The 72,089-nt window shown below is 38.0% G+C and overlaps 4 protein-coding genes across 4 annotated transcripts; all 4 read left to right on the top strand.

The window, feature by feature from the left end:
• Positions 1-41,236: 41,236 nt before the first annotated feature.
• On the top strand, positions 41,237-42,355 carry LOC138900679 (F-box protein PP2-B11-like). Its single transcript, XM_070187914.1, has 3 exons — positions 41,237-41,491; positions 41,578-41,663; positions 41,751-42,355. Exons 1-3 carry the CDS (start codon positions 41,489-41,491, stop codon positions 42,157-42,159), a joined length of 498 nt encoding a protein of 165 aa, XP_070044015.1. The 5' UTR covers positions 41,237-41,488; the 3' UTR covers positions 42,160-42,355.
• Positions 42,356-47,100: 4,745 nt separating this feature from the next.
• On the top strand, positions 47,101-48,136 carry LOC138900758 (F-box protein PP2-B11-like). Its single transcript, XM_070188274.1, has 3 exons — positions 47,101-47,272; positions 47,359-47,444; positions 47,532-48,136. The coding sequence occupies exons 1-3, from the start codon at positions 47,270-47,272 to the stop codon at positions 47,938-47,940; spliced, it is 498 nt and encodes a 165-aa protein (XP_070044375.1). The 5' UTR covers positions 47,101-47,269; the 3' UTR covers positions 47,941-48,136.
• A 4,698-nt stretch (positions 48,137-52,834) lies between these two features.
• Positions 52,835-53,843, top strand: LOC138900699 (F-box protein PP2-B11-like). The gene is made up of 3 exons (XM_070188044.1): positions 52,835-53,053; positions 53,140-53,225; positions 53,313-53,843. The coding sequence occupies exons 1-3, from the start codon at positions 53,051-53,053 to the stop codon at positions 53,719-53,721; spliced, it is 498 nt and encodes a 165-aa protein (XP_070044145.1). The 5' UTR covers positions 52,835-53,050; the 3' UTR covers positions 53,722-53,843.
• Positions 53,844-58,569: 4,726 nt separating this feature from the next.
• On the top strand, positions 58,570-59,698 carry LOC104091211 (F-box protein PP2-B11-like). Its single transcript, XM_009596492.4, has 3 exons — positions 58,570-58,834; positions 58,921-59,006; positions 59,094-59,698. Exons 1-3 carry the CDS (start codon positions 58,832-58,834, stop codon positions 59,500-59,502), a joined length of 498 nt encoding a protein of 165 aa, XP_009594787.2. The 5' UTR covers positions 58,570-58,831; the 3' UTR covers positions 59,503-59,698.
• Positions 59,699-72,089: the final 12,391 nt, after the last annotated feature.

Here is a 72,089-nt window from a genome sequence, read left to right as displayed (position 1 = left end):
CGGGCACCACTATCAGATAAGCCAACACTAAATAGTTAATTAAATTCTCATTTTAATAATTTTGAAATGATAGTTTTCCTTCAATTAAATAGTAGACGATGGAGTTTACAAAAATACATAACAATATCTTTAAAAGTTCCAATACAGTGTAACCCATAATCATTCCAAAACCCGGTGTCACAAGTGCATGAGCATTAACTAGGAATGTAAAATAAAATACAACAGCTGTCCGGATTACAAATTGGACAGGAAAAATGTAAATACTCTGAAGGAGACTCTGTTGGTTGCGGATCATCGTATAGAATGGAACTCACCTAAGTCCTCGCCATAATCGCGCCTCTGCGCCCACAAGGTCGCTAAATATGTGTGTATCTGCAAAACAATGTGCAGCAAGTGTAGTATGAGTACGTAAATCAACGCATACCCATTAAGTATCCTGCCTAACCTCAAAGAAGTAGTGATGATGGGTCGACTCGGACACTTACTATGGGCTATAAATAAAATACCAATGATATAATTAAGTATCGATTTCGTAAAATGGCTGTAAGCTCAATATTTTGAAGTAAGTAAGCAGTTACTTTATAATTAAGAAATCTCCAATTTATTTTCCATTATTAAACAATTTATCTCAAGCCAAAGAGGCAATATCAATTATTATAATTTCCAAAGCAATTAATACAATCATGCGCAAGTCATGCCGAGGTCGTATGACCCGATCCAACATTATATTAAACTGTGCACTGACGGAGGGTCGAACGGCGCGAACCATAGATGCATCTATTTAATCTGCCGAGGCGTTCGGCCCGTTCCACAAAAGTAAACACAATCAAAAAATCACTCGAGAATTCATTAAGGAGCAATTACTCAAGGAAAATGTCACTCTTCTTTTAACGGTCAAGAAAACAAGTTTAATCCTTTTAGAAATTTATTTACCAAGTTCAATATGATTTAAGCAATTTAAATCGAAAATGAGGTTACAATTATCACAAGTATGGCATGCTTTTGGGGTCCTAAACTATCCGGACTTAAGCATAATAGTTGCTACGCACGGACTCTTGTCACCTTGTGCGTACGTAGCCCCCACATATAGAAGCACATATTTATGTAGCTCACCTATGAGGTAAATTTTCCTCTTACAAGGTTAGAAAGGAGACTTACCTCAATCCGAAGTTCCATAACCTGCTCCAACGCCACTCTAGCACCTCAAACCGATGCCCAACGCTCCAAACTAGCCAAACAATGTGGAAACTAATGAAAATATACTCTAATACTCATAACAATTCAATTTACAACAATTCCCAACTCCGATCGAAAAGTCATAATATCACCTTCGGGCCCACGTGCCCGGATTCCGAATTTTTTCGAAGATACACATTATCCACAACATTACGAACTCAAATATATAATTTATTCCCAATTCCATGTCCAAATTCGTGGTCCAAATCCAAAAATACCAAATTTCTAGATTTTCTACCAAAATCCCATTTTCTATAAATTTTTACTCATAAATTCATATATAAATCATGTATTTAACTCACAAAGTGAATAAAACACTTACCCCATAATAGGTGATGAAGATGGCATCCCAAATTGCTCCAAAAATCGGCTCCCATGGACGAAAATGAAATAAGATTAAGCCAAACCCTCGTTTTAAAGAAGACACTGCCCATCCCCGAATTTTGCACATGCGGTCCAATAGCCGCTCCTGCGGCTCCGCATGTGCGGTTCAAATTCCGCTCTTTCAGTCCTCACTGCCCAACCAAGACCTCGCACCTACGGAAGTCTTTTCGCATCTGCGAGCATCGCAGGTGCGACATGCTCTGCGCATCTACGCAATTTACGCACCAGCTATAGCTGCCTCGCGCCTGCGCACTCGCAGGTACGCTTCTCCAGTCCGCTTCTGCGGCTCCCCTAACTCCAGTCCCTTCTCACTTCTGCGAGTAATTCTCCGCACCCGCGATCTCGCACCTGCGGCCAAAGTCACGCAGGTACGATTACACCAGAAGCATTAACCTTCAGAAATTCTTAAGTCAAAAAATCGATCCGTTAACCTTCTGGAATCCATCCGAGGCCCTCGTGACATCAACCAAATATACCAACTCATCCCAAAATACGTTACGAACTTAGTCAAGCATTCAAATTGCATCAACCAACACTAAAACCATGAATCACACCCCAATTCAAGCTTAATGAATTTTAGAACTTTAAACTTCTACATTCGATACCGAAACCTATCAAATCACGTCCGATTGGCCTCAAATTTTGCTCACAAATCATAATTGACATTACGGACCTACTCAAACTTCCGGAATTGGAATCCGACCTCGATATCAAAAAGTTCACTTCCGGTCAAACTTCTTAAAAACCTTCAAATTTCTAACTTTCTCCAAATGACCTCAAAATGACCTACGAACCTCCAAATCTACATCCGGATACACTCCCAATACCAGAATCACCATACAGATCTATTCCCAGACTCGGGATCCCAACGTACATCGATAACATTAAAATGCACTTCAACACAAATTTATGAAATCCTTCTAAAAATGCTATCTTCTACAATAGGCGCCGAAATTCTCACGGGTCACTCAAAACTCGATTCGGACATACGTCCAAGTCCTAATTCATCATACGAACTTGTTGGAACCTTCAAATCCCAATTCCGAGGTCGTTTACTTAAAAATACAACCTTAGTCAATTCTTCCAACTTAAGGCTTTCCAAATGAAGATTTTCTTTCCAATACCAACTCCGATCTCCCCGACATTTAATTCCAACCACGTGTACCAGTCATAATACTTGAAATAAAGCTGTTCATGGCCTCAAACCGTCGGACGATGCGCTAGAGCTCAAAACGACCAGTCGGGTCGTTACATTCTCTCCCACTTAAACCTACGTTCGTCCTCAAACGTGCTAAGAATTGCTATGGAGTTGTCTAAAATCACTGTTTAACAGCTTGTGCACCTACCCATGCTACTACAACTAAGTTGAGCCCATTAGCTAGAGCAAATCTGAATATTCTCCCCTTTATTTAGGCAAATAAGCCTTAGAGCCAAATTCCAACATTTGAAATTCTTTACTAGGCCTGCTTCCAACATACGAACACCGTTTGAATCACTACACGATGTACCAATACATGATAGTATACTCTCACTGAATTCACACCATGCATCGCATTATTCACATGACCATAATAACATTCTCTACGACAATAGCCGAAATCCCACGAATCTGATGCTCACAACACACCTCGTGACACATATAAGTCTCGTTCCAATTCTCGAAATGCCATGCTAGAGAAAATGTGTAGAACTCATAGCCACCGGCCAAATTACAATTTATGAAGTCTCTCCACCCGACAAGAACCATTACCTCATTCTGGACTAAATAACAATATCTACTTTTTAATATGTTTCATATAAATCTGATCGCACTAATCCCAGGCCCTAAAATCTCGTCTCACCCCAGTACAAGCTGCTCAGGCAATAAGCAACCTCAGATACTGCAAAAGCCTCATATGCTGCCACAATGTGCTAACAAGCTACGGACTCTAATGCGAAACATAAGGAAAATGAACTCTGGAAAGAACTACTCCACCCGCGTAGCTAATTTAAACAACCGAAAAGATGTTATGAACTTTCCCCAGAAAATGAGAAACAAAACACATACGAATAGATATGGGGGACTGTACTCAACATCACACTATTGCGGCGCGAAACCCGATCCAAATAAGCCTTCTAAAGCTCACGGGTAAAGCTCAAAATTTCAAGAATCTCTTTATTCACTATAAGGCTTCTAATTCACAAAGGAACATGAATTAGAATTAAGAAAAATAATGGATTTCGGGCAAAAATTTCATACGAATTTACACTACGTAATAGCAACGGGATTCGAAATTCTAAGGGAGCCCGGTATAATCTTTCTCAAGAATATCATACGAATTTTTCCCTACTTTGATCCGCTGTTACGTGTTGTCGCAATCAACATGTGTTAGAGGAATTGTCAAGAGAATGGCGATTCATATGTGTTAAGGCTATCCCTTCTTTCTTTTTGGCATGATCTATACGACACAGACGAAATGAGCAAATGCACAACTTCCATAAATGACTCTATTTCATAGAAGTATTAGAGATGCTTATGTTCTTGAATTCCCATATGTTTTATTATTCTATCGTATGTTCATGGGTCTCAGAAAATACGTAAGTTGATAAAGACTATTTCATGATATTAATCAGAGGTATAATGGTCTTACGACACTACGAAAGATTTTATTGACGTACTTCTCATGCATTGCATTCATTTACATTGACCCATGACCAGATGGCGTTATATACGTGTATATATGTATATGGGATATGGAAAAAGGTTACGGCATTATATACGCACCACCGCCTGATATGATGGGATGCCCTCAGAGGCTTGATGATGATATGAACACATATACCTATGCATGGTACGATATTTATATGCATATGCATGGAATTGTAAATATAAATGATTCACAGAGCTATTCAGATATACATGTTGAGTCCTTTACTCCATTTTTCTCTCATGTCTATTGTTTACTGATTTTCATTCCTTACATACTCGGTACATTATTTGTACTGATATTCTTTTTGTTGGGGACGCTGCGTTTTATGTCCACAGGTCCCGTTAGACAGGATGAGAGTCCTCCATATATGCTATCAGCTCAGCGGAAGGTGTTGGTGCGCTCTATTTGCTCCGGAGTTGCTATTTGGTTAGTATGATTAGAACATGTGTTGATTGGTATGGCGGGGTTATGTCCCAACTTTTATGATGTTATGTACTCTTAGAGACTTGTAGACAGGTGTCATGTATATGAATGATTGTATGGCCTTGTCGGCCTATGTTCAGTGTAAGAGTGCTCATTTTGGCCTTATAGGCCCGTATGTCTTAAGTATAAGTTGATATTTCACATTATACTCTAATTATCTCATGGAAGCCTCTCCGGCTCAGTTATCTATGATAGTATGATACGAAAAGATACGTTATGTTAGTACTCGGTTGAGTAAGGCACTGGGTGCCCGTCGCGGCCCATCGGTTTGGGTCGTGACACGACCCCATGTACTCTTTAAGTGCTGAGTCTAACCTCGATGAAGTAGTGACGAGGTTAAGGCGGGTCACTTACAATAACCTGCACGCAATATAATAATAATAAAAGTAGGAAAAGAAAACATGAAATGACGACAAAACAGTTAACTGATGAAAACAAACTCAATCCTCGAAATTAGTGAATCTAGAAATATCAGTCCTTAGAATCTCATATGAAAATACTGAAAGCTAACAAAATACAACAATGAGTACAAAAAACACATTCCATTGTGGCGCGCAACCCAATCCAACCGTACAAACACAATCCTCCCTTATTTTACCATATCAATATCAAGAATAACATATAAAATCCATTGCGGTGCACAACCCGATCCCACCATATAATCAGAATTAATAGCATAATCCTCCCTTATTTCACCATATCAATATCAAAATCACATATAAAACCCGTTGTGACGTGCAACCCGATCCCACCATATCAATATCAAATCCTTCCTTATTCCACCATATTTCAACTATTGCGTTGTGCAGCCCGATCCATAAACCAATTCAATAAATATATTCAATCCAATAACTCAATTCATAAGAATCTCTACGATTAAAGAATATGAAACAAAGCAATAAAGGAAACCCATGCCAAATCAAGGAATGCTACAATTAATACAAAGCAACAAGACAAACTAAATATATGGCAGTTAAAGTGTACAAATAAGACAATTAAGGCATATAACAATTAATCATGAAATCATGGAAGAAACAAACATTTCAATACAAGAGTAATAGATGATAAGTAATAAGTTACGACATAGAAAACAATTAAAGCATGTAACAATTAAGACATGGAATAAGATAATTGATGAAATACGGGAAAGCATGGAAATAATTATTTTGACAGTGTATATACACTGATCACCTTGCATATACTCTATTACACACATAATTCACATAACATATAGCTCAAGGGTTCCTAGTTCCTTCAAATCAAGGTTAGACCCAACACTTACCTCGCTCCGCAATCAAATCAAAGCTCAACTTGGACATTTCCTCTAAATTTTGCCTCCAAACCAATTGAATCTAACCAAAATTGACTTAATATTATCAAACAATGCTAAGAAAATCAATTACAATAGATAAACGAAATATCTTTACACTTTTCCCAAAAAGTCAACAAAAGTAAACCTCGGACTTGCTTGGTCAAAACCTGAGATTCGGACCAAAACTCAATTACCATTCACCCCCCGAGCCCGATTATGTGATTAGTTTCGAAATTCAACCTCAATTTGAGACCTAAATCTCAAATTTATAAAATCCCCCAATTCTACCCAAATCCCTAATTTTCTACCATGAAACAGCATAAATTAAGGTTAGAAATTAATGGGTGTTGATAGAAATGGAAGAAAAGGAGTTGAAATATACTAACCTATGAAGTGGGGATGAAATTCTTCGTCAGAATTGCCTCTAGACTGAAATCTAATGTGAAGATAGTGTTAAATAAAGAAAATCCCGTCTTTGGAACATTTTAAATCACTAGCGTCAGGTCTTCATCACATTTGCGAAGGACCTGTCGGGATCGCGAAGCACAACGACCCTATTGGACTTCGCGTTCGCTAGATGCTCATCGTATTTGCAATGGCTCTTCCCCCTAGCCATCGCGTTCGCGACCCATTGATCGTGTTCGCGTAATTTCTGCAATCCAACCTCAGTGGGTCATAGGTGAAGACGTACTAGTTAAAAACTGGTCGTGTTGACGATAAAAACTTATATCATTCCAATATACGTGGCATATATATTAAAATACATTGATTTTTAACTTAACAATAGAAAAAAGTATGATTAGGAGTAATCACTAGATGCTGGTAAGTTTTTAACTGGGCGGACCACGACCCAAACCAGTAAAAAGAGTACCACTAATATTATTGTTGCTTGTTACTAGAAAGAAATAATATTTGTAATCTTAAAAATAAGAGAAGTTATCTGCTAGCTATAACAAGTAACATTGACATGATAATATAAAATTCCTAATACTGACAGTTTATATAACTTAAGCTTTAAATATAAACAGTTGAATTTAGTTGACATAAGAAGAATTATGATTAATTAGAAAAAGGTGTTAAAATTGTTTCAAACCAGAGTTCAAATCGAAAATGTAACATTATAGATTTTTTACAATCCCCTTCCGTAAATTCCTGACTCTGCAAGGATTGATAGAATCCATAAAGTTTCCTATATAGAGGGGAAGGTACAAGATGTTGATGACATATATTCAAGTATCTCAAACTTCTTCAGTTCTTTAATTTTTTTTCCCATTTTCCATTATCACCACATTTATATATCATGATTTTCCAAAAAAAACAAAACATGGAAGTTGAAATTTTGTCAACAAAGTTGATAAAACCATCTTCACCAACTCCAAATCACCTTCAAAATTACAAACTATCCTTTTTTGATCAAATAGCTGATGAGGCACATTTACCTCTTGTTGGTTACTTATTTTAAGTTTCAACAACAACAACAAACCAAGTAGTTTCCCATAAGTGGGATTTGGGAAGGATAAGATGTATGTAGTTTCACCACCACTCCTGGAAGGACAGAGAGACTGTTTCCGATAAACCCTCGGGTAGAGAACGACTGAAAAAGAATAAGTAATTGCAACATGTAGGAATAACAGCAAGATGAAATTAATTTGAATTCACAACGAGAAATCTCATTCAGAGTAAAACACTCCTTATCAAAGATCGGTAAGAACATCTAATAATAAAGCTAATTATCGACTTAGATTTTTGATGTTTTGCATAGAGTTCTTGTGGCAATCATTTTAGAGATGATTCTTAGCATTAATAATTTAGTAAAGAATACTTATCTTTGACACGTCTCTTCTAACTAGTTTTACTAGATCTCTTTACACTGTGTTTATGCAATATATATGATTATCTCTTTTTGTGATAAGTGCAAACTCTATTTTCTAGAAAGATATATATTTAATTAATGGCGTACCTATGTTACCTTTTCAAGTATGATTGTTCACATGCACAACGAACATGTTAATAGGTCATTAGGTCCCCTTATTATTATTATTTTTTTTTTTGTGATAAACATGTTTATAGGTCACCCTATCAATATAATATTAAAGACGTTGGTAGGTGGGGGCGGAGCTAAAGTAAGGCAAGGGAATTCAATTGAATTTACTTCAGGGAAAAATTGAAATATTGTGCAAATAGAGTAAAAATGAGTATAATTTTTCCCTTTTTACACAATCAGGTTTCTGATGCTCAAAGACTCCTATGGTGCAAGTATTATTGGGTGCACCTCTACAAGTAAAATTAGTGGTTCAAATTCTACTCTGAACGGTCTTGATTTCGGCACAAAGTATAGATATGTAAACATAACTAAATTTTCAAATAGTATATATAATTTTGAACATATAAGAGACTAAAGTTAAACCCGTCAAATATAAATTTTAGATATACTTCTTCACAATACTGCACCCATCATGTGTCCAAGTTCTCCTAACCAGACAAACTTACCTGTTCCACAATGACAAAATCACATGCTCATGCTGTGCTTGAATACGTAGTTTGTACTTCGTACAGGTATTAATAATATGCCACTACACACGTTTTTTAAAATTAAGTGGGAAAAAACATTACATGCGACCAAACATATGTCACATCTACTATAGTATTATGGTGATAAATTTTGGAGTAACTTCACAAGTACGACATGACATATTGCACACTCAGTAGTACTATATAACCTCATTGCTATCCAATTAATTCGAAGCACTGTTTTAAAAGGTGTTTTCGGGGCTAGCCTCGGGGCGAACTCTAGAGCGAGGCGCATCAAAAACACCCCGAGATGATTATGTGGGACGAAAATCTCAAAAGAGTATGTTTTCGATCGACCTCTGACTCGGTATATATAGTCGCAACAACTAAACAAAGGAAATAAAATAATAAAAAAATATGAAAAAAATAATAATAACAACAACAAGATAGTAACATAAGCGAAGCAGAAGCACATCAGATAGATAAAAAACCAAAAATAAGACTAAATAAGAGATATGAAGCAGAAAAATTAGAAATTTCCTTTTGTTAAGGTAACTTCGATTAGTAGTAGTAATTATGACAATCTGGATGACTGTAGTAGAAAACAATGTTCATTGAAAATGAACTCATACTCATTTTCCTAAACCATGTATAACAATGTTATACTTTTTTAAAATTATTTGAATATATGTGCGTGCACCCATGTTTAAAGACTCCTATGGTGTAATAATTATTGGATGTACCTCTACAAGTGAAATTGGCGGTTCAAATCTCTCTTCGAATGATCTTGTTTTTGGCACACACACACACACACACACATATATATATATATATATATATATATATATATATATATATATATTGTGTGTGTGTGTGTGTGTGTGTGTGTGTGAATGAAAATCGCTAAAACTTCAACAAAAATATAATTCTGAACTTATAATTTCAAAATTACAGTAGCTTCATGGTAAGACACTAAAATTAAACCCGTCTAATGTAAATTCCAGATCCACCTTTTCACAATAGTGCACCCAATATCTTAAAATTCTAGATCCGCCTCTGTTCCTCGGACCCTGCGTGAATACGAAATAATTTGTGCACCGGACTACCCTTTTTTTAATTTATTATGGTTTATGAAGTCTTCAACTAATGCTGATGTGATTTTGAGTTCTTTTAGGGAAAATGACATTGTATAACCGCTATCAAAATAATAGCCGAAAAATGTATTATACAAATTTTATATAATATTTCGGCTACCGAATATAAATACTTTTTGGCTCGGCAAAAAGTGATAATAACCCATCTCTGCCTGTAACAAAAAAAAACCGAGTAGATAAATTTAGTGGGCCAACAACTCTGTGAAGTGAATTATTTGTCACGACCCCAATTTTCCACATTAGGATGTCGTGATGACACCTAGTCTCTAGACTAGGTAAGCCTAACACATGTTGATTTAATAACATAATTGAACTATTTAATCATTTATCACAAACCATTAAATGACATACATAGCTGCAGGCAACCAATAGTTATACATTTTCCAAAATCGGCAGTATAGAGTCATAAGCACTACTGAAACACACCAGAATTTCTAAACACAATACTGTTTTGAATTACAATTTAACAATAGCATAATGAAGTAAGATGGTGACTTCGAGGCCTACGAACGTCAAGCAATAAATTTTCAAAGATGAGCTAGTCAAAATTCTTCGTGATTCCTGGACCACGAATTATGAAAAGTTAAGGGACCCAGAAGAATCTCTGCAATCAGGTGAGCCAACTTTTACCAAAAGAAATGACAAAATTATTTCCATAAGTTTTGACCATTCTCATCTAAAAAATCCAATAAAACTATCTTTTCTTGCCAAACGATCCAACCCAAAGATACAGATCCCGACCCTAAAGCGAACCCTTCTGGAATATACAAAGTATCATGGAAGAACATGAGTGGTGTCAACATTTCAACAAAGAGGGTAAAAGAGTTTGGTGGTTCAAATGTGTAAGGCCCCGAAAAATTTTGCTAAGTAATTTAAGGTTCCGTGGTGCCAAGATAGGCTAATATATTGTATTTTCGAATTTTTGGGTTGAATAGTGTGTTGAAAAGTTGAATTGTTTCGACCTTGCGAAGCTAGGTCTGTAGCGCTCTAGACCGTGCTATATCCCTCGCGAAGCCAGGCTTGTAGCGCGTTAGACCATGTTATATCCCTCGCAAGGCCAGGTCTGTAGCGCGCTAGACAGTGCTACAAAGCTCGCGAAGCCTGGTCTATAGCTTGCTACAGAGTTCGTAAAGCCTGGTCTATAGCCCGATCCGAATTTCAGAGGATCCATTTTTCTATCCTTATAACCCAACCCTATCTCGATAAATAGATGTAAGGGACAATTTTAGAAGGGAATATCTGATATTTTTAGAGAGTGGAAGTGCCCTAGAGTGAGGAGAAATCCCTAAGCTAATTGTTCATCAAAATTTTGCTCAAGCCTTGAAATTCAACAAGAAACCTCACAAGTTCTTCATCTAAGAGGTAAGGTTCCATACCCTAGTTTTTAATTTAGAATTTGGGTAGAATATAGTTGATTGGGAGTATGATTCTTGGGTGCAAGAGTATTATTTATATATGCATGTACCAATAAGGTTTGTGGGAAGATTGTTGAGCTCAAATAAGTAAAGATTGGGTTGTGGAATGAAAAAACAATCTTGTAGTTAAATTTACGCACCTAGTGTTTGATAAAATGCTCAAATGAGCTAAAACCATGAATATCTTCCTAATTTGTGTTCAATTTTGTTATGTCTCAAAATAGATTGGGATTGCTAGAATTTTTGGAACATTGTATTAATTTAAGGAAAGCTCAAAGCGAGGTATGTTGGCTAAACTACTCTCTTAGAATCGAATTCCATAATGTTTCTGTAGGTTTCAAGTATGGTTGGGTCAAGTCCTTAATTCCCATGTTCCGAGTTATTCTTAATAAATTCGATTATCCAGAGTAAGCGTAGTGTCGAAAGATGTATGTATTCAAAATGTATCCCTATTACTCCTATCATATTATGTTATCCTTCGGGAATGTGTCCAAGAATGATATGTGTATTAAAATATTATGTCTTTGAGTCGTGATTCAAATAAAAGTTATGATGCCAAATCGTGGGAGAAAAACTCGATCTGCTTAAGACTCTTAATGGCTCATACGTGTACCTAAAGTCTTGATTTGAAATGCATTGTTGTTGATAATCTATTAAGATGCTGAAAAGTGAAAGAAGTGGGTTGAAGATGTAATATGTGGCCACTGTGCCGATAATGAAAGTTATACTTGTGGATAATAGTGCCAACGAAATAAAATAATGTGAGAAAGGTTATGCAATTAGCCTTGGTTCAACTGTTCCAAATGGACCTCGAAAATAGATTTGCCTAAAATCTCATGTCCTCAAGTCATGCCACAATGTGGTTCTTTTAACTAATGCTATGTTGTGTAAGTATTTCCAATGTATTTTAAGATTTTACATATTCATGATTTGAATTTGTGTATTTCCCTTTTGGGGAAAATTATTTCAATAATAAATGGTGTGTCACTCGTTTATGATTATAACTTGTGCTTTGATTGCTAATCATCTTTTTCCATTATTTCGAAAGGAAACTATTGTGATTAAAGCCTTCATTACTAGTGAACTTAAAGTTGTGATTTCCGAAATAATCTATATGTTGATATATATGATGATGATCCATGAAAGTAAAGAAATGAAAGTGTGGAATATGAAATACGACCATTGTGCAATGAAAGAAGAATTATATGCATGGCCAAGAGAGCAAATAAAATAATGATGTTGTAAGCGGATGAAAATGCCAATGAGGCTATAAATGGTGTGAAAGGTTATGAGGTAAATGCATTTGTATTGTTGTTTCCTTTGTATGAAAATTAAAAATATTTTTGGGAGTATCGTTAGTCACCGAGGAAGTGTAGGTTGAAATAACCTAACCCCAAAACTACACGTGCCGGTATAGGAGTGGATTGTGATTTTTTCCCTTATTTGGGATGAGATTGATGTGATAAAAATATTTTCCCTTAATTAGGATAAGATGATTGATAGAAAAGGATGATGTTGATCCACACAACATTGCGGTGAGATGGCCTAGCCGATCGGGTCGTGATCGGATGCCATGCCGCACACATGGTGGTGATTCTGCTCGAAACTGTAATTGAAATGGTGATCGAGATTGTGATTGTGGTTGATGTCTCGGATGAGGCAGCCAAGCCGATGTCGTGATCGAACTCTGTGCTAAAAGTACGGTGGTATTGTGAACGGTGGCATATCGGTGCTAATGATCTCCCAACCAAAAAAATATTATCTTCATATTTTGGAAATTATTATGCTTTAACTTGGCATTTGGATATAATTGATTTTTGATTATTGTTTTCATGGTTTTCCCTTTCTTATATTGGCATTTTATTTTAAAAGAGGACATTTAGCTTTACATACTAGTACTATTCCATATATATTCTAACGTCTCTTTTGTCGGGGGCACTGTATCTTCAATGGATGGCGGTGGTTCATCAGCGGGAACTTTTGTCCTCGTTAGCAGTTATTCCTTATTCAGCAGGTTTTGGTGAGCCCTACTCTATTCCGGGCTTGATATCATCTGATGTTGTATTTGTGTTTTGTGGTATAGCCGGGGCCTTATTGCCGCCATTTTTATATTACTCTTCTATTGTACTTAGAGGATCCGTAGATAGGTTGTAGGTGGTGTTTGATGTTGTAAATTGAACTAAGAGTGTTGGTACTTGGCAAACATGTTTTTTTTCATTATATCTATGAACGCACAATATTTTGAAAATCGTAAATGAATTTCTTTTGAGAAATGAGAAAAGAATGGGGAATATTTTACTCTCCTCATGTATATCTCTTGATATTGATTTTATATTGTTCATGGATAAGATTGGATAGAAGGCATCAAGTAGGCTTGCTCGACCAGGTTATCTCAGTTGAGCGCCGGTTGCACTCCCCAAGGTCGGGTCGTGACAAAATGCCCCTTCACGGGACACTGCCCCTGGGATCTTGGTTGCGACTGCCAAAACTATTTGGAAGACATAATTTGAGAACCTGATGAACACTACCTGCATCATTGTGAAATATTTGGCCTCAACGAAACCAAATCTGAAACCAAGAAGAAAGGGAAAACCACTGAAAAGCAATTTCGAGCCAAATATAAAAAAAAAGATCCTTCAATTGCCTCATTAAGCCGTCCAGATAAATATGAATTTTTTGCCTGTTACAAACCCCAGGAATGACCAAAATTACTAGAATAATTCACTCCGAGCTGGGGAGATAGTGAAATACAACCCAAACCCAAACCGCCATCAGCTCATAATGCTTAGAGTCCAAAAAGCCAATAAAACGTAAAACTCTATCAACTCAAAATACCCCAAAGGGCACACAACCACAGATATTCATGTTAAGCCCTTCAAGATCCAGTCATACCTAAGATTGTCCTTCACTTCAACCTTTTTAAAATGAGTGTATCGGCTATACTGCAAAATCCACAAGAAAAATATAGTGCTATCTACTGGAAAAATACTCCAATAAATGATATCGAAGCAACAATGAACTGGCAATCAGAAAATTTCATCTGTCAAAATAAAGTGCTGAACAATATTGGCAACACCATCAAGAACGTGGCCCATACACAAAACAAGACGATGAGCTAAACTGAAACAATTGAGAAAAACAATAGAGCAGACATCGTCACACTATGCGAGACTAATTAAAGCCCTAGAACTAAGGTTGGAAAATTTAAAATATAAGATTTGTCCGCCAAGAACTTTCCTTTTCCAATTCTTCCAGCAACAACAAAAGGAGACGATTTCCATCAGGGAACAAATTGAACTTTTGAGAAATGACTGCTTTGAATCACAAAAACTATAGTTTTTCCTTCAAAACCTACATTCTTCCCTATGTCTCCAGAAGCATATTCCCCACCTAAATTGGACGACACTTTTTCTACTTTTTCTACTACCTCACAAAATCTTATGTTTTTCACCCAACCCTTAAAAGAGGAACATGAATTTGATATTGCAAAAATGGTTTGGGAAAAGAAAGATGCTCTTGCAGCCCAGAAACAACCCAAGAAAATTCGAGATCACGGAGAGAGTTCAAAAGGGTCCATGCCTAAAAATCTGATGATTTCTGATCAGACGGCTCTAGACCTCTATGTCTCCCAGACAAGAAACATGTCAGAAGGAGATACCATATGGTCGGAATCTCTAAATTCATTAGACGCTGATACAATGGAAGACAACTCTCAATCAAGCAATGAATCCACAACAAATTCTTCCGAAGAAGACTATCCCCCAATGATTGTAAACCAACCAAGAGACCCATAAATATCTGAGTAGATGAGGACCAAGATTACATGTGTCACGACCCAAAATACAACTAGTCGTGATGGCACCTAACCCAACCCATTAGGTAAGCCGATTACTAATTATCCAATTTCAATAATAATTATTAAAGCAATTTAAGTGAATAAAGGTCTTAATCGTGTACAATCCCCAAGAACTGGTAGTACAAATCATGAACTTCTAAGAATAGAGTATACAAAGCAGAAATGAAATAAATACATAGTCTGTTTGAATAATACATAAACAGAGCTTTTATAAGTCTAAGGCTACCCTATACAAGAGCAGTTACACTGGAACACAGGTACATCTTCAAGTCCCGCAACCATTGAGCACAGCAACAACAGCAGCCAACATCTGCATGCAATGTGCAGAAGTGTAGTATCAGTACAACCGACCCCATGTACGGAGTAAGTAACAAACGTAGCCGTAGGTTGAAAGTAGTGACGAGCTTCCACCAAGGTCGGGTCCAAAACCAATAGTCCACAACAATCCATAACAACAATAAGCAAATAATACCAGATGTAACTCAGAGATAAAATGCTCAGCCAAATCATGATTTCAAAATAATAGTTCTTCCTTTCAAATACATTAGTGAAAACCCAAATCATTTACCGGAGTTTCAAAAAGAAAATATGAATAGTTTGAAAACAATAAATTTCTCCCAAAATCTTGTCAATAATAAATAAGATGTTTCATTTTCCTTCCGGATAACCTGTGTAAAAACAAATGCATCACTATGCCCATCTGTCAAAAATGTGTGATAAATCATGAATGATGTGATGTTGTACAGCATGAGGAAAATACATCTCTATGCATGTATGTCATGTGTGCATGCCAATGCGATGCAACTCAATGATAAAATCATAAACAGCCCCTCGGGCAGAACATCAATCATATACAGCCCCTCGGGCAAACCTCACAATCACTCGTGCCACTCGGGCATACGTCACAATCACTCTTGCCACTCGGGCATACCTCACAATCACTCTTGCCACTCGGGCATACCTCACAATCACTCATGCCTCCCAGTCACTCAGCACTCGGCACTCGGCACTCGCACTCAGTAGGTACCTGCGCTCACTGGGGGTGTGTACAGACTTCGGAGGGGCTCCTACAGCCCAAGCGCTATAATCTGCACGGACAACTCACATGATGCACGGACAACTCACGTGCTATAATAATAAAGTATGCTGCAGGCAGGCAACCCCGATACACACTCATCCTCACAAATCAGGCCCTCGGCCTCACTCAGGTATGCTGCAGGCGAGAAGCCCCGATCTACACTCATCCTCACAAATCAGGCCCTCAGCCGATATCAAACATGCTGCGGTGTGCAACCCGATCCCATAAGTATGCAACAAAAAAATCAGGCCCTCGGCCTCACTCAGTCATAAACCTCTCAAGACACTCGGGCATTTCAGTAAAACAGGGCATTCAGTTCAAAACATTTATATGCATCAAAATAGAGTCATAAAACTGAGTTATGATATGCATTGAATTGAATATGACTGAGTATGAATTTTCAATTTAACACAATAATTCACAACAATATGACCTCTGTGGGTTCCAATAATACTGGCACATAGCCTCTACATGATTTTGAATATGCTTTTCAGCTCAATTTCTTTAACACATAAAACCGCTTGGAAAAATGCCAAGGTTATTTAACTATAAAATTTCACATAAACAATTATGTCACAATTTCTATAGTGCACCCACACGCCCGTCACCTAGCATGTGCGTCACCTCCCAACAATTCACAAAAATACATATATTCAGGGTTCATACCCTCAACTCTAAGATTAGAAGAGTTACTTACCTCGAACAAGCCGAATCCAATGTCGAGCAAGCTAAACAATGCTCCAGAAATTCCATTATGCGCGTATCAACTCCCGAACAGCTCGAATCTACCACAATTAATTTGATTCAGTCCACATAATTCATAGGAATTAATTCCATATCAAAATACTAATATTTCCACAAAATCCGAAATTACGCCCCAAAAATCACCCATGGGACCCACATCTCAAAATCTGACGAAAGTTACAAAATATTAATGCCCATTCAACCACGAGTCCAACCATATAAATTTACTCAAATCCGACATCAACTCGACCCTCAAATTTCCAAATTAAACCAAGAGAGTTTTCACAATTTTTTCCAACTTAATTCACCAATTACATGTTAAAAACAACCATGAATTCAGGTAATTTAACCAATATTGAGTTAAGAACACTTACCCCGTTGTTTTCCTTGAAAATCTCCCAAACATTGCCCTTATTCCCAGGCTCCAATCAGTCAAAAATGAAAAATAGGACGAAGTCCCATTTTCTGAACTTAAACTTTCTGTCCAGACTTCTCTTCTTCGCGAACGCAACACGTCCCTCGCGTTCACGAAGCACAAAATATGCTTCCCAACATTTGCTCTTCACGAACGTGATGCTTTACGGAGCCCTTCTTCCCGAACGCGAGCTCCCCTTCACGAACGCGAAGGCTAAAACCCGTTCCCACTATGTTTTCCCTTCGCGAACGCGATACCCCATACGCGAACATGATGCACAACTCAGCTTCTCTTCGCAAACGCGAGACTCCTTCGCGAACGCGAAGAGTAAATCCTACCAGCCACAAATTCCTCTTCGTGAACACGAGGGCCCACTCGCGAACGCGAAAGAGAAAATTCGAAAAATGCAGCAACAGATATCAGCATTCTCACCAAGGCCCAAAATGATCCGTTAACCATCCAAAACTCACCTGAGCCCCTCGGGAACTCAACCAAATATACCAACAAGTCCTAAAACATCATACGGACTTAGTCGAACCCTCAAATCACCTCAAACAACGCTAAAACCGTGAGTTGCACCTCAATTCAAGCCTAATGAACTTTGAAATTTCTAGTTTCTACAAACGACTCCGGAACCTATCAAATCACGTCTGATTGACCTCAAATTTTGCACCCAAGTCACATTTCACATTACGGGCCTATTCCAATATCCAGAATCGGATTCCGACCTCGATATCAAAAAGTCAACCCCCCGTTCACACTTCCCAAAAATTTAACTTTCAGCAATTCAAGCCAAATTCTAATATGGACTTCCAAATAATTTTCCAGATACGCTCCTAAGTCCAAAATCACCATACGGAGCTATTGGAATCATCAAAATTCGAATCCGAGGTCGTTTACACATAAGTCGACATTCGGTCACTATTTTAACTTAAGCATTAAACCTTGAAACTAAGTGTTCCAATTCATTCTAAAATCTCACCGTACCCGAACCATTTACCCCGGCAATTCATACAACAACTGTAAAGTACAATTTGAGCAGTAAAGGGGGAAGCAAAGTTGTAATACTTAAAACAACCGGTCAGGTCGTTACATTCTCCCCCACTTAAACATACGTTCGTCCTCGAACGTGCCTAGAGTTGTTTCCAAGCAATCAAATCACTGTTCCATCTTACCACACATGTACCCGGGGGTGAACCCACGTCACCCTATCCCACATAGGCTTGACTCCACAATACAACTGAAAATCATTAATTTAACCTTAGCCCATAAACCTTTAGAGTTTAATTTCCAACATTTAGAATTTCTTTCAAGACACAAATCTTACATTTACACACCGTATAAGTTCGAACAAGTTGCATCGAGCTATAACTATAACCACAGATATAATCAACCAACATATTACACAACTCGCCTGCTCGTAGCACCATTCCTGATTGCAGTGACTACTCCAAAACCAACCGCATACTAGTATTAAACCTATATCGAACCAAACCTCATCCCAAAACCTTCGTACACTATTGATAATAAAAGAAACACGCAGAATCTCGTAACCCCTTATCATAACCATAATCCCTTTCTGAGCCGACTTTCAATATTCTACTCCCGAATATACCAAAATTAAACCTGATAGAACTTATTCCAGGTCCAATGACCTTATATTACTAAACACAACTATTCCACAGACATGCAACACCAATAATACTCAGAGCCACAACGCGTGCCATCTGTGTACCAATATGCAACAATTCAAATGTGCTCAAATGAGAGAACTGCCCAGCAAGATTAACAAGTACCGCCACAGTGAAATGCTGAAAATTCATCATACACCGTAGAACCATCACTCGATTCTAACACAAGGTTCATACCTTAACATAGCTCCGCTGCAATAGGTGTCCCCATTCAAACGTTGGTCCATATTATATACCTCGAACCACCCCGCTCAAAACCAATAACCACAGAGAGGCAAATGACAAAAATTCCACACAAAACCTGAAAGAATATAACCATTACGCAATCGATCATGCAATACCCAAATACTCTCAAATTCCGCTATAAAGCTTGAATAGAACCGCACCATCTGTCTACATAACCAATGAATCACAACTCCTCGTAGCATAAGGGAGTAACTCACAGATCATCTCAGAACACGAATAAGCTCAACATCAACTGAATGACACATCCCTCAACAATAGCAGTATGGAGCCAACCATTCCAGCTCGGTGTAGAATACACATCTTAATTGGGCCTACCTATGGACACTCAAATCAACTCGGGTTACCCACAAATAGATAGAAATTCTTTCGAAAATCCATAATGACTTAATCATAACACATTCTATCATTTGGCTAGCTTCGGCCACAACTTCACAGTCCACAACCAGGAAACAATCTGCTCCTGGGAACTCTCAATCTTTGAATCCATAGACCACGCGAATTACTATATTTCATTCCATCTCCACCGCTCGAATGCCTAACACTTCTCTCATACTCGATTATCCCACGAGAAATACTTTAAAAGTTGTTCCGTGCCAATTAACAAAATTTGAATATCAGCAGTCTATCAACCATGTGAGTACCACAATACTAATTTATACATCCGTAAGTAAAAATACAATGCGCCTTCTGAAGTCCGCCCCTTTCTCATACAACACCAAGTAGTAATAGTATTCATCTAGTTATTTGAAACCGTCCATGTTGTCCAACATTCGTTACCTTCCTTTCAAGACTGTACTGCCACCTTCTATATGAAAACCTAGCTTTCGTACAACACATAACATCTATATTGCCATCATGTGAAAAGCACAAGAATCTTATTATCAACTTTGAGTCACCAATAATTCACATACTATTTTAGTTAGAAACATTTCTCTTGCTTCTTTCCAGGAGGAAATCACAATTCACAACACGTTCTCCACATCGGTAGAAACCATCAAGAATACTTTGAAATCCATTTACACGTAATCAAGCCCTTAAAACTAAATTCCTCTAATTTGACCAAGCCACGCAAGTCGTCAAGTCCAGGTGTATTACGACAAAGCACCTGTAGAAAACCCCCACATTATAAGCACCCAAAGAACCGATCATATCCATTACCATACTGATCCAACCTACTACCCAGTTGTCCTATTTCTCCAAGTCCCTTCCGAATTTGTCTTCAAATTGATACTTCTCCTTGCTAAAACACCACGATCTTTAACCACAACTCACCCTACAAACCTTAGCATAGAACCACAATGCCCTACGGCCCATAAGACACTGTATTCTCCTTAGGCACCTCCATAATTACCACAACTGTAATACTCACTCTGAAAATACCTTATGCGAATCTAAAATTATTCCTCTTTTCTTTCTTATACTGGAATGTAGAATTCATAGTCAAACAGAATTACCGCACATCCCGATACCATCCAATATAAGTAACTGATTCTAGTGATATACAAAGTCGCAATATCCATACTCTATTACTGCCATGATACTACAGTCAGTCCAACGAAACTTCTCCCCAAGTTCATACAACGCCAACCATAAAATACCTCAATCATCCACTAAGCTCGCATTTATTCTCTTGACACTCAAGTCAACTTTCTCAACCAAATTAAGATTCAAATCTCCACCCATACACCCCGTCGTCAGAAAACAAACTCTCTACTCACATCATAAGGAATACACCTACGTAGATTACTCCGCAGGGGATAATCCACCTGCTTAGCCTCAATCTGGTATCTTGTTATACCCTTTTGCATTCACAATTACTATGCAATCACTTAGTCTATCTTACTCCAAACTCATTAACCAGACGTGAGAATTTAGTTTTACCCCAAAATTTAACAATGTGAAAGATCCTTCAAAATATTCATATTTGAGACTGTACGCCACATCAATTCGAAAATCAAGCACCCAATGGCATTTCCTTTACATTTCAAGGAAACACTTCTCGTCATATTCAAATTGTCTTAACACATCACGCATTTACATCATACTCATCACAAAGCCATTCTGCCGCTCATCGAGCCACAAATTCCACTGTAGGGTCATTACCGGACATACGAGTCCAATTGTACAAGTTATAACTGAAGCTACCGAGCCTAAGCTGCGGTCTAAACCTGGCCTCAAGTCCTTTAGACTGGCCCATCACCAAAACACGGAATACACATCTTGAACCTCGTTCATAAAATCACAAGCCGATGATGCACAGCTGATACCGAGCGCTCATGTGCGCATACGAATACGTGGAAGGAATTCAAAGAGTTATGTCTCAAGCTGAATCAATCTCGCATGATTAGGAAAGAAAAATGGGAAGTATATATCCTAAATGCCATGTAGCCTCTCGAAGATAAGTATGGACGTCATAATACCGATCCGCAAGACTCTACTAGACACTTCCTCATGACTTGTAGAACCTATGAACCTAGTGCTCTGATACCACCTTGTCACGACCCAAAATCCAACTAGTCGTGATGGCACCTAACCCAACCCTTTAGGTAAGCCGATTACTAACTATCCAATTTCAATAATAATTATTAAAGCAATTTAAGTGAATAAAGGTCTTAATCGTGTACAATCCCCAAGAACTGGTAGTACAAATCATGAGCTTCTATGAATAGAGTATACAAAGCAAAAATGAAATAAATACATAGTCTGTTTGAATAATACATAAACAGAGCTTTTATAAATCTAAGGCCACCCTAAACAAGAGGCAGCTGCACAGGAACACAGGTACATCTTCAAGTTCCGCAACAATCGAGCACAGCAACAGCAGCAGCCAACATCTGCACGCAATGTGTAGAAGTGTAGTATCAGTACAACTGACCCCATGTACTAAGTAAGTAACAAACCTAGCCGTAGGTTGAAAGTAGTGACGAGCTTCCACCAAGGTCGGGTCCAAACCTAATAGTCCACAACAATACATAACAACAATAAGCAAATAATACCAGAAGTAACTAAGAGATAAAATGCTCAGCCAAATCATGATTTCAAAATAATAGTTCTTCCTTTCAAATACATCAGTGAAAACCCAAATCGTTATCCGGAGTTTCAAAAAAAAAATATGAATAGTTTGAAAACAATAAATTTCTCCCAAAATCTTGTCAATAATAAATAAGATGTTTCATTTTCCTTCCGGATAACCCATGTAAAAACAAATGCATCACTATGCCCATCTATCAAAAATGTGTGATAAATCATGAATGATGTGATGTTGTACAACATGAGGAAAATACATCTCTATACATGTATGTCATGTGTGCATGCCAATGCGATGCAACTCAATGATAAAATCATAAACAACCCCTCGGGCAGAACATCACTCATATACAGCCCCTCGGGCAAACCTCATAATCAATCGTGCAACTCGGGCATACCTCACAATCACTCTTGCCACTCGGACATACCTCACAATCACTCTTGCCACTCGGGCATACCTCACAATCACTCATGACTCCCAGTCACTCAGCACTCGGCACTCGGCACTCAGTAGGTACCTGCGCTCACTAGGGGTGTGTACAGAATCCGAAGGGGCTCCTACATCCCAAGCGCTATAATCTGCACGAACAAATCACGTGCTGCACAGACAACTCACATGCTATAATAATAAAGTATGCTGCAGGCGGGCAGCCCCGATCCACACTCATCCTCACAAATCAGGCCCTCGGCCTCACTCATGTATGCTGCAGGCGGGCAACCCCGATCCACATTCATCCTCACAAATCAGGCCCTCAGCCGGTATCAAATATGCAGCGGCATGCAGCCCGATCCCATAAATATGCAACAAAAAAATCAGGCCCTCGGCCTCACTCGGTCATAAACCTCTAAAGCCACTCGGGCATTTCAGTAAAACAGGGCATTCAGCCCAAAATATTTATATACATCAAAATAGAGTCATAAAACTGAGTTATGATATGCAATGAAATGAATATGACTGAGTATGAATTTTCAATTTAACACAATAATTCACAGCAATATGACCTCTGTGGGTCCCGATAATACTGGCACATAGCCTCTACATGATTTTGAATATGCTTTTCAGATCAATTTCTTTAACACATAAAACCGCATGGAAAAATGCCAAGGTTATTTAACTATAAAATTCCACATAAATAATTATGTCACAATTTCTATAGTGCACGCCCACACGTACATCACCTAGCATGTGCGTCACCTCCCAACAATTCACAAAAATACATATATTCAGGGTTCATATCCTCAACTCTAAGATTAGAAGAGTTACTTACCTCGAACAAGCCGAATCCAATGTCGAGCAAGCTAAACAATGCTCCAGAAAAACCATTATGCGCGTATCAACTCCCGAACGGCTCGAATCTACCACAATTAGTTTGATTCAATCCACATAATTCATAGGAATTAATTCCATATCAAAATACTAATATTTCCACAAAATCTGAAATTACGCCCCAAAAATCACCTGTGGGACCCACATCTCAAAATCCGACGAAAGTTAAAAAATATTAACGCCCATTCAACCACGAGTCCAACCATATAAATTTTACTCAAATCCGACATCAACTCGACCCTCAAATCTCCAAATTAAACCAAGAGGGTTTTCAAATTTTTTTCCAACTTAATTCACCAATTACATGTTAAAAACAACCATGAATTCGAGTAATTTAACCAATATTGACTTAAGAACACTTACCCCGTTGTTTTTCTTGAAAATCTCCCAAATATCGCCTCTTCCCGAGCTCCAATCAGTCAAAAATGAAAAATTGGACGAAGTCCCATTTTCTGAACTTAAACTTTCTGTCTAGACCTCTCTTCTTCGCGAACGTGACAGGTCCCTCGCGTTCGCGAAGCACAAAATGTGCTTCCCAACATTTGCTCTTCGCGAACGCGAGACACGGCTCGCGAACGCGATGCTTTACAGAGCCCTTCTTCGCGAACGCGAGCTCCCCTTCGCGAACGCGAAGGCAAAAACCCGTGCCCACTATGTTTTTCCTTCGCGAATGCGATACCCCATACGCGAACGCGATGCACAACCCAGCTTCTCTTCGCGAACGCGAAAGAGAAAATTCGAAAAATGCAGCAACAAATATCAGCATTCTCACCAAGGCCAAAAATGATCCGTTAACCATCCAAAACTCACCCGAGCCCCTCGAAAACTCAATCAAATATACCAACAAGTCCTAAAACATTATACGGACTTAGTCGAACCCTCAAATCACCTCAAATAATGCTAAAATCGTGAATTACACCTCAATTCAAGCCTAATGAAATTTGAAATTTCTAGTTTCTACAAACGACTCCGGAACCTATCAAATCACATCCGATTGACCTCAAATTTTGCACACAAGTCACATTACGGGCCTATTACAATTTCCAGAATCAGATTCTGACCTCGATATTAAAAAGTCAACCCCCCTGTCAAACTTCCCAAAAATTTAACTTTCGGCAATTCAAGCCAAATTTCAATACAGACTTCCAAATAATTTTCCGGACACGCTCCTAAGTCCAAAATCACCATACGGAGCTATTGGAATCATCAAAATTTGAATCTGAGGTCGTTTACACATAAGTCGACATCCGGTCACTATTTTAACTTAAGCTTTAAACCTTGGAACTAAGTGTTCCAATTCATTCCAAAATCTCACCGGACCCGAACCATTTACCCCAGCAATTCACACAACAACTGTAAAGTATAATTTGAGCAGTAAAGGGGGAAGCAAGGTTGTAATACTCAAAACGACCGATCGGGTCATTACAGCATGACAGATGAACCAATCCCAGAAAGAAGATATGAGTGCATGGCGTCGAAACTAGTTGGAACTGACTTCCACACTTTCACCTTAGATGTCGTCAAGACTTCAAAATGGCCTCAAAGGATCCAAGACTTCTATACTTGGATGGTGACCAAAAATTTGGTGGAACGAAAAAAGTATATCATCTTGTCAGAACTGACTTCGCAATTCTTAGGAATCCGTAGAGATGGGTGGAACTCACTTGAGATTCAAGAAAAAAATATTTTTCTTACTTCCCAGGATATTACCTTAAACATCAGAATCCTACATGAAGTTTTCTGTGGAGATACTAGCCAAAGACAAGAGAAAATGCGAAGACAACTCTTCGAGATGAAGTGTGTGTCATTTGATAGAAAAGACATTGACAAGCATTTTCAAAAAATGGCGAAGATATACTTTGAGATTGGTGGAGACATCAACCTAAAGTAAGTTTTCGTCTCTTCTTTTCCAAAGTTGTTGGCAAGCCCAAATATGACTATCATTGAAGAAATATTTCTATCAATAACAATCCCACAATTCGGCTACATCAGGCAAGCTATTTTTGTCGCATTGGAGGACATTTGTACGAAGTGCTCTGCCCTAAAACAAATTATCTAACACAATCCAGCGCTTCACAAAGCATGTCGCGGATCTGATCTGATCACTGGATCAGGATGTTCCTACCACACATCTAAGAGACAGAAAAGATTCAGGAGGTTAAGAAGGCCAAGAATTCCAGATGGGAAATCAAGGTCCAGGAGGCGCACAAAATATTTCAGACGAAGGAGGCCAGAAAATTTTCACAAAAAGAATAGATGCTTTATTTGCCACAAGATTGGATATTTCACAAGAAATTATCCCTAATCGAGGAGATTTGTTAAACTCCTTGAAGAGAATGAAGATTACACTGGCATACATCTCGGAAAAGAGGAGTACCTCGAGTCCATATTCTCTATGGAGGATGAACCCACTGAAGAAACTTTATTCTCTCTTGATATATACAAAAATCATGGTGCTGACCACTACCAAATTTCAAAATCGGTGGCCAAATTCTGAGAGGAGATCAACGCTCTCGTAGTCATCCCTCAAGTGGAACTCAAGGTTTATTCATTCAAATGGGATAAACAAACTCGAGTTATTGCTTTTACTGACACTGGAGGTGCTTTTTCACTCATGAATCCTGATGTTTTCCCTGAAGATCAAGGGGTGCCGAACTTTAAGATGTACCAGGAAATGATCTTATTGATGGTGCTGAAATGGAATACTAGCTACCATCGTCATCACAAAGCACCCGGTCACAATTGAGTTCTTTTAAGGATTGAAGTACAGAACCAAACTGATAGGGTATGATGTACCAGGAAATGATCTTATGGTTGGATTCAACATTTTCAAACAACTAAAAGATCAACTCCAGATCTGGGCTAACTAGATAACCTTTAAGAACTAGTTCAAACCTTATTATGAAATTCCAAGGCTATTCCAAATCATGGACGACGAACAAATGAAAGAGATTGAAAGAAATCTCATTGAGCATCCTTGTACTGAATCCCACAAAGATTTTATGAAGAAAAGCAAGAGCCCATTACGAAAAACGAAGAGTTGTTTTTATCTAGCTCCCTTTTAAGAAGAATAAAAGCATCAATCCAACAAAAACCAGTCATTCAGGCATGAATCCAGATCACCTTCAGATTGTAAAGAAAGAATGGGAAGAACTTTTGGAATTTGATCTCATAAAACCATCAGATTCACAATGGGGCATTTTATGTCAACAAAAGAGCTGAGCAGACAAAAGGTAAACTCAGGTTAGTTATTAGCTACCAACCACTTAAGCACTTTCTCCAAGATGATAAATTTCTATCCCAAATAAACTCACTCTTTTCTCCCATTTAGTCAAGGCCAAGTATTTTTCCATGTTTGATCTAAAATCTGTATTTTGGCAATTGGGAATCCACCCTGAAGAAAGACCCAAAATGGGATTTTTCATCCCCGATCACCACTTCCAATGGAAAGTCATGCCCTTCGGATGCAAAATTGCACCCTTTTTGTTCCAAAAATCCATGATAAAAATATCTCCCCCCCCCCCATCCTACATACTTCTTTAGTTTACATTGATAACATCCTATTATTTAGTGATACATTTGAGGAACATGTTAACTTGCTTCATCAATTTGAGGCATTGGTAAAATAGTATGGGATCATGCTTTCAGCAAAAAAGATAGTTCTTGCTCAAAAGGAGATTGATTTTCTCGGAATGTATTTTGTCCAAGGTGCATACAGTCTAGGACCACATATATGTCAGAAACTACTAAAATTTATAGATACCATCCTCACAACAAAGCAGATCTAACAGTTCTTAGGTGCAGTAAATTATGTAAGAGATTTCATCCCAAATATCTCTACATACATTTCTCCGCTCACAAAGATGCTCAAGAAAAATGCTCTGTCATGGGAAAAGGAACAAGATAAAGCAGTCAGGTAAATAAAGGAGATATCTAAAGATGCCAAGTCCCTCTAAATCCCTTCAAAAGATTAGAAGATACTGCAAATCGATGCCAACAATGAATATTGGAGTGTTGTTCTATTTGAAGAATAAGATGGCCAGAGGAAAATATGTAGATATGCCAGTGGAAAGTTCAAAGATGTCGAGAAACATTATCACTCTACTTTCAAGAAAATTCTTGTAGTGAAGAATGTAATCAAGAAATTCAATTGTTCCCTGATTCATACAGAATTTCTAATTGAAATGGATATGAAGGCCTTCCCAAAGATGATCCAGATAAACTCAAAAATTATTCTCAATCCTCAGATTCTTAGATGGGCCCAATTGTTCTCTCCATTTAAGTTTCAAGATAAGCACCTAAAAGGAAAGGATAACATTCTTGCAGATATTCTGTCTCGACCGGAAGAATTCTCAAAAAGATTTTCCCCAACAAAGATAAAGTCAAAACAACAGCTAATCAGCCACATCTTCAGGTTTCCAAATGTACCAGGAACAAGTTTATTAAAGCCAACAGATCATCCGCCAGAGTTGTTCAACCTCATGGATCCTTTTGATCCATCAATTATAATGGAAAGAAGAACTTATTATGAGCTCCAAGTTTTCTGGCAACATGGAGGATCCATTCTTAAGCCTTATGAGGTCAATCCATAATAACCATTGTGTCATATATTCATAGCACAAGCCAATTATTTTCCACAGGAACATTTATGGTTTTTCTGGTACTTATGCCATAAGTATTATATATTCATGGAATTCAAGTGCAACGTCTTCAAATATTTTGACAATATTGAGCTTGCACTTGAAGTATTTTTATTATGGTTCAAGCCTCGAAGATATTGGATAAAATATTTCAACGATTCCTACAAAGCAAAGGTATTAATGTTCAATAGACCAGTAAAGATTATTAATGGAAATGTCCAAGCACAAGCAGATCTATCATTCTGGTGAAACTTTTCCGTGCCCATTTTATCCATGGAAGAAGAATATAGTGAAGCACAAAGAGTTATCTTCAAGAAAAATAGGTATATCCCAAGAGAGATATGGCCAAAATATTGGGCGAGATGGAATTATACCAACACCCATCCTCACCGGGAAAGAGTCCGAGAAGTAGCAAAAGAAATACCAGACAATATACGAAGTTATCCGAGAAAAAATCACTCAAGACATCTACAACGAAGGAACACAACGAAGTGGGATTGTCAAGCTTCGGTTGTTACTACACAAGATGTTTGAAAATATTCCTAGAGGACAAAGTCCGGGAATTAATGCAAGATAATCACCTAAATCCCTGCTAATCTCACCTTAATCCCATATTATCTACCAATAACCATAAAAAATATCCTACCCATACCAAGACAAAATTTCAGATATTTCCATGCTATCTGGCCCCATTTTCACGTACTTCCATATGCTTTGTCATATGGATCACCCAAATTTCACATGCTCCCACATGCTATACCATGTAGATTTCACCTCTTTCACATATTTTCAAGATGCTTTTTAGTGTATATGAGTTGCTTGACCTAAAGTCCTTCACATGTTTAAAGGGACCCACTTATAGATAGGTTTGACATATAATATAGGTTTACTTTATAATATAAGTTTGTTTTGTAATAACCTCCTAGCCCTATATAAAGGAGGCAATGTAGTAGTTGTAAGATCATCTTGTAATCTTTGTAAATTTTTGTGATATATTACATATGAGTTGTTTTTAAACTTCACACTTGTTCTTTCTTTCGAATGGATTTAAAGGTCGGTCCATGAATGAAAAGAGTAAGAATACTCTAAGAAAGTTAGCTTATTGTTGTACAAAAGTTTTATGAGTTATAACAGCTAAAGTTGGTTATAGTACAAAAGTTTTTTAAGTTGTGTAGCTTGCCAAGCCGTCCCTTATGGGTTGTGTGTAATGACCCGACCGATCATTTTGACCATTTGTACTTTGCTCGGTAGTTTGAGAGCATGAGTAGCTCTGTATGATGTATTATAACCTGTGTGAGTCGTCGGTTTTGGTTTTCAGGTTATTCGGAATCGATTTGGAAGAATGAATTTCAAGATTGAAGCTTTAAGTTGGAAGAGTTGACCAAGTTTGAATTTTTAGTATTTAACCTCGGATCGTAGTTTTGATGGTTCTGTTAAGTCCAGATGGTGATTTTAGACTTGGGCGTATGCTCGAATTTTCATTTGGATATTTCTAGAAGGTTTCACACTAATTGACGAAAGTTGAAAATTTGAAGGTTTGGAAAATTTGTAAGTTTGACGGAGAGTTGACTTTAAGAATATTGGATTCAAATTTTGGTTCCGGGAGTTGGAATAGCTTCGTTATGTCATTTTAAACTTGTACGCAAAATTTGAGTTCATTCCGGATTGATTTGATATGTTTCGGCACGAGTTTTGGAAGTTAAAAGTGCAAAAGTTCATTAAGATTGATTTGAGGCGTGATTCATCGTTTTGATGTTGTTCTGCGGGATTTGAGGCCTCGAGTAGGTCCCTGTTATGTTATGAGACTTTTTGGTATATTTAGACGGGGTCCTGAGTGAACTCAATGAGTTCCGGATGAGGTTCAGATCATTTTGTCGCATGTTGCAATTGGCTGAGGCTTCTAGTTCTGCTGTAACCTCATCTGCGGAATATAGGTCGCTGAAGCGACTTCTCATATGCGGGGTTATCTTTGCAGAAACGAAAAGGGGTAGCTGGGCGTGAAGGTCGCAGGTGGGGGTGCATTGGCGCATCTGCGCGATCGCAAATGCAGTTCGATATGCGCAGAAGCGTGACCGCAGACGCGGGAAGTAGATCGTAGAACCGATGGCTGCTGGGTTCATTGTTTTTTCGCAGAAGCATGCAGAAGTGGGGGCGTTAGATGCAATGATATGATTGCATATGCGATGAAACCTGGGCAGAACTATATTTCGTGACTTGGTCATTTTCTTTTCACATTTTTGGGATTTTAAAGCTCGGTTTGGGCGACCTTGGAGAGGAATTTAACCACACGAATTGGGGTAAGCATTCTTAACTCGATTTTGATTATATTTCACCAATCTATACATGTTTTAGCATTTGATTAATGATTTGGAGTTGGACCTGAGTGAAACTAGTATGGTTGGACTCATAATCGAATGGGCTGTCGGATTTTATATGTTTTATCGAGTTCCGAGGTGCAGGCCCGAGTTTGACATTTTAGTTGATTTTGGGCTTTTGATTAAAGATTCAACCTTTAACGATTAGGTTTGTTTTCTTTGGCATTATTTGATGTATTTGAGTTACTTTTAGCTAGTTTCAAGCTGTTCGGAGATCGGTACGCGCGAGATGGCATTTCCAGAGTATCGTTTGGCTTGCGCGGTATTAGATTTGGCTTTTTCGAGGTAAATAACACTTCTAAACTTGGTGTTGAGGGTATGGACACCTAAATATACGTGATATGTAGGCGTGAACCGTGTGAATTGCGACTCGGTTATCTCTGTGGTATTGTGTAGTTACCTCAGCTTATTTTTGTCTATGAAATCTCTATGTGCTAGAGTAAATGAGATGCGATCCATGTTAGAAACCATGTCTAGGATTTATGTTTATCCGGTTGGGACCCACTGAGGACATTTCTGTTATGGAAAACATTTGCTTACATTGCAATTACATACTCAGTCATACGTATTCCTTTGCATATCATATCTCAGTATCTGTTACAAGTTATTGATACATCACATCATCATTTTGGGGCTAATTTTCATGACATTGTGAGTTCAAGAGACTAGAGAGATTGATGACTAAGTGAGGCCGAGGGCCTATTTGTGTGTGACATTAGGGGATCCGGCTGCACGCCGCAACATGCTTTATTGATTCATGTCGGGATTTGGCTTATTATAGCGCTTGGGATGGATATGCCCCTCTGGGGTCTTCACACCCAAAGTGAGCCCAATTGCTATTGATTCATTTACATTTGGGCTGGATCTGCGCTGGATTTATTGCATTTGGGATGGATCTGCCTTAGATTTATTTACATTTGGGCTGGATTTGCCTTGTATAGTACTGAGTGCAAGTGCCAAGCGTGAGTGTTGAGTGACTGTGAGGATTGAGTGATTGGGAGGACTGGGTGCATTGATACTCCAAGAGTGTGTATATGTCCTTATCATCGCATCGTATTACATTTGGCATGCATACTTGACATACAGGCATAGAGATGCATTTCCTTATGCTGTACGGTATAGTGACACTCATGACATTCACATGCGCATTGATATGTAGGCATAGAGATGTACTTTCCTCATGCCATATGATAATGAGACTTCTTAACCGTTGTTGAATGTTTTTGGGAAAAATCACAGTTTTCAAACTTACTCATATTTTTTATGTTTCCAGTGAAAGATTTGTGATTTACATTATACTTGAAAAATATGCCTATTTTTTGTAACTGTGAACGAGCTGAGCATCATACCATTGTTATTATATTGTTATAAACTGTTGCTGGTTATTGGAGTTGGACTCTGACCCTTGTCCCAACTCGTCACTACTTTTAGCCTCAGGTTAGGTTTGTTACTTATTGAGTGCATGGGGTCGGTTGCGTGCAGATGGTGTACCTTATTTCTGCACCTTGCGTGCAAATGTTTGATACTGATGTTGCTGTGTACGGTGGGAGCTGGATTTGAAAATGTACCTGCATACCGGCCATAACTACCTCTTGATCTTGGTAGCTTTAGAATTATAATCTGTTAATGTATATTTCATACAGATGATGTACCTTATTTCATATCAACTTTGTAAATTCTAAATCTTAGAAGCTCATGATTTGTACTATCAGTCCTTGGAAAATGTATAAAGGTTCAGTTATTTTATCATTCACTTGTCTCAATAAATCTCATTTGGATAGTTGTTAATTGGTTTACCTAGCGGGTTGGGTTAAGTGCCATCACGACATGTTGAGTTTTGGGTTGTGACATTTTTGAAGCCAATCCCTTTGTAGGAAAACGCTTGCAACTATAAGCAAATCAACTATTAGTGTAGCTTGGCAAGACGTCCCTTATGCATTGTTGAAGCCAGCCCTTTTGTAGGAAACATTCCGTATCTATGATTTAGTTTGCTTTAATGGAGCCTCTTGCTTTGTTTTTATTCTCTGGTATCAGAATACCTGAATCTGCATATAAGTGTGAAGAAGCGTAGCATGACTACACCACAACGGCACCCAGTAAGTATCAACCCTAACCTTGATAGAGTAGTGACGAGGCCAGGTCAAGACACCTACTAGATATAGAAACTTGCTCAAGATATACATAAGCTAACAATGAAAAAAAAAATCAATGTAAGACCAACGGTGGAAAAATTATTGATTTGCAACCAACAATGAAGTAATACAAACATAAATGCGAGTAATAAAGAAACAATATAATCAGAACACCTATCTGGCTGAATCAACATGTGATATCATAACATACTGAATACGGAAGATAAACTAACACATGTTGATATACTGAAAGTCTGAATGACAAAAATCAAGTGCGTAGATACTAACATAAATCTGAAATGTATCTATAGCCAACATTTCTTAACATGAAATGCCTGTGACTCAATCAAACTATTACTCTAGTCTATGAAGCCTCTAATGAAGTACTAAAAATACTGACTTCTTGAAAATACTGAAGATTGAAAGGCAATGATAATGCCCCGAAAGAACCAGGGATCACCAAATAGCTGGTACGAGGATCCCAGCACTCTGAATCGTCAACATGTAGATCATTACCTACATCGTGAGATGGAGGCCCCGGGCAAAAGGGACGTCAGTACACTCGAATTGCAATGGTATGTAAAGCAACAAAAAGAAAGAATTATAAATACTGAAACTGAAACTAAGCTGGTAACTGAGAATTGATAATTAATAATTGAAATGATAACTATTGAAACTGAAATTGAAATGATAACTGATAACTAAAATGATAACTCATAACTGAACTGAACAAAGGAAGTAAGGATATGATTACTCCCTCTTCTGAAATATGACAACCTATTTATCTGAATAAACTACGTCCTCTGGCCCAATATATATGTGCACAAGCTACGACCTCAGGCCCAAGTATGCGTATACATAACTACGGCCTCTGGCCAGAAAATGCATAAAGCATCAACTACGGCCTCAGTCCCTAACATGTATAAAGCATAAACTATGGCCTCAGTCCCAAATATGCATAAAGCATATAAACTACGACCTCAGGCCCAAATACAGGTGTTCAACATTCAGGGATTTAAAAAAAGGAACTAAGAATTGTACTGTAATAAATGATACTGAAATACTGAACCATATTAAGTTACATGATACTTGAATGCTGAATAAAACTGAACTGAGACATGTATTCATGAACTGATTTTGAGGACTTATGCCTGAACTATTTATGACATGCTGGTAATCTAGACTGAGACTCATGGGAATTAAACACAAGTCTATATTGATTATGCACTGATCTCACAACGTTCGGAATGAAAGTCATGAATGAATTATGAAGCTAGAGAATAGAAGTTCTGCAACTATTCAGGTAACTAGGCTGAACTATATTTTTGAGGCAATTAGTAGCGTCTACAACTATTCATAGAACTGAGGCATAATTATTTTCTGAGAAAATTTGTAATAGTCATGAGAATGAGACATAGGGAGAATCATTAACATTCCAAAACGTAGAGAGTTAGCCTCACATACCTTAACTTCCTTCTCTTGAGCGTAATACAACATTCGTCAATCCTTTCAGCTTTAATCCATATCAATACAAGTCAAAGGGATTCCATATTAGCAATAATACTCATGTTTTGGCCACTTAGGCCTTTTATCAAACACTTGATAGGCATAAAGCTTTATAGTCCTTATTAATGGTGTTTCTACACCCAACAACCCATTCTTTTGCTCCTAGATAATGCTAAAATCTCAAATTGTTATAATCAATACCATTCTTCATCACTCGTAAGATAAACAACACCCTTAACTGATAATCAACAATCAACAACCCAAACCTATAATCGTTCATGCTTTTCTATCAAACCCATCAACTCATATCTCATGAACTAGAGTCTATAATCATTAATCCAATGCGATAATCAATTAGATGGTGAAGACATTACCTTTTTGAAGTTCAATCCTCTTGATTTCAAGTTCTAGGGTTTCTTCACTCAACAATGATGTCCCAATAGAATATCTAATGATATGGAGGGTTTAACCATGTTAATAAGGTGTTGGAAAATTGAAATTAACTTAGAATCACCTTTAGAACTTACCTTGGATGGTGGATGGACCTTGGGAGAGGTTAGGTTCTTGAGAGGTTCCTTTTCTAGAGCAAAATATTTTTTGTTTTGGGGTGTGGGGGATGAAGTAGGGCTTTAAAAATGACCCCCCAGGTGCGCCACTATGCACCTGAAGGCCTGACCACGCACTTGACCACGCAAAATGGCAGTAGCACTGCCTCAAGTGCGCGGCCGCGCACGTGACCCTCTGGGCACGCACATGGTCGTGCATATTGTGCACTGCTCTGTAAAACACACATAACATTTTACACAGAGAGCTGTTCGGCCTCCACAATATCTCTGTGGGAAGCTATTTCAAAGGCCTACAACTTTCATGTTTTGAGTTTTCCCAAATGCCTAACACATTTTCACTATATCTTGCTGCAAGACAGAACTTTCGTAAACGTAGTAGATTTTATCGAATCTTATACACCTCACTCTCTTATTGATTCTAAAATAACTATTTCCACCCATACTCATATCGATAGAACTTCACATGTCCAAAATATAACATTACTACTCATTTAACACCTTTATAAATTCGAGGTGTTACATTTGCTATGGTATGGCTGAGACCACTACACCAGATGGTGTCGTTAAAGGTATGATCCTGATTTGTTATAAAAGGATATTTTTCCTTAATTGATTCGGTTATGAATATTGAGGCGAGTCCTCCTATTATGCTCAGTTTCTGGGTGAGTTTCATAATTTTGTGACCCACTTATATGTTTATCCCAGTTGGGAGGTTTGATGATGTTAGCCCGTGTCTATCATTTTTATTTTTGTACATTATTGAGGACTATAAGTCCAAAAGTAACTTTTTATTACTCACTACATCAGGTTTTGATGTGATTTCGGAATAATGTATTTCAATTTTGTGAATTATATGTCCTATTGGAATGGGGCTTCATTATGTATTGTGAAAATTATTTACGGAATTTATTAAAAGAAAGAAAGAAAGGAAATGGAAAATTTTCAGTTGGCACAATGTGCAAAATATTTGTGATTTGAAGTTGAGGACGAGATCCTCGCATTTTTATATGATGTAAAATATTTAAACTGGGCTACAAGCCGCGGTAGAAGTTATATAAGGAAGAGTATCTTGTGGTGAAAACTTTATGAGTGTAAATTCTCCTTTTGTGAAATCTTAATTGTACTATAGTACTGATAGGGAGTCATGCATGTTAGGCTTATTTGATAATTCTTTTATGTGTTTATGTGCATATTTAGCCATAATTGTGTTGTAAATATTGAAGTTTTGGCCCCACGATGTGAGTGCCCGGGTGGCGTTAAATATGACTCGTTAATTCGGGTAAATTGCTGTCAGTATTGTGAAAATTAGAAATGAGGGTTTGATTAATATGAAGTTAATTGAGGATGATGGAATTAATTATGAACAACTATTATGACCAGAGGTGTGGTTGTGGGCATACGTATGACGTGTGCGTAGGCACGAGTTGCTACAGCCAGTTGAAACTAATACCGTGCGTTGATGTAAAAATGAGGTCTTTTGAAAATGTTTAGAGTGTAAGAAATTGGTTTTAAAGTGTATAAATATGTATAAAAGGAAATAATATCAACTGAGACGGTGTTGTAAAACCTATGTTAAATTTGTGGTGACGTAGAATCACCTACGAGTATGTGTGTAAGAATACACTCAGTAATATAATGTCCCCGAAATAATTCTTGGCATGTTCGAGGACGAACGCATGTTTAAGAGGGGGAGAATGTAACGACACGACTTGTCATTCTAATAATTAGCGTCTCGTTTAGCGACTTAAGGTCACGAACAACTTTGTGATGTGTATTATGACTTACGTGTGTGGTCGAATTTGGTTTTCGGATGATTCAGGATTAAATTGAAAGAACTTATCTTATTTCAGAAGCTTAAAAGAAAAGAGTTGACCGAAGAGTTAAATTTTGAGCAAACGACTCCGGAATAGAACTTCGATGATTCTAAGAACTCTGTATGATGATTTTGGACTTAGGAGCGTGTCCGAAAAATCATTTGGATGTCCGTAGTTAAATTAGGCTTGAAATGGCTAAAATAAAAATTTAAGTTTGCAGGTTTGACCGGGGAGTTGACTTTTTATTATCGGGGCTGGAATCCGATTCTGAAAAATTGGAATACCTCCATTATATCATTTATGACTTGTGTGCAAAATTTGAGATCAATCGGGCTTGATTTGATAGGTTTCGGCATCGATCGTAGACGTTGGAATTTCCTTAGTTTTAATAGGCTTGAATTGGAGTACGATTTGTATTTTTGATATCGTTTGATGTGATTTGAGGGTCCGACTGAGTTCGTATCGTATTATAGAACTTGTTGGTACATTCGGGCGGGGTCCCGACTCGCTCGAATGAGTTTTGGGGTGAGTTTTGAGTGAGTCCGAGCATTTTGGCACTCTGATGATGTTCTTGAACTTTTGGAAGTGCGGGGGCACATTTTTGAGTGTTGAGGCAAAGGAAAAAGTGCGGACCGCACAATTCTGCCCGCGGCCGCACAAAATTTGCTCGCGGTCGCGCTCCCGTGGAGTTCTGCAGGTTCGATATTCTGACTTCAGAGGCTTATATCTTTTAATATACACTGAATTTGGAGATGATTCAAAAACGAAAGTTGTAGCCCTTAGAATCTAGTTTCCAGAAAGATAATTATTATTTGGACATTTGTAGATAAAGTTATGGTCAATCTACTGAAACCTGGTAGTGTAGAGCTGCAGAAGTGCGGCCGCACAATTTTGAGTGCGAACTCAGCATCGTGGGATTTTCAAGAAAATCATCGGGGTAAGTGATTCTAACTCAGATTTGGTTAATATACATGAAAATATCATTATTTTCATTATTTAATTAGTATTTTGAGACGAAAATTTTGGGAAATTTTACAAAAATAAAAATTCAAGATTTGGAGGATGATTTGTTATCAGAATTTGGTAAATTTGGTATGGTTGAAATCGTATCGGAATGGGTGTTCGGATTTCGTGAAAATTCTGTTGGGTTCCGATAGGCGAGCCCCGCGTTGACTTTGGTTGGCTTTTTAGAATGAATTTGTAAGTCAACATTTTATTATCCAGAATTGTTTCTGATGAATTTTAATGAAATTATACAATTAATTTGGATAGATTTGAGCTGTCCGGAGGTCAATTTAAGCATGAAAGCTATTTTGGAATATCAGCCTAACTTGAAAAAGGTAAGTATCTTGCCTAACCTTGTGTGGGAAAAGTTCCCCTAGGCATTGAATCCTATGTAAAAATTGTGTGATTGGAAAACCATGTACGCGAGGTGACGAGTACATACTTGGTTTATATGTGTAAACTATATCGGGTAAACATTCGTAGACACCTTATGTATTAAATTAGAATAATGTGCAAACTATATCGGTTAAAAACTAATCCTTGATTTGTCATGCTTCATTCTTTGTTTGCTGAGTTTGCAATTATATGATAATTTGGTGTGATTGCGACTTGGAATTTTATATGAATTTCATGTGTTTGTTGATTTGATATTTCCTGAAAATAATTATATTATGAATTTCTCCGTATGCAAATAATTAAATAAATAAGTTTAAATTGAGGTATTAATATATTTATCAAAATTTTGGACTAAAGAAGGTGTCGTCTTATGCTGAGTTAATTTTCCTTGTTATTGTTTTTAAGGTTTTATATACGTTGTGTGGAGCCTTGGGCTGTTTTTGAGAAATTTATTGATTTTACTATATCATTAGAATTGGTTGTGGTCATTGGGAAAATTATGATATGAATTGATTGTGTTGTGTTGTCGTGATAATATTCCGTGTAAATTATTGTATGATTTGAGTTATTATTATAAAGGTATAAGGGTGACATTTCACTGTTGATATTATATGGGTATAAGGGTAGCATTTCACTGTGGTTATGTGGGTTGAGATATTGTCTGGACGGAGTGATAAGGGTGGCTATTATATGGAGCGATAAGGGTGTCTATAGGAGCGATAAGGGTGGCTAGTGATATTGTCAAGGCGGAGGGATAAAGGACGCAAGTATAGTAGTGATAAGGGTGGCTATAGGAGAGATAAGGGTGGTTATTGTCAGGGATGATATGTGTTGATGCGGAGTTATTGTGATGGTAATTTTTATGTGATGATGTGGGGTTATTACGTTGATAATTTTCATGTGATATTGTAATTTTTCTTGTATTTATTTTTATATCTTGTGCAACTTGTCTTATTGCTTCGGTAAACATGATAATAGTCTGATCTATGTTGAAATTTGGAGCCTGTGGCTATTTCCAAGAGGATTATGTTATATGGGATCGCGTTTCACGCCGCAACAGGTATGATTAATGTTATATGGGATCGGGTTGCATGCCGCAACAGATATGAAATGTGGGCACGAGGTGCTTGGAAAAATATGATGATGATATTGGCACGTGAGTTGTCTGTGCGGTTGTGATAGAGATATTGTCCCGAGATGCCGTGAAAATATGAAAGTGGGCTTAGACCCATATTTTATGATTATGAGATGAGGTGTCACAAGGTGACTTTTATTTGAAAGGATTATATTCAAAATATTATTTGAAATAATTATATTCGAAAGACATTTATTTGAAAGAATTATATTTGAAGGATATTATTTGAAAGAATTATATTCGAATGATATTTGTGTGAAAGAATTATATTTGAAAGATATTTAATTGAAAGAAGAATATTCGAAATATATTTATTGGAAAGGATTACATTCTAGAGATTTCTATTGATAAACTTATAGATGAAAGATATATATTTTGAAGGACTTGAGTATTGGTTGTACTTGTGTTCATTACCTGTTTGATCAATATTAATGGAGTTCTTGATGCCTTGAAGTTTACATCACTAGTTGATTATTGTTGCTATCACTGCTATTTATTTTCTATTATTATTTTTATCCTATATTGCATGGGTTATTATACTAGTGAGTGTCTTGACTGTACCTCGTCACTACTCCACCGAGGTTAGTCTTGATACTTACTGGGTACCGACTATGGTATACTCAATTCTACACTTCTGCATATTTTTGTGCAGAACCAGGTATTGGAGATATCGGATTCGGACAGAAATTAGAGTGTGATCGCAAGGATTTAAGGTAGGGCTGCTTGGTCGTCGCAATCCCTTGAAATCTTTCCATTTTTATTGTAATATCCACTCTTATTCGAACAGTATTGTATATTCGATCCTTGGGATCACTGCATGTACTCAGTTAGAGTTCGTGACTCAGTATTACCAGTCTTTGGAGGTTGTTAATTAATTCCGCTGTTGGTTTCAATTATCTTATAAAAAGAAAATATGGCTCGAAATGTAATTGTAATTGGCTTATCTAGTCTTAGATACTAAGTCCCATTACGACGCCTGTGGTGGAATTTTGGGTCCTGACAGTACTGAATCTAGGTTACTCATGAATTAGATCTCTTGGTTGCACTAATATTTTTGCATTTTCCAAGTTGTTGGAGACTTGCGGTGTTTGAGCATTTGGACTCAAAGTTTATCAAATCCAAGTACAAACTACTTATCTCCAAATTTATAGTAAAATCCATCTCAAATATTTCCTCCTCTCGTTCTCCTAAACTCAAATTTTTGAATTGTTTTTAGCTAAGTCCCGAAAATAGAACTTAAAATAATCCTTCCAGTGATACAATTTGCAAAGGCGACCCAACCCTCGCATTCGCGAAATACAAAATTGTCATCGACCGAAATCCATTATCACGAAAACCGATAGGAGTCACGCGATCGTATAGGCCATCTGCCTCGCGTTCATCGCGAACTCGACCAGTTCCTCCGCGAACGCGAAGGCTAAGGACCCAGCCCCTTTCGTGAATGCAACTCCGATCCTCCTTCGCGAACGCGAAGGCCAAACTTCCAGGCCACACTCCCTTCTTCGCAAACGCGAGTGTGCTCTGCGATCGCGAAGCACACTGAAGGTATAGTCGGTGCCTTGTTACCAGCACTATCATTGTACTCTTTGGTATTTTTAGAGGCTCTGTAGACTCAGTGTGGGTTGCATTAATATCAGCCACCTCAAACATGCTTCGGATGGTCCGAAACTCACCTGGGACCCGTTCAATCGAGCAACAAATTCATAAACACTAGCTGGAACTATCCAAGGCATCTAGACACATACGAAATCACCACATCTAAGAATCAAGGACCAAATCAACAGCGGGGCTACTAACATCCTATAGATATACACCTACTATATCTCAAAGTTTAACTTCTTGTTATATATTTTGGGATGTGAGGGGTTAGGGATCGTTGAAAAAAAGATGGTTTTGTAGTTAATCTTTTAAACAATACCCATTTTGTTTGATCTAGTTTGCCGATGCGTTTTAAGCTTTTGTGTCTGGTAATATGGGTCTTAAGATGGGTCAAACGGGCGCCAACTAAGTTGGTTTATTTTGTATTTACCCTTTTGTCCCCAAAAATACAATAGTGACTAAATAATATATGTGCAACTTGACATCTCTTTTCAAGAATATCCAAATGGTCCTAAAAAGGCAATCTTATCTGTTTCAACAATGGCAGAATGAGCCGTATTACAAAGGGTTTGCCAATAGACACGTTTTTAACATTCAAGTAAAAAAATTGTTCTTGTTAACGCACCTACTATAGTACTATGGTGACAAATTTTGGAGTCCAGTAAATGCTCTATAAATATCAGGACGAAGCAAAGGGGAGTAGAGCCAACTAAAAAGATAGCATCATATCATATATAGCAATACAAGAAAGATGGTAAGTTATTCTTCTAGTTGATATATTCTTACTCTTTCTTTCTTACGTAACAACTGATCAAGTGTTAATATATTGTATCTAATCAGCAAGGCCAGTGGATAGCCGCAAGAGACCTTTCAATTACATGGGTGGACAATCCTCAGTACTGGACATGGAAAACTGTTGATCCTAAGTCTGTCTCTCTCTATAACTATCTCTCTCTAAATTTCATTAAAATGAGAAATATATTTTAATCCGATCTCAACATTTTGTACTATAGTATTGAAGTGGCGGAGCTTCGTAGGGTAGCTTGGCTTGACATTTATGGAAAGATCGAGACAAAAAATCTCATTCGAAAGACTAGTTATGCTGTATATTTAGTGTTCAAGTTAACAGATAACCCTCGTGAACTTGAACGAGCCACAGCATCGCTAAGATTTGTGAACGAAGTGGCGGAGGGCGCTGGCATTGAGGGTACCACTGTTTTCATCTCGAAGAAAAAGGAATTACCAGGAGAACTTGGCCGGTTCCCACATCTCCGAAGTGATGGCTGGTTAGAAATCAAGCTTGGTGAGTTTTTCAACAACTTAGGAGAGGATGGTGAAGTCGAAATGAGGTTGATGGAAATCAATGACAAAACTTGGAAATCTGGCATCATTGTTAAGGGCTTCGACATTCGTCCAAACTAATTGGATAGATCTCTACCCAGTGGCCTTTATGTTTTCTATTTTGCATCTTTGTTGTGTTTGTCTTTATGATTTTCTAATAAAATCACTCTTTCTCTATGATAAGAGTGAGCTTGTTGTAAGTGCATGTGATCTTATTTATGATCCATCTTTATTACCTTATTCTGAATTATAATAAAAGATTCTACGATTTCTAATACTTAGATAATTTGTGTACTCTTGGATCAATAAAAATCTAGAATATTATAACAAATAAAAGAGGAAAACGCAAATTAAAAATATTTTTGTCATGTGTCTTACTACAATAAGAAAATAACTTATAAGCTTCAAATTCTAGCTCTATCCATAGATTCTTACATTATAAAAATGAGTTCACAACTCTTATAAAGTAAACTGAACTTCACATTTAACAAAATAAATAAATAGAACCACACTTTTTTATTCAACACCCCTTGCAATTTTACCACAACAAAAAAGGCTTTTAGCGGCAATAAAAATGAGTTTTAGTGGCAATAATAATGATCGCTAAAACAAAATAAACAACAATGATAACATAGAAGGAGACTTTAGGGTTGCGGACGTTGTGCAGCTATACCTCAAGTCTTCTCAAGTAGTAAAATCTGGCCAATCTCACTCAGCGCTGTTGGGACCTATTCCGGTATCTGCACAAGAAGTGGAGAGTGTAGTATGAGTACAACCGAACCTATGTACTCTACAAGTGCCGAGCCTAACCTTGACGAAGTAGTGGCACGGCTAAGGCGAGCCACTTAGAATAACTTGTACACAACAATAATAACAAGAAAATAGGACATGGAAGTAAAGCAGCTAACTCATGAAAACGAAATCGAAATATAACTACCAAAGAGCCTAGAATAACAAGCCTCATAACCTCGTTAGAATACCGAGGCAAGTCCAACAATCACAAACAAGTACCACATATACAATCCGTTGTAGCGTGCAACCCGATCCCACCATATCTTCATCTGTCAATATCATAATCCGTCCTTATTCCACCATTTTAATTCATTATCTTTCAATTTCCATTGCGGCGTGCAACCCGCTCCCCAAACCATTTCAATCAACATAAACAATTCAATAACTAAATTTACAAGAATTTCTACATCAAGGGGGTAAATTTATAACACAATAAGGAACCATATAATAAATCAAGAATCTCAACATATCGATGTCTCAACTTTACCAATTCGTCGGTATCTATCAACTATACAACTCATGTAATGGAATTTACATTTATAGAATGCAACAAATATTACAAAACAATAAGGCAAGTAAAGCATGTGACAATTTACGTATGCAAGTAAAGCAAGTAGCAACTAAGCATGAAGTCATGGAAAGGACAGACAATTTAATACAAGAGTAATTAAATGACAAGTAACAATTGCTACATAAACGTGTCACGACCCCAAATTCAACTAGCCGTGATGTCACTTAACTCAACCCGTTAGGTAAGCTAATTTATAAATATCCGATTCAATTAATATTTAACTGAATCTAATACACTCCCCAATAACTGGTAGTACAATTCATGCGCTTCTAAGATTAGAATTTACAAAGCAGGTGTGAAATAAAATACGTCATCTGTTTGAAATATACATGAACAGATTAAAATTCTAAAGCTACCATGAACAAGAGGCAGCTATGACTGGAACACAAGTACATCTTCAGATTCAGCTCCCGCCATGTACAGTAGCATCAACATCCAAAATCTGCATGGAAGGTGCAAATGTGTAGTATGAGTACAATCTACCCCATGTACTCAATAAATTACAAACCTAACTGTAGGTTGAAAGTAGTGACGAGTTGGGACACGGGTCAGAGTCCAATTCTAATAACTAATAACATCTCATAACAATACAATTTAAACAGCACAAGTAATAACTCAATAATAAAATGCTCAGCTCGTACAAAATTCCGGAAAAATAATAATTTTCTTTTCAATATAATAGTAAAACTCAAATCATTTGCCGAAAGTCGCCGAAAATATGAGTAAGTCTGAAACCTGTAATATTTCACAAAAACTTTAACGACATATAAGAAATCATATTATTAGATGACATGAGGAAAAATACTTCTTTATGCCTATATATCAAGTATGCATGTCTAATGCAATGCAGCACAATGATGAACTCATGTACTCACCCTCTTAGAGTACTCAATGTCACAGTACTGTATATAGCCAATAAGCCTAGGGAAGATCTATCACAAATATATATATAAAGTAACTGACATTCATTCACTCAGTACCGTACAAGGCCAATCCGGCCTAGGGAACTCCATTCCAAATATAAATAAATAAGGCAACTCCGTGCCTAGAGAACTCCATCCCAAATATAATTAAATACGGCAACTCCATGTCAAGGGAACTCCATCCCAAATATAAATAAATAAGGTAACTCCATTCTAAGGGAACTCCATCCCAAATATAAATAAATACGACAACTTCATGCCAAGGGAACTCCATCCCAAATATAATATCCATTGCGCGCGCTGTAGGGTTTGTAGTGACTATTAATTATTATTCGAACAGTGTTGTATATTCGATCTTTGAGATCATTTCATGTATTCAGTTAGAGTTCATGACCCAGTATTACCAGTCTTGGGAGGTTGTTATAATTATTTTCGTTGTTGGTTTCGATTATCTATATAAAACAAATGGCTTGATATGTTATTAAAATTGGCTTACCCAGTCTTAGAGACTAAGTGCCATCACGATGCATGTGGCGTGATTTTGGATGGTGACAGTAATATTGCGAATCACGAGTGAGATTAGTGTCATGAGGTTAAACTTGGGGTGCGCTCTCTCAAAATTTCAAGAAGTTAGAGATTATTTAAACCTTAGTAGTTGCAATACTAGTGAAGTTTCCCTTTAATAACAACACTTTTGTTATTTGACATTTAGACTGGCAAATCAGTCATAAGTCGACACAGGATTAAAAAATATAGATACCTAATAGATGCCATAACACACACCTCAAACAAAATCGAAACAAAAAATGTACAAAACAATGTAAAGACCTTAATTTGACGTTGCCGTTTTCCTTTTTAAGTTGAAGTCAAGTTGCTTATCAACAATATAGCCACCATAAAAATACATGAAATCTCGAACCAAAATGACGCAAAAAATACTATTCTCAAGACGAAAATAAGTATTAAAACCTGAATGTGACTAAATATTTATAACGCACGAAAGCATTTGCCCAACTCATCATATATAATGCATGCGTTATGCAAACTTTTCATAAAATTCAAATGAAAATCGAGCACGTAATTGTATGTTATTACAAGTTTAAAGATAAATTGCTCAACTTCGAATAACAAAAAAAAAAACAAATTTCATGCGTTCAAACAATAAGATAAAAATTAATGCTCGTGAAAGCCGAGTGGTCCAAATGGTGCCAAATGTACACCGTAGTCTATTTCCAGATGGCATAACCTAATAAGGGTCCGTTTATTCTCAACAAACTCGTTTTTTTCATTCAAGAGCAAGAGCATTAACTCACTCTTGTTATGTCAATATCTCTCTATTGAGTGCACGTATATTTTTCATATATAGACTATCCTAAATATTTATTTTAATTTAAAAAATTAATGGGTTCAAATGAACTCCTAGTTTATTATAAACTTTGTCTGCCGCAGATATTTGTATAAATTTATGTGATTTGTCATTGAATGTTTATGTGTCGTGTCAAAATATTGAGTGGATTATTCAATTACAAAAAAAGCAAAGTGACTTTTTAAACGAATTTCCATTAGCCCAGTGAACTTATGAGAAATCAACTCTGTTAAAACTGCTCTTTGCTTCGGTCCGATGAAGGATGACTAACCAAAGAAATTCACATCTTAGATCTCTTGGTTGCATTAGTATTTTTGCATTTTCCAAGTTGTTGGAGACTTGCAGTGTTTGAGCATTTGGACTCAAAGTTTATCAACTCCAAGTGAAAGTTACTTATCTCCAAAATTATAGTAAAATCCATCTTAAAAATTTCTCCTCTCGTTCTCGTAAACTCAAATTTTTGAATTTTATTTAGCTAAGTCCCGAAATAGAACTTAAAATAACCCTTCCAGTGAGACAATTTGCAAATGCGACCCAACCTTCACATTCGCGAAACATAAAACTGACATAGCCCGTAATCCATTATCGCGAACCCGGCAGGAGTCACGCGATCGCGAAGGCCTCTGCCTCGCCTTCATCGCGAAATCTCCCAGCTCCTCCGCGAACGCGAAGGCTAAGGACCCAGCCCCTTCCGTGAATGCAACTCCGATCCCCCTTCGCGAACGCGAAGGCCAAACTTCCAGGCCACACTCCCTTCTTCGCAAACGCAGAGTGTGCTCCGCGATCGCGAAGCACACTGGGCACCATTAATATCAGCCACCTCAAACATGCTTCGGGTGGTCCGAAACTCACCCGGGACCCGTTCAATCGAGCAACAAATTCATAAACACTAGCTGGAACTATCCAAGGCATCTAGACACATACGAAATCACCACATCTAAGAATCAAGGACCAAATCAACAGCGGGGCTACTAACATCCTATAGATATACACCTATTATATCTCAAAGTTTAACTTCTTGTTATATATTTTGGGATGTGAGGGATTAGGGATCGTTGAAAAAAAGATGGTTTTGTAGTTAATCTTTTAAACAATACCCATTTTGTTTGATCTAGTTTGCCGATGCGTTTTAAGCTTTTGTGTCTGGTAATATGGGTCTTAAGATGGGTCAAACGGGCGCCAACTAAGTTGGTTTATTTTGTATTTACCCTTTTGTCCCAAAAAATACAATAGTGACTAAATAATATATGTGCAACTTGACATCTCTTTTCAAGAATATCCAAATGGTCCTAAAAAGGCAATCTTATCTGTTTCAACAATGGCAGAATGAGCCGTATTACAAAGGGTTTGCCAATAGACACGTTTTTAACATTCAAGTAAAAAAATTGTTCTTGTTAACGCACCTACTATAGTACTATGGTGACAAATTTTGGAGTCCAGTAAATGCTCTATAAATATCAGGACGAAGCAAAAGGGAGTAGAGCCAACTAAAAAGATATAAAGAGCGAGCATCATATCATATATAGCAATACAAGAAAGATGGTAAGTTATTCTTCTAGTTGATATATTCTTACTCTTTCTTTCTTACGTAACAACTGATCAAGTGTTAATATATTGTATTTAATCAGCAAGGCCAGTGGATAGCCGCAAGAGACCTTTCAATTACATGGGTGGACAATCCTCAGTACTGGACATGGAAAACTGTTGATCCTAAGTCTGTCTCTCTCTATAACTATCTCTCTCTAAATTTCATTAAAATGAGAAATATATTTTAATCCGATCTCAACATTTTGTACTACAGTATTGAAGTGGCGGAGCTTCGTAGGGTAGCTTGGCTTGACATTTATGGAAAGATCGAGACAAAAAATCTCATTCGAAAGACTAGTTATGCTGTATATTTAGTGTTCAAGTTAACAGATAACCCTCGTGAACTTGAACGAGCCACAGCATCGCTAAGATTTGTGAACGAAGTGGCGGAGGGCGCTGGCATTGAGGGTACCACTGTTTTCATCTCGAAGAAAAAGGAATTACCAGGAGAACTTGGCCGGTTCCCACATCTCCGAAGTGATGGCTGGTTAGAAATCAAGCTTGGTGAGTTTTTCAACAACTTAGGAGAGGATGGTGAAGTCGAAATGAGGTTGATGGAAATCAATGACAAAACTTGGAAATCTGGCATCATTGTTAAGGGCTTCGACATTCGTCCAAACTAATTGGATATATCTCTACCCAGTGGCCTTTATGTTTTCTATTTTGCATCTTTGTTGTGTTTGTCTTTATGATTTTCTAATAAAATCACTCTTTCTCTATGATAAGAGTGAGCTTGTTGTAAGTGCATGTGATCTTATTTATGATCCATCTTTATTACCTTATTCTGAATTATAATAAAAGATTCTACGATTTCTAATACTTAGATAATTGGTGTACTCTTGGATCAATAAAAATCTAGAATATTATAACAAATAAAAGAGGAAAACGCAAATTAAAAATATTTTTGTCATGTGTCTTACTACAATAAGAAAATAACTTATAAGCTTCAAATTCTAGCTCTATCCATAGATTCTTACATTATAAAAATGAGTTCACAACTCTTATAAAGTAAACTGAACTTCACATTTAACAAAATAAATAAATAGAACCACACTTTTTTATTCAACACCCCTTGCAATTTTACCACAACAAAAAAGGCTTTTAGCGGCAATAAAAATGAGTTTTAGTGGCAATAATAATGATCGCTAAAACAAAATAAACAACAATGATAACATAGAAGGAGACTTCAGAGTTGCGGACGTTGTGCAGCTATACCTCAAGTCTTCTCAAGTAGTAAAATCTGGCCAATCTCACTCAGCGCTGTTGGGACCTATTCCGGTATCTGCACAAGAAGTGGAGAGTGTAGTATGAGTACAACCGAACCTATGTACTCTACAAGTGCCGAGCCTAACCTTGACGAAGTAGTGGCACGGCTAAGGCGAGCCACTTAGAATAACTTGTACACAACAATAATAACAAGAAAATAGGACATGGAAGTAAAGCAGCTAACTCATGAAAACGAAATCGAAATATAACTACCAAAGAGCCTAGAATAACAAGCCTCATAACCTCGTTAGAATACCGAGGCAAGTCCAACAATCACAAACAAGTACCACATATACAATCCGTTGTAGCGTGCAACCCGATCCCACCATATCTTCATCTGTCAATATCATAATCCGTCCTTATTCCACCATTTTAATTCATTATCTTTCAATTTCCATTGCGGCGTGTAACCCGCTCCCCAAACCATTTCAATCAACATAAACAATTCAATTACTAAATTTACAAGAATTTCTACATCAAGGGGGTAAATTTATAACACAATAAGGAACCATATAATAAATCAAGAATCTCAACATATCGATGTCTCAACTTTACCAATTCGTCGGTATCTATCAACTATACAACTCATGTAATGGAATTTACATTTATAGAATGCAACAAATATTACAAAACAATAAGGCAAGTAAAGCATGTGACAATTTACGTATGCAAGTAAAGCAAGTAGCAACTAAGCATGAAGTCATGGAAAGGACAGACAATTTAATACAAGAGTAATTAAATGACAAGTAACAATTGCTACATAAACGTGTCACGACCCCAAATTCAACTAGCCGTGATGTCACTTAACTCAACCCGTTAGGTAAGCTAATTTATAAATATCCGATTCAATTAATATTTAACTGAATCTAATACACTCCCCAATAACTGGTAGTACAATTCATGCGCTTCTAAGATTAGAATTTACAAAGCAGGTGTGAAATAAAATACGTCATCTGTTTGAAATATACATGAACAGATTAAAATTCTAAAGCTACCATGAACAAGAGGCAGCTATGACTGGAACACAAGTACATCTTCAGATTCAGCTCCCGCCATGTACAGTAGCATCAACATCCAAAATCTGCATGGAAGGTGCAAATATGTAGTATGAGTACAATCTACCCCATGTACTCAATAAATTACAAACCTAACTGTAGGTTGAAAGTAGTGACGAGTTGGGACACGGGTCAGAGTCCAATTCTAATAACTAATAACATCTCATAACAATACAATTTAAACAGCACAAGTAATAACTCAATAATAAAATGCTCAGCTCGTACAAAATTCCGGAAAAATAATAATTTTCTTTTCAATATAATAGTAAAACTCAAATCATTTGCCGAAAGTCGCCGAAAATATGAGTAAGTCTGAAACCTGTAATATTTCACAAAAACTTTAACGACATATAAGAAATCATATTATTAGATGACATGAGGAAAAATACTTCTTTATGCCTATATATCAAGTATGCATGTCTAATGCAATGCAGCACAATGATGAACTCATGTACTCACCCTCTTAGAGTACTCAATGTCACAGTACTGTATATAGCCAATAAGCCTAGGGAAGATCTATCACAAATATATATATAAAGTAACTGACATTCATTCACTCAGTACCGTACAAGGCCAATCCGGCCTAAGGAACTCCATTCCAAATATAAATAAATAAGGCAACTCCGTGCCTAGAGAACTCCATCCCAAATATAATTAAATACGGCAACTCCATGTCAAGGGAACTCCATCCCAAATATAAATAAATAAGGTAACTCCATTCTAAGGGAACTCCATCCCAAATATAAATAAATACGACAACTTCATGCCAAGGGAACTCCATCCCAAATATAATATCCATTGCGCGCGCTGTAGGGTTTGTAGTGACTATTAATTATTATTCGAACAGTGTTGTATATTCGATCTTTGAGATTATTTCATGTATTCAGTTAGAGTTCATGACCCAGTATTACCAGTCTTGGGAGGTTGTTATAATTATTTTCGTTGTTGGTTTCGATTATCTATATAAAACAAATGGCTTGATATGTCATTAAAATTGGCTTACCCAGTCTTAGAGACTAAGTGCAATCACGATGCATGTGGCGTGATTTTGGATGGTGACAGTAATATTGCGAATCACGAGTGAGATTAGTGTCATGAGGTTAAACTTGGGGTGCGCTCTCTCAAAATTTCAAGAAGTTAGAGATTATTTAAACCTTAGTAGTTGCAATACTAGTGAAGTTTCCCTTTAATAACAACACTTTTGTTATTTGACATTTAGACTGGCAAATCAGTCATAAGTCGACACAGGATTAAAAAATATAGATACCTAATAGATGCCATAACACACACCTCAAACAAAATCGAAACAAAAAATGTACAAAACAATGTAAAGACCTTAATTTGACGTTGCCGTTTTCCTTTTTAAGTTGAAGTCAAGTTGCTTATCAACAATATAGCCACCATAAAAATACATGAAATCTCGAACCAAAATGACGCAAAAAATACTATTCTCAAGACGAAAATAAGTATTAAAACCTGAATGTGACTAAATATTTATAACGCACGAAAGCATTTGCCCAACTCATCATATATAATGCATGCGTTATGCAAACTTTTCATAAAATTCAAATGAAAATCGAGCACGTAATTGTATGTTATTACAAGTTTAAAGATAAATTGCTCAACTTCGAATAACAAAAAAAAAAACAAATTTCATGCGTTCAAACAATAAGATAAAAATTAATGCTCGTGAAAGCCGAGTGGTCCAAATGGTGCCAAATGTACACCGTAGTCTATTTCCAGATGGCATAACCTAATAAGGGTCCGTTTATTCTCAACAAACTCGTTTTTTTCATTCAAGAGCAAGAGCATTAACTCACTCTTGTTATGTCAATATCTCTCTATTGAGTGCACGTATATTTTTCATATATAGACTATCCTAAATATTTATTTTAATTTAAAAAATTAATGGGTTCAAATGAACTCCTAGTTTATTATAAACTTTGTCTGCCGCAGATATTTGTATAAATTTATGTGATTTGTCATTGAATGTTTATGTGTCGTGTCAAAATATTGAGTGGATTATTCAATTACAAAAAAAGCAAAGTGACTTTTTAAACGAATTTCCATTAGCCCAGTGAACTTATGAGAAATCAACTCTGTTAAAACTGCTCTTTGCTTCGGTCCGATGAAGGATGACTAACCAAAGAAATTCACATCTTAGATCTCTTGGTTGCATTAGTATTTTTGCATTTTCCAAGTTGTTGGAGACTTGCAGTGTTTGAGCATTTGGACTCAAAGTTTATCAACTCCAAGTGAAAGTTACTTATCTCCAAAATTATAGTAAAATCCATCTTAAAAATTTCTCCTCTCGTTCTCGTAAACTCAAATTTTTGAATTTTATTTAGCTAAGTCCCGAAATAGAACTTAAAATAACCCTTCCAGTGAGACAATTTGCAAATGCGACCCAACCTTCACATTCGCGAAACATAAAACTGACATAGCCCGTAATCCATTATCGCGAACCCGGTAGGAGTCACGCGATCGCGAAGGCCTCTGCCTCGCCTTCATCGCGAAATCTCCCAGCTCCTCCGCGAACGCGAAGGCTAAGGACCCAGCCCCTTCCGTGAATGCAACTCCGATCCCCCTTCGCGAACGCGAAGGCCAAACTTCCAGGCCACACTCCCTTCTTCGCAAACGCAGAGTGTGCTCCGCGATCGCGAAGCACACTGGGCACCATTAATATCAGCCACCTCAAACATGCTTCGGGTGGTCCGAAACTCACCCGGGACCCGTTCAATCGAGCAACAAATTCATAAACACTAGCTGGAACTATCCAAGGCATCTAGACACATACGAAATCACCACATCTAAGAATCAAGGACCAAATCAACAGCGGGGCTACTAACATCCTATAGATATACACCTATTATATCTCAAAGTTTAACTTCTTGTTATATATTTTGGGATGTGAGGGATTAGGGATCGTTGAAAAAAAGATGGTTTTGTAGTTAATCTTTTAAACAATACCCATTTTGTTTGATCTAGTTTGCCGATGCGTTTTAAGCTTTTGTGTCTGGTAATATGGGTCTTAAGATGGGTCAAACGGGCGCCAACTAAGTTGGTTTATTTTGTATTTACCCTTTTGTCCCAAAAAATACAATAGTGACTAAATAATATATGTGCAACTTGACATCTCTTTTCAAGAATATCCAAATGGTCCTAAAAAGGCAATCTTATCTGTTTCAACAATGGCAGAATGAGCCGTATTACAAAGGGTTTGCCAATAGACACGTTTTTAACATTCAAGTAAAAAAATTGTTCTTGTTAACGCACCTACTATAGTACTATGGTGACAAATTTTGGAGTCCAGTAAATGCTCTATAAATATCAGGACGAAGCAAAAGGGAGTAGAGCCAACTAAAAAGATATAAAGAGCGAGCATCATATCATATATAGCAATACAAGAAAGATGGTAAGTTATTCTTCTAGTTGATATATTCTTACTCTTTCTTTCTTACGTAACAACTGATCAAGTGTTAATATATTGTATTTAATCAGCAAGGCCAGTGGATAGCCGCAAGAGACCTTTCAATTACATGGGTGGACAATCCTCAGTACTGGACATGGAAAACTGTTGATCCTAAGTCTGTCTCTCTCTATAACTATCTCTCTCTAAATTTCATTAAAATGAGAAATATATTTTAATCCGATCTCAACATTTTGTACTACAGTATTGAAGTGGCGGAGCTTCGTAGGGTAGCTTGGCTTGACATTTATGGAAAGATCGAGACAAAAAATCTTATTCGAAAGACTAGTTATGCTGTATATTTAGTGTTCAAGTTAACAGATAACCCTCGTGAACTTGAACGAGCCACAGCATCGCTAAGATTTGTGAACGAAGTGGCGGAGGGCGCTGGCATTGAGGGTACCACTGTTTTCATCTCGAAGAAAAAGGAATTACCAGGAGAACTTGGCCGGTTCCCACATCTCCGAAGTGATGGCTGGTTAGAAATCAAGCTTGGTGAGTTTTTCAACAACTTAGGAGAGGATGGTGAAGTCGAAATGAGGTTGATGGAAATCAATGACAAAACTTGGAAATCTGGCATCATTGTTAAGGGCTTCGACATTCGTCCAAACTAATTGGATAGATCTCTACCCAGTGGCCTTTATGTTTTCTATTTTGCATCTTTGTTGTGTTTGTCTTTATGATTTTCTAATAAAATCACTCTTTCTCTATGATAAGAGTGAGCTTGTTGTAAGTGCATGTGATCTTATTTATGATCTATCTTTATTACCTTATTCTGAATTATAATAAAAGATTCTACGATTTCTAATACTTAGATAATTGGTGTACTCTTGGATCAATAAAAATCTAGAATATTATAACAAATAAAAGAGGAATACCCAAATTAAAAATATTTTTGTCATGTGTCTTACTACAATAAGAAAATAACTTATAAGCTTCAAATTCTAGTTCTATCCATACATTCTTACATTATAAAAATGAGTTCACAACTCTTATAAAGTAAACTGAACTTCACATTTAACAAAATAAATAAATAGAACCACACTTTTTTATTCAACACCCCTTGCAATTTCACCACAACAAAAAAGGCTTTTAGCGGCAATAAAAATGAGTTTTAGTGGCAATAATAATGATCGCTAAAACAAAATAAACAACAATGATAACATAGAAGGAGACTTCAGGGTTGCGGACGTTGTGCAGCTATACCTCAAGTCTTCTCAAGTAGTAAAATCTGGCCAATCTCACTCAGCGCTGTTGGGACCTATTCCGGTATCTGCACAAGAAGTGGAGAGTGTAGTATGAGTACAACCGAACCTATGTACTCTACAAGTGCCGAGCCTAACCTTGACGAAGTAGTGGCACGGCTAAGGCGAGCCACTTAGAATAACTTGTACACAACAATAATAACAAGAAAATAGGACATGGAAGTAAAGCAGCTAACTCATGAAAACGAAATCGAAATATAACTACCAAAGAGCCTAGAATAACAAGCCTCATAACCTCGTTAGAATACCGAGGCAAGTCCAACAATCACAAACAAGTACCACATATACAATCCGTTGTAGCGTGCAACCCGATCCCACCATATCTTCATCTGTCAATATCATAATCCGTCCTTATTCCACCATTTTAATTCATTATCTTTCAATTTCTATTGCGGCGTGCAACCCGCTCCCCAAACCATTTCAATCAACATAAACAATTCAATAACTAAATTTACAAGAATTTCTACATCAAGGGGGTAAATTTATAACACAATAAGGAACCATATAATAAATCAAGAATCTCAACATATCGATGTCTCAACTTTACCAATTCGTCGGTATCTATCAACTATACAACTCATGTAATGGAATTTACATTTATAGAATGCAACAAATATTACAAAACAATAAGGCAAGTAAAGCATGTGACAATTTAGGTATGCAAGTAAAGCAAGTAGCAACTAAGCATGAAGTCATGGAAAGGACAGACAATTTAATACAAGAGTAATTAAATGACAAGTAACAATTGCTACATAAACGTGTCACGACCCCAAATTCAACTAGCCGTGATGTCACTTAACTCAACCCGTTAGGTAAGCTAATTTATAAATATCCGATTCAATTAATATTTAACTGAATCTAATACACTCCCCAATAACTGGTAGTACAATTCATGCGCTTCTAAGATTAGAATTTACAAAGCAGGTGTGAAATAAAATACGTCATCTGTTTGAAATATACATGAACAGATTAAAATTCTAAAGCTACCATGAACAAGAGGCAGCTATGATTGGAACACAAGTACATCTTCAGATTCAGCTCCCGCCATGTACAGTAGCATCAACATCCAAAATCTGCATGGAAGGTGCAAATGTGTAGTATGAGTACAATCTACCCCATGTACTCAATAAATTACAAACCTAACTGTAGGTTGAAAGTAGTGACGAGTTGGGACACGGGTCAGAGTCCAATTCTAATAACTAATAACATCTCATAACAATACAATTTAAACAGCACAAGTAATAACTCAATAATAAAATGCTCAGCTCGTACAAAATTCCGGAAAAATAATAATTTTCTTTTCAATATAACAGTAAAACTCAAATCATTTGCCGAAAGTCGCCGAAAATATGAATAAGTCTGAAACCTGTAATATTTCACAAAAACTTTAACGACATATAAGAAATCATATTATTAGATGACATGAGGAAAAATACTTCTTTATGCCTATATATCAAGTATGCATGTCTAATGCAATGCAGCACAATGATGAACTCATGTACTCACCCTCTTAGAGTACTCAATGTCACAGTACTGTATATAGCCAATAAGCCTAGGGAAGATCTATCACAAATATATATATAAAGTAACTGACATTCATTCACTCAGTACCGTACAAGGCCAATCCGGCCTAGGGAACTCCATTCCAAATATAAATAAATAAGGCAACTCCGTGCCTAGAGAACTCCATCCCAAATATAATTAAATACGGCAACTCCATGTCAAGGGAACTCCATCCCAAATATAAATAAATAAGGCAACTCCATTCTAAGGGAACTCCATCCCAAATATAAATAAATATGACAACTTCATGCCAAGGGAACTCCATCCCAAATATAATATCCATTGCGCGCGCTGTAGGGTTTGTAGTGACTATTAATTATTATTCGAACAGTGTTGTATATTCGATCTTTGAGATCATTTCATGTATTCAGTTAGAGTTCATGACCCAGTATTACCAGTCTTGGGAGGTTGTTATAATTATTTTCGTTGTTGGTTTCGATTATCTATATAAAACAAATGGCTTGATATGTTATTAAAATTGGCTTACCCAGTCTTAGAGACTAAGTGCAATCACGATGCATGTGGCGTGATTTTGGATGGTGACAGTAATATTGCGAATCACGGGTGAGATTAGTGTCATGAGGTTAAACTTGGGGTGCGCTCTCTCAAAATTTCAAGAAGTTAGAGATTATTTAAACCTTAGTAGTTGCAATACTAGTGAAGTTTCCCTTTAATAACAACACTTTTGTTATTTGACATTTAGACTGGCAAATCAGTCATAAGTCGACACAGGATTAAAAAATATAGATACCTAATAGATGCCATAACACACACCTCAAACAAAATCGAAACAAAAAATGTACAAAACAATGTAAAGACCTTAATTTGACGTTGCCGTTTTCCTTTTTAAGTTGAAGTCAAGTTGCTTATCAACAATATAGCCACCATAAAAATACATGAAATCTCGAACCAAAATGACGCAAAAAATACTATTCTCAAGACGAAAATAAGTATTAAAACCTGAATGTGACTAAATATTTATAACGCACGAAAGCATTTGCCCAACTCATCATATATAATGCATGCGTTATGCAAACTTTTCATAAAATTCAAATGAAAATCGAGCACGTAATTGTATGTTATTACAAGTTTAAAGATAAATTGCTCAACTTCGAATAACAAAAAAAAAAACAAATTTCATGCGTTCAAACAATAAGATAAAAATTAATGCTCGTGAAAGCCGAGTGGTCCAAATGGTGCCAAATGTACACCGTAGTCTATTTCCAGATGGCATAACCTAATAAGGGTCCGTTTATTCTCAACAAACTCGTTTTTTTCATTCAAGAGCAAGAGCATTAACTCACTCTTGTTATGTCAATATCTCTCTATTGAGTGCACGTATATTTTTCATATATAGACTATCCTAAATATTTATTTTAATTTAAAAAATTAATGGGTTCAAATGAACTCCTAGTTTATTATAAACTTTGTCTGCCGCAGATATTTGTATAAATTTATGTGATTTGTCATTGAATGTTTATGTGTCGTGTCAAAATATTGAGTGGATTATTCAATTACAAAAAAAGCAAAGTGACTTTTTAAACTAATTTCCATTAGCCCAGTGACCTTATGAGAAATCAACTCTGTTAAAACTGCTCTTTGCTTCGGACCGATGAAGGATGACTAACCAAAGAAATTCACATCTTAGATCTCTTGGTTGCATTAGTATTTTTGCATTTTCCAAGTTGTTGGAGACTTGCAGTGTTTGAGCATTTGGACTCAAAGTTTATCAACTCCAAGTGAAAGTTACTTATCTCCAAAATTATAGTAAAATCCATCTTAAAAATTTCTCCTCTCGTTCTCGTAAACTCAAATTTTTGAATTTTATTTAGCTAAGTCCCGAAATAGAACTTAAAATAACCCTTCCAGTGAGACAATTTGCAAATGCGACCTAACCTTCACATTCGCGAAACATAAAACTGACATAGTCCGTAATCCATTATCGCGAACCCGGCAGGAGTCACGCGATCGCGAAGGCCTCTGCCTCGCCTTCATCGCGAAATCTCCCAGCTCCTCCGCGAACGCGAAGGCTAAGGACCCAGCCCCTTCCGTGAATGCAACTCCGATCCCCCTTCGCGAACGCGAAGGCCAAACTTCCAGGCCACACTCCCTTCTTCGCAAACGCAGAGTGTGCTCCGCGATCGCGAAGCACACTGGGCACCATTAATATCAGCCACCTCAAACATGCTTCGGGTGGTCCGAAACTCACCCGGGACCCGTTCAATCGAGCAACAAATTCATAAACACTAGCTGGAACTATCCAAGGCATTTAGACACATACGAAATCACCACATCTAAGAATCAAGGACCAAATCAACAGCGGGGCTACTAATATCCTATAGATATACACCTATTATATCTCAAAGTTTAACTTCTTGTTATATATTTTGGGATGTGAGGGATTAGGGATCGTTGAAAAAAAGATGGTTTTGTAGTTAATCTTTTAAACAATACCCATTTTGTTAGATCTAGTTTGCCGATGCGTTTTAAGCTTTTGTGTCTGGTAATATGGGTCTTAAGATGGGTCAAACGGGCGCCAACTAAGTTGGTTTATTTTGTATTTACCCATTTGTCCCAAAAAATACAATAGTGACTAAATAATATATGTGCAACTTGACATCTCTTTTCAAGAATATCCAAATGGTCCTAAAAAGGCAATCTTATCTGTTTCAACAATGGCAGAATGAGCCGTATTACAAAGGGTTTGCCAATAGACACGTTTTTAACATTCAAGTAAAAAAATTGTTCTTGTTAACGCACCTACTATAGTACTATGGTGACAAATTTTGGAGTCCAGTAAATGCTCTATAAATATCAGGACGAAGCAAAAGGGAGTAGAGCCAACTAAAAAGATATAAAGAGCGAGCATCATATCATATATAGCAATACAAGAAAGATGGTAAGTTATTCTTCTAGTTGATATATTCTTACTCTTTCTTTCTTACGTAACAACTGATCAAGTGTTAATATATTGTATTTAATCAGCAAGGCCAGTGGATAGCCGCAAGAGACCTTTCAATTACATGGGTGGACAATCCTCAGTACTGGACATGGAAAACTGTTGATCCTAAGTTTGTCTCTCTCTATAACTATCTCTCTCTAAATTTCATTAAAATGAGAAATATATTTTAATCCGATCTCAACATTTTGTACTACAGTATTGAAGTGGCGGAGCTTCGTAGGGTAGCTTGGCTTGACATTTATGGAAAGATCGAGACAAAAAATCTTATTCGAAAGACTAGTTATGCTGTATATTTAGTGTTCAAGTTAACAGATAACCCTCGTGAACTTGAACGAGCCACAGCATCGCTAAGATTTGTGAACGAAGTGGCGGAGGGCGCTGGCATTGAGGGTACCACTGTTTTCATCTCGAAGAAAAAGGAATTACCAGGAGAACTTGGCCGGTTCCCACATCTCCGAAGTGATGGCTGGTTAGAAATCAAGCTTGGTGAGTTTTTCAACAACTTAGGAGAGGATGGTGAAGTCGAAATGAGGTTGATGGAAATCAATGACAAAACTTGGAAATCTGGCATCATTGTTAAGGGCTTCGACATTCGTCCAAACTAATTGGATAGATCTCTACCCAGTGGCCTTTATGTTTTCTATTTTGCATCTTTGTTGTGTTTGTCTTTATGATTTTCTAATAAAATCACTCTTTCTCTATGATAAGAGTGAGCTTGTTGTAAGTGCATGTGATCTTATTTATGATCCATCTTTATTACCTTATTCTGAATTATAATAAAAGATTCTACGATTTCTACTACTTAGATAATTGGTGTACTCTTGGATCAATAAAAATCTAGAATATTATAACAAATAAAAGAGGAAAATGCAAATTAAAAATGTTTTTGTCATGTGTCTTACTACAATAAGAAAATAACTTATAAGCTTCAAATTCTAGCTCTATCCATACATTCTTACATTATAAAAATGAGTTCACAACTCTTATAAAGTAAACTGAACTTCACATTTAACAAAATAAATAAATAGAACCACACTTTTTTATTCAACACCCCTTGCAATTTCACCACAACAAAAAAGGCTTTTAGCGGCAATAAAAATGAGTTTTAGTGGCAATAATAATGATCGCTAAAACAAAATAAACAACAATGATAACATAGAAGGAGACTTCAGAGTTGCGGACGTTGTGCAGCTATACCTCAAGTCTTTTCAAGTAGTAAAATCTGGCCAATCTCACTCAGCGCTGTTGGGACCTATTCCGGTATCTGCACAAGAAGTGGAGAGTGTAGTATGAGTACAACCGAACCTATGTACTCTACAAGTGCCGAGCCTAACCTTGACGAAGTAGTGGCACGGCTAAGGCGAGCCATTTAGAATAACTTGTATACAACAATAATAACAAGAAAATAGGACATGGAAGTAAAGCAGCTAACTCATGAAAACGAAATCGAAATATAACTACCAAAGAGCCTAGAATAACAAGCCTCATAACCTCGTTAGAATACCGAGGCAAGTCCAACAATCACAAACAAGTACCACATATACAATTCGTTGTAGCGTGCAACCCGATCCCACCATATCTTCATCTGTCAATATCATAATCCGTCCTTATTCCACCATTTTAATTCATTATCTTTCAATTTCCGTTGCGGCGTGCAACCCGCTCCCCAAACCATTTCAATCAACATAAACAATCCAATAACTAAATTTACAAGAATTTTTACATCAAGGGGGTAAATTTATAACGCATTAAGGAACCATATAATAAATCAAGAATCTCAACATCTCGAAGTCTCAACTTTACCAATTCGCCGGTATCTATCAACTATACAACTCATGCAATGGAATTCACATTTATAGAATGCAACAAATATTACAAAACATTAAGGCAAGTAAAGCATGTGACAATTTAGGTATGCAAGTAAAGCAAGTAGAGGCAAGTAGCAACTAAGCATGAAGTCATGGAAGGGAGAGACAATTTAATACAAGAGTAATTAAATGACAAATAACAATTACTACATAGAAGTGTCACGACCCCAAATTCAACTAGCCGTGATGCCACCTAACCCAACCCGTTAGGTAAGCTAATTTATAAATATCCTATTCAATTAATATTTAACTTAATCCAATACACTCCCTAATAACTTGTAGTACAATTCATGAGCTTCTAAGATTAGAATTTACAAAGCACGTGTGAAATAAATATACGTCATCTGTTTGAAATATACATGAACAGATTAAAATACTAAAGCTACCATGAACAAGAGGCAGCTATGACTGGAACATAGGTACATCTTCAGATTCAGCTCTCGCCATGTACAGTAGCATCAACATCCAAAATCTGCACGGAAGGTGCAAATGTGTAGTATGAGTACAATCTATCCCGTGTACTCAATAAATAACAAATCTAACCTTAGGTTGAAAGTAGTAACGAGTTGGGACAGGGGTCAGAGTCCAACTCTAATAACATCTCATAACAATATAATTTAAAGCAGCACAGGTAATAACTCAATAATAAAATGCTCAGCTCGTACAAAATTCCGAGAAAATAATAATTTTCTTTTTAATTAACAGTAAAACTCAAATCATTTGCAGAAAGTCACCGAAAATATGAGTAAGTCTGAAACCTGTAATATTTCACAAAAACTTTAACGACATATAAGAAATCATATTATTAGATGACATGAGGAAAAATACTTCTTTATGCCTATATATCAAGTATGCATGTCTAATGCAATGCAGCACAATGATGAACTCATGTACTCACACTCTCAGAGTACTCGATCTCACAGTACTGTATATAGCCAATTAGCCCAGGGAAGATCCATCACAAATATATATACAAAGTAACTGACATTCATTCACTCAGTACTGTACATGGAACTCCATCCCAAATATAAATAAATAAGGCAACTCTATGCCGAGAGAACTCCATCCCAAATATAAAGAAATAAGGTAACTTCATTCCGAGGGAACTCCATCCCAAATATAAATAAATACGACAACTTCATGCCTAGGGAACTCCATCCCAAATATAATATCCATTGCGCGCACTGTGGGGAGTTGTAGTGTCTGTTAATTATTATTCGAACAGTCTTGTATATTCAATCCTTGAGATCATTTCATGTATTCAGTTAGAGTTCATGACCCAGTATTACCAGTCTTGGGAGGTTGTTATAATTATTTCCGTTGTTGATTTCGATTATCTATATAAAACAAATGACTTGATATGTTATTAAAATCGGCTTACCTAATCTTATAGATTAAGTACCATCACAATGCCTGTTGTGGGATTTTGGGTGGTGACAGAAATATTGCGAATCACAAGTGAGATTAGTGTCATGAGGTTAAACTTGGGGTGCGCTCTCTAAAAATTTCAAGAAGTCAGAGATTATTTAAACCTTGGTAGTTGCCATACTAGTGAAGTTTCCCTTTAATAACAACACTTTTGTTATTTGACATTTAGACTGGCAAATCAGTCATAAGTCGACACAGGATTAAAAAAAATAGATACCTAATAGATGCCATAACACACACCTCAAACAAAACCCAAACAAAAAATGTACAGACCTTAATTTGAGGTTGCCGTTTTCTTTTTAAGTTGCAAGTCACTAGCCACCATAAAAATACATGAAAACTCGAACCATAATGACGCAAAAATACTATTCTTAAGACGAAAATAAGTATTAAAACCTGAATGTGACTAAAATATTTATAACGCACGAAAGCATTTGCCCAACTCATCATACATAATGCATGAAATACATGAGTTATGCAAACTTTTCATAAAATTCAAATAAAAATCGACTTTCTACCGTCATTGCAAGTAGAAGCACTTAATTGTATGTTATTACAAGTTTAAAGATAAATTGCTCAACTTCGAATAACAAAAAAATAAATTTAATGCGTTCAAACAATAAGACAAAAATTAATGTTCGTGAAAGACGAGTGGTCCAAATGGTCCCAAATGTACGCCGTAGTCTATTTCCAGATGGCATAACCAAATAAGGGTCCGTTTATGCTCAACAAACTCGTTTTTTTCATTCAAGAGCAAGAGCATTAACTCACTCTTGTTATGTCAATATCTATCTATTGAGTGCACGTATATTTTTCATATCTAGACTATCCTAAATATTTATTTTAATTTAAAAACTTAATAGGTTCAAATGAACTCCTAGTTTATTATAAACTTTGTCTGCCGCTGATATTTGTATAAAGTTTTGTGATTTCTCATTGTATGTTTATGTGTCGTTTCAAAATATTGAGTGGATTGTTCAATTACAAAATAAAGCAAAGTGACTTTTTAAACTAATTTCCATTAGCCTAGTGACCTTATGAGAAATCAACTCCGTTAAAACTGCTCTTTGCTTCGGTCCGATGAAGGATGACTAACCAAAGAAATTCACATCCCGGGAAGATTATTTAAATTATATGTGTACTGAATCTAGGTTACTCGTGAATTAGATCTCGCGGTTGCATTAGTATTTTTGCATTTTCCAAGTTGTTGGAGACTTGCAGTTTTTGAGCATTTGGACTCAAAGTTTATCAACTCCAAGTGAAAGTTACTTATCTCCAAAATTATAGTAAAATCCATCTTAAAAATTTCTCCTCTCGTTCTCGTAAACTCAAATTTTTGAATTTTATTTAGCTAAGTCCCGAAATAGAACTTAAAATAACCCTTCCAGTGAGACAATTTGCAAATGCGACCCAACCTTCACATTCGCGAAACATAAAACTGACATAGCCCGTAATCCATTATCGCGAACCCGGCAGGAGTCACGCGATCGCGATGGCCTCTGTCTCGCCTTCATCGCGAACACGACTAGCTCCTCCGTGAACGCGAAGGCTAATGACCCAGTATAATGACCCGGCCGGTCGTTTCGAGAGTTATAGTCCCGTTTTTCCTATTTCTACTTCTTTTGTGTTATGCAACTTTATTATGTTATATCGGGTTAGTTCGTTCGGGTCCGGGAGGAACTCAGAGTGAAATAAGACACTTAGTCTCATAATTAAAAAATTAAGTTAGAAAAGTGGACCGGATATGGACCTATGTGTAAACGACCTCGGATTCGAATTTTGATAATTCTAATAGCTCCGTATGGTAATTTTGGGCTTAGGAGCGTGTCCAAAATATTATTTGGAGGTCCGTAGAGTAATTAGGCTTGAAATGCCGAAAGTTTAATTTTTGAGAAGTTTGATCAGGGGTTGACTTTTTGATATCGGGGTCGGAATCCGATTCTGAAAATTGAAATACCTCTATTATGTCATTTATGACTTGTATATAAAATTTAAGGTCAATCGGACGTGATTTGGTAGGTTCCGGAGTCGTTTGTAGAATTAGAAATTTCAAAGTTCATTAGGCTTGAATTGGGGTGTAATTCATGGTTTTAACGTTGTTTGAGGTGATTTGAGGGTTCAACTAAGTCCGTATGATATTTTAGGACTTGTTGGTATATTTGCTTGAGGTCCCGAGGGGCTCGGGTGAGTTTCATATGGTTAAAGAGTTGGATATTGGACTTGAAACTCTGCTGGAATTTTTCTGATACACCATCTGGTTTCCTTCATCGCGTTCGCGAGTGGAGTCTCGCGTTCGCGAAGAGGAACTGAGAGGCTGACAATATTTTCTCTTAGCGTTCGCGAATAGAAGCATGTGTTCGCGAAGGGTAGACTAGGTGTGCATCGCGAACGTGAGAGGTGTTACACGTTCGAGAAGAAGAGAGGAAGCAGCGGAAGACCACAGACAATTGGAGTACGCGTTCGCGTATGGGGGTGTCGCGTTCGCGTAGTGAGGGGGAAACGAAGCATCGCGTTCGTGATGGGTTGAACGCGTTCGTATAGAAGGCATTGAGGCAGAGGCATTTTGTGCTTCGCGAATGCGAGGGTGATGTCGCGTTCGCGAAGGAGGAATTTGGACGGGAGTTATTTTGTGTTTCGCAAATGCGATGCACTGACCATGTTCACGAAGAAGAAAAGTCTGGGCAGTGAGTTTAAGTTCTGAAAATGGGACTTCATCCAGTTTTCAGTTTTTGACGATTTGGAGCTCAGATTTGAGGCGATTTGGGTGATTTTCTGAGGAAACAATGGGGTAAGTGTTCTTAACTCAATATTGTGTAAATTACCCGAATCCATGGTTGTTTTTAACATTTAATTGGTGAATAGAGTTGGGAAAATTTGAAAACCTTCTTGGTTTAAATTGAAGATTTGAGGGTCGAGTTAGGGTCGGATTTTGGTAAAATTAGTATGGTTAGACTCGTGGTTGAATGAGCTTCCAGATTTTGTAACTTTTGTCGAGTTCCGAGGCAATTTTTGAGCTAAATTTTGGATTTTTATTTAAAATCATTATTATCTTGTGGAATTAATTCCAATGAATTTTATTGACTTAAACGAATTATTTATGAGATTCGAGGCGTTTGGAGATCAATTCACAAGGAAAGGACATTGCAGAATAAGAATTTAGCGGTTTGAGGTAAGTAATGATTGTAAATCTAGTCCTAAGGGTATGAAACCCCAGATTTCGTATCATTCTACTATTTTGAAGTGACGTACATGCTAGGTGACGGTCGTATGGACGTGCACTGTGGGAGATTTGTGACTTGGTCCATCCCGTAGTAGTTGTAAAGTTGCATACTTTGTTGAAACCATTTGATACTTATATGCTTTAGAAAGAATTTCTGTAAATTAGGCTGAATGCCATGTTTGGGCCTTGCGCCAATGCTGTTTGGACCCTTAGGGGCTGTTTCTTACCATCCTCTCATTGTTTTCGATTGAAAATCTATACTCAATCATGTTTATACTTGTTTACCGCATTACTCAGTTTTATGACTCTATTTTGATGAATATAAATGTTTTGGGCCGAATGCCCTATTTTACTGAGATGCCCGAGTGGCTTGAGAGGTTTATGACTGAGTGAGGCCGAGGGCCTGATTTGTGAGGATGAGTATGGATCGGAGCTGCCTGCCTACAACATATTTTATTATTATGGCACGTGAGTTGTTCGTGCAGCACGTGAGTTGTCCGGGCAGATTATAGCGCTTGGGTTGAAGGAGCCCCTCCGGAGTCTGTACACACCCCCCAGTGAGCGCAGGTACCTACTGAGTGCGAGTGCCGAGTGCCGAAGGCTGAGTGACTGGAAGGCATGAGTGATTGTGAGGTATGCCCAAGTGGCAAGAGTGATTGTGAGGTATGCCCGAGTGACATCAGTGACTGTGAGGTTTGCCCGAGGAGCTGTTTATGATTTCATCATTCTTTGCTCACCTTTGCATTGAGCCTCTGTTTGAAAAACTATTGGAAAAATACTTTTAAATGATTTTTACTAGAACCGGGTTTAGACGAGATGATTCGATTCAAACACTAATTTTTAAAGCATGTTGTACTTTACTGAGATTTCATGATATGAACGTTATATGCTTTATTGCTCATCACTACTGCTCAGTCTTTATTTATTATTGTTACTTACTGAGTTAGTGTATTCACGTTACTCCCTGCACCTTGTGTGCAGATTCAGGTGCAGCTGGACATGGTAGCAGTTATTGAGTGTTCTGGTTGCAGAGTTTTCTTGAAGATAGCAAGGTAGCTGTTTGGCTATCACAGCCCCTGCTCTTCTCCCTCTTATCTTCCTCTAGTTGTATTTAGCTATTTCCCAGGCTTAGTTAGCCTTGATATTGTTAGATAGGTTGTAGTAGATGCTCATGACTGGTGACACCCCGATGTCGGACTTTTTTTTTTCCGCACTTCTATTTTTCTTGGATTTGAACTCTTTAAATGGAGGTTTTATTTTAAATAACCTTGAAATTTTCTTTGAAATAAAAATATCCGTTTATTTTGGAAATGAGTCGGCTTGCCTAGTTCCACGATAGGCGCCATCACGATAGAGGTTAGTTTGGGTCGTGACAGATTGGTATCACAGCCTAGGTTACATAGGTCTCATGAGTCATGAGTGGGTTTAGTAGAGTCTAGCGGATTGGTACGGAGACTTATGTACTTATCTCCAGGAGGCTGCAAAACCTTTAGGAAACTCCATATTCTTGAATTCTTGTCGTGCGAATCTGTTGATTCTAGTAACTAAACATCTACGAATTCATTCTCTCACAGATGGTGAGGACTCGTGCTAATGGTCAGGAGGGCCAACCACCAGTACCACCAGCCAGGGCCGCGAGAGGTCGAGGCCGCGATAAAGGTTGTGGTAGGGGCAGAGGTGGAACCCGTACAACAGCTGCGGCAGTACCTGCAGATCCACCGGTTGTCCCAGATCAAGACCAAGTTCCAGTTGTTGATGCACCAGCTCAGGCACCACCTGTGCCTATTGTGATTCCAGGCCTTCAGGAGGCCTTAACTCAGATTCTGACAGCGTGTACTGGCCTTGCTCAGGTGGTCTCTATTTCGACGGCCACAGCCACTTCTCAGGCCAGGGGAGGCACTCAGACTCCCGTCGCTCACACACCCGAGCAGGTTATTCAGGGACTTCAGACACTAGAGGCACCACCAACCCAACCGGTTGCTGTTGCTTAGGATTATGTGGTTCCTGCTATGCCTGAGGATGATCAGCGTAGGTTGGAGAGGTTTGGGAGACTCCAGCCACCACCTTTCAGTGGCATAGAGAGAGAGGATGCTCAGGACTTTTTGGACAAGTGTCAAAGGATACTCCATATTGCTGGTATTTTGGAAACTTGTGGGGTCTCATTCACTACCTTTCAGTTTTCTGGGGCTGCACTCAGATGGTGGGAGACTTACGAGAGGCGTAAGCCTGTTGGCGCAGCACCCCTTACTTGGCAGTAGTTCTCCATGGTTTTTTTGGAGAAGTTTGTGCCTCGATCCCGCAGAGAGGAGCTGCGTAGACAGTTTGAGTGGCTTTGCCAGGGCGATATGTCTGTGACACAGTATGAGATGCGATTCTCTGAGTTGGACCTTCATGCTATCTGGTTGGTTCCCACGGACAGATAGAGGATCATGAGGTTTATTGATGGCCTCAATTATCTGCTACAGTTGCTCATGACCAGGGAGCGGGTTTCGGGTGCTAGCTTTGATGAGGTTGTCAACATTTCTCGGCAGATTGAGATGGTTCACAGTCAGGAGAGGGTTGAACGAGAGGACAAGAGGCCTCGTGGCCAGGGTGGATTCAGCGGTGCTCATTTTGGGGTTCAGTTCCAGCATGGTAGAGGTTGTCATTTCAGACAGCCTCAGTCAGCTCGGCTATTTCATCGGGGTGCATCATCTGGCCATGGTTCTCAAAGTTCTCATCAGGGCCACTCATCACTTAGTGCCCTTCCAGTTCAGAGTTCATCCCGTGCTCCACCTATTCAGGGCTCTTCCATGCCAGGTTCTTCTACCAGTCATCCCGGTGCTAGGGGTTCCTTTCAGTTTCCGCCGCCAGCACCAGGGAATTATTTTGAGTGTGGGGAGCTTGGGCATATGTGGAGGCAGTGTCCTCATCGTCATGGAGGTCTATCTCAGCAGAGGAGTCAGCCTCCGACTACAGCACCGGTTACCTCACCACCCGCCCAGTCAGCTCGAGGTGGAGGTCAGTCAGCTAGGGGTCGCTCTAGAGGGGGAGGCCGATCAGGGGCTGGTCAGGCCCGTTTCTATGCTCTCCCTACCAGACCAGACCCTATTGCTTCAGATGTTGTGATTACAGGTATTGTCTCAGTTTGTCACCGAGATACCTCAGTATTATTTGACCCTGGTTCCACGTATTCATATGGTTCCTCGTATTTCACCCATTTTCTGGATATACCCCGTGAGTATTTAGTTTCTTCTGTTCATGTATCTACTCCTGTGGGCGATACTATTATTGTGGGCCGCGTATATCGGTCATGTGTGGTAACTTTTGGGGGTCTGGAGACCCAAGTGGACCTTTTACTGCTCAGTATGGTCGACTTTGATGTGATATTGGGTATGGATTGGTTATCTCCATGTCATGATGTTCTAGATTGTCACGCTAAGACGGTGACGTTAGCTATGCCAGGAATTCCGAGGGTTGAGTGGAGCAGTTCTGTAGATTATATACCAAGTAGAGAGATTTCATATTTGAAGGCTCAGCGCATGGTTGAGAAGGGTTGCCTATCTTATTTGGCTTTTGTGAGGGATGTTAGTGCATAGACTCCTGTCATTGATTCTGTTCTGGTGGTACGTGATTTTCCGGATGTTTTTCCTGCAGACCTGTCGGGCATGCCACTTGACAGGGATATTGACTTTGGTATTGATTTGGTGCCGGGAACTCAGTCCATTTCTATTCCACCGTATCGTATGGCACCGGCGGAGTTGAAGGAATTGAAAGAACAGCTCTAGGAACTCCTTGATAAGGGTTTTATTCAGCTTAGTGTGTCACCTTGGGGTGCACCGGTTCTATTTGTGAAGAAGAAGGATGGTTCCATGAGAATGTGTATTGATTACAGGCAGTTGAACAAGGTCACAGTTAAGAATAAGTATCCTTTGACTCGCATTGATGATTTATTCGACCATCTTCAGGGAGCAAGGGTGTTCTCCAAGATTGATTTGAGGTCCGGTTATCACCAGCTGAAGATTCGGGATTCAGATATTCTTAAAACAACTTTCAGGACCCGATATGGCCATTATGAGTTCTTTGTGATGTCTTTTGGGCTGACCAATGCCCCAGCAGCGTTCATGCATTTGATGAACAGTGTATTCCAGCCCTATTTGGACTTATTCGTTGTTGTATTCATTGATGACATCCTGGTGTACTCTCGTAGCCAGGAGGAGCACGCTCAGCATCTGAGGATTTTATTATAGAAATTGAGGGAGGAGAAGCTTTATGAAAAGTTCTCCAAATGTGAGTTTTGGCTCAGTTTAGTAGCATTCCTGGGGCACGTGGTGTCCAGCGAGGGTACTCAGGTGGATCCGAAGAAGATAGAGGCAGTGCAGAGTTGGCCTAGATCGTCCTCAGCCACGGAGATTAGGAGCTTTCTTGGTTTGGCGGGTTACTACCATCACTTTGTGGAGGGAGTTTCATCTATTGCATCGCCCTTAACCAAATTGACCCAAAAGGGTGCTCCATTCAGGTGGTCGGATGAGTGTGAGGAGATCTTTCAGAAGCTTAAGACTGCTTTGACCACAGCTCCAGTGTTGGTTCTGCCATCAGCTTCAGGTTCTTACACCTTGTGTTGTGATGCCTCGAGGATAGGCATTGGTTGTGTTTTGATGCAGGAGGCTAGGGTGATCGCCTATGCCTGGCGCCAATTGAAGACCCATGAGAAGAACTATCCTATCCATGATCTTGAGTTAGCAGCCATTGTTCACGCCTTGAAGATTTGGCGTCATTATTTGTATGGGGTTCATTATGAGATCTATACTGATCACCGGAGTCTGCAGTATCTGTTAAAGCAGAAGGATCTTAATTTGCGTCAGCGAAGATGGTTGGAGCTTCTTAAGGACTATGATATTACTATTTTGTACCATCCGGGGAAGGCCAATGTGGTGGCCGATGCTTTGAGTCGCCGGACAGAGAGTTTGGGGAGTTTAGCATATCTTCCAGTAGCAGAGAGACCTTTGGCATTGGATGTTCAGGTCTTAGCGGGCCAGCTTGTCAGATTGGATATTTCGGAGCCTAGTTAGTATGATGACCCTCATTTGCTCGTTCTTCAGGACAGGGTTCAGAGAGGTGATTCTAGGGATGTGACTATTGGTGATGATGGCGTGCTAAGAATGCATGTCCAGATATGTGTGCCTAATGTAGATGGGCTTTGAGAGTTGATTCTTGAGGAGGCCCACAACTCGCGGTATTCCATTCATCCGGGTGCCGCGAAGATGTACCAAGATTTGAGGCAACACTATTGGTAGAGGCGGATGAAGAATGATATAGTTGGGTTTGTGGCTCGGTGTCTCAACTATCAGCAGGTTAAATATGAGCATCAGAGACCAGGTGGGTTGCTTCAGAGGTTAGAGATCCCAGAGTGGAAGTGAGAGCGGATCACCATGGATTTTGTAGTTGGGCTCCCACGGACTTCGAGGAAGTTCAACGCTATTTGGTTTATTGTGGATCGGCTGACCAAGTCTGCGCACTTCATTCCACTTGGTACTACTTACTCTTCAGAGCGGTTGGCTGAGATTTACATCCGAGAGATCATTCGCCTGTATGGTGTCCCAGTTTCCATCATTTCAGATAGGGGTACTCAGTTCACATCGCAGTTTTGGAGGGCCGTGTAGCGAGAGTTGGGTACTCAGGTTGAGTTGAGCATAACTTTTCACCCTCAGATGGACGGGCAGTCCAAGCGCACTATTCAGATATTGGAGGACATGTTGCGTGCTTATGTCATTGACTTTGGGGGTTCATGGGACCAGTTTCTGCCACTCGCGGAGTTTGCATATAACAATAGTTATGAGTCGAGTATTCAGATGGATCCGTACGAGGATTTATATGGGAGGAGGTGTAGATCTCCATTTGGATGGTTTGAGCCGGGTGAGGCTAGGTACTTAGGTACAGATTTGGTCCAGGACGCATTAGATAAGGCGAAATTGATTCAGGAGCGGCTTCGCACGGCGCCGTCTAGGCAGAAGAGCTAGGCGGATAGGAAGGTTCGTGATGTGACTTTTATGGTTGGGGAGAAGGTTTTGCTGAAGGTATCACCCATGAAGGGTGTTATGAGGTTTGAAAAGAGGGGCAAGTTGAGCCCCCGGTTCATTGGGCCTTTTGAGGTGCTTCAGAGGATATGAGAGGTGGCTTATAAGCTTGCTTTGCCACCCAACTTGTCGAGTGTGCATCCAGTGTTTCATGTTTCCATGCTCCGGAAGTATATTGGAGATCCGTCCCATGTTTTGGATTTCAACACGGTTCAGTTGGAGGGTGATATGGCTTATGATGTAGAGCCGGTGGCTATTTTGGATCGGCAGGTTCGAAGGTTGAGGTCAAAGGATATAGCTTCATTGAAGGTGCAATGGAGAGGTCAACCTGTGGAGGAGGCCACCTGGGAGACCGAGCGGGAGATGCTGAGCAGATATCCATGCCTATTCGATACTCCAAGTATGTTTCTAGACCCGTTCGAGGACGAACGGATGTTTAAGAAGGGGAGGATGTAACGACCCGGCCGGTCGTTTCAAGAGTTATAGCCCCGTTTTCCACATTTCTACTTCTTTTGTGTTATTCAGCTATATTATGTTATATCGGGTTAGTTGGTTCGGGTCCGGGAGGAACTCGGAGTGAAATGAGACACTTAGTCTCATAATTGAAAATTTAAGTTAGA

This window comes from Nicotiana tomentosiformis, chromosome 11 (assembly GCF_000390325.3).
Source record: "Nicotiana tomentosiformis chromosome 11, ASM39032v3, whole genome shotgun sequence".
Taxonomy (NCBI): domain Eukaryota; kingdom Viridiplantae; phylum Streptophyta; class Magnoliopsida; order Solanales; family Solanaceae; genus Nicotiana; species Nicotiana tomentosiformis.
This window is presented reverse-complemented; position numbering and strand designations above follow the sequence as displayed.

What these genes read in the sequence shown, in the direction of transcription:
- LOC138900679 (XM_070187914.1), top strand. An exon ending in TGGAAAACTGTTGATCCTAA is followed by an intron (nt 41,664 to 41,750) that starts GTCTGTCTCTCT and finishes TTTGTACTATAG; the next exon opens with TATTGAAGTGGCGGAGCTTC.
- LOC138900699 (XM_070188044.1), top strand. An exon ending in TGGAAAACTGTTGATCCTAA is followed by an intron (nt 53,226 to 53,312) that starts GTCTGTCTCTCT and finishes TTTGTACTACAG; the next exon opens with TATTGAAGTGGCGGAGCTTC.
- LOC104091211 (XM_009596492.4), top strand. An exon ending in TGGAAAACTGTTGATCCTAA is followed by an intron (nt 59,007 to 59,093) that starts GTTTGTCTCTCT and finishes TTTGTACTACAG; the next exon opens with TATTGAAGTGGCGGAGCTTC.
- LOC138900758 (XM_070188274.1), top strand. An exon ending in TGGAAAACTGTTGATCCTAA is followed by an intron (nt 47,445 to 47,531) that starts GTCTGTCTCTCT and finishes TTTGTACTACAG; the next exon opens with TATTGAAGTGGCGGAGCTTC.